A 53,781-nucleotide genomic window follows, 5' to 3' on the forward strand; every position below is an offset into this window, starting at 1 on the left:
GAAATTTGATTTCCTTTGAGGAAAATAACCTTTCCTCTGGGGAAAATTGTATAAAAAGGGGCATTACTTTTTTAACAGTGGTGCTAGAGCCAAAACATTTTAGGACATATATCAGGGAAGCAATACCAACCAAGTTATCAACTTCATTTTGACCTACCTCAAAAAATTAAGGTGACAACTTTTGCACTAAGCGGAATTGCAAACTTGTCCCGGAGACTGTTCTGTACATTTAATTTGTCTTAACTATGCAGAATGAATAAACATCACTTTCTATAAATATGTGACCTACTTTATTCAAGCATAGCAAAATCTGCAAAATGTTCATTCAGATGATACTCTACAAACGGTGCACTGGACAATCACGGTAAAATGCGACAAGCAAGTTACACAATATTATTCAACTTCCCGCAGCGCAGTGTTTTTTTTAAATATTAATGTTGGGTGTCCATCTGTCTGTCTGCAAGGCCGTAACTACCATTGAGGCAAGTGAGGCAATTGCCTCACTAAAATTTCGACACTGAAATTTTTCTTGTGTATTTGTTTGTGGTAATTTTAAAAATATGAAATATAGTCATTTGCTTTTTCTGTCTGGGTATTCATTTCCCTGTTTTCCCAAACTTTATTCGTTCTCTTTACAGATACACAAAATATAAATAATATGAAACTTGCATGGATTAGTTTTTATCCATGTTTCTTTTACCTTAAAATTTAGAAGAACATCCCGTAATCCAATTTTGACATTATTGAGGGACGGTAGGACCTTTAAAACGGGATTTCGTGTTTTCTAATTTGGGACTAAGGGATTGCATGTCTTTTAAATCGGGTTTTCGGGATCGAGCCCCCTCCTTCCCCCTCATTATTCGATGGTCGATCTAAAATATCTTACCACAGACTATTTTCAGAAATTATCTGAAATCACGGGCCTACATGTAAATGGCGAAAACTCCAGTCCAATTTCCCTGTAACCATAAAAAAAACCCTAAAAATCAATATTCCTAGAATAACATAAAACGATATAGTTATATCCAATTCCCTGTATCCATAACAGTAATAGGTAGCATGTGGCAAAAAGAAAAACTAAAAATAACATTCCTAAAATAACTTAAAATGACATAGCGGGTACCCCCATATCCAAGTGAATTCAGATGACAAAGATATGATTATCCGATATTATAAGACGTGTTCTACTGCTTTCATTAACTCTCCCAGTGATTAGTGTTTGTTGAGAACGTTCTTTTTCTGTTCTGAGACTACTGAAAACTCGTTAAAGAGAATGCACGAGTGCATGGTGAGAGACTGTGCGGTCTTGCCATGCTATATATTCATCGCGATAAGGATGTCAGCAGACCAAATATTCTGAAACGATTTGACAAAACCGGCCATTGAAAAATTGTCGATGTTTGTTCGGTGTTCTAGCGGCAGACTCAAATTGATATTTGGATGTTTATCTGACATTTAAATTTAGATAATTAAAAGTTGTTAAAAGTTTGGTGTTAGTAAATGTCTTAAAATATGAAAAATATATAAAAATTGTCCAAACTAAAAACTTCAGACAGCTTGTCTGAACGATACCAAGCTCTCTGGAAATGCCAAGAATGCAGGATTTTACACCATTTATCTCAGACCCCCTGCCGAAATATTTTGTCTCGCTACGCTCGGCTCTATTTTTTTCGACTCGCTCCGCTCGCCGATCAATTCTGCCTCACTAAAAAAATATGCCTAGTTACGGCCTTGGTCTGTGCGTGAATCCGAAATCGAATCAAGCAACATCCTTGTTTTATGGATGTAGTCATGTCAGGTTTAGGAATGTTTGTCAGATGTCCGGACTCCTTGGTTTTTTTTTCCTACGATACAGGGTAAAATATTTGCCAAACAATACCCATTTTTTTCACAGAAGACTTCAATAGCTCAAAAAAATCATTACCAAAATTTAAGCAGATTCTAGATTTCTTTTCTTACGATTTGATACCAAAATAATGCTAATGCTAAATATAAGGTAAAAGTCCGAGTCAAGTCTTTTCTCGCCATTTATTTTAAATCAAATATCTGGAAAAATAGTCCCATAACCTATTCAAATTTTTAGCTTATTTTGTTCCTTAAATAATGCTCTTCTGATTTATAGTATCAAGTTTAAATTCCAGATTTTTTTTTAATTTCACCTGACTTCATCCTTAATAATTGTTATAATGTCTTTTCATGTTTGATATTTTTGTAGTGACCGGGTATTTGACAACTCTGAAACGTAAAAGGAAAATTGTACCGATCTCGGATCAGGAGTCACTGATCATGCTTCGAGCAGACCAGACTCAACCATGTTCATGGGTGAGAATTATCGACACCGTGAAAGAAAACGTCTCACATGATTCCAAAGATCTCTACCTCTAAACTTGCACAGAAAAACAACTTAGAATACTGTTGTCAGTCAAGTTGGGAAAACTATTGGCCCTTTTGATTTAATTGTGATAAATACAGTAACGAATCCCAAAGAATGGACAATTGTCATCTTTCGACCAATCTACACAGTCCGACAACGATGTAACAGCGCCAAAAAAGTTGTTGTTTGATAATATTTACGGTCAGTGTTCTTCGACAAAAAGGATTTTGGTTGGGTTTTTTCCTGCCTTCAAAATGAGATATAGTAGCTAATAAATCCTAGAAGAACTATAAGGGGACGACCATTTGATATTCTGGGAGGGGAAGGGGGGCAGGAGGATTTGTTTTGGATTGGCTATTTATTTTTGTGGACAAAAAGGACAGATTATTTATTTTCTGCACTGTTGAGCATGATTTTTTTCATTTTCATTAAAACGAGGGACTGATTATCTATTTTCATAATTATATTTCTTATATTTGAAAACATACAATTTTTAAATTCTTAAATAAATAACATAGTCGATCAGAATTAATCATCATCCTCTGGAAGTTAATCTTCTGAACTGCAAACTGCATATATTGCATACGTACAAGATATTAAAGCTGGGCTGTAACTAGCCTATTTTAAAAGTTGTCAAACCAAAAAATCAGCAGAGAGTCTGGGGTTCGCTGAAGGCCCCAAGAACAAATAGAAAAAAATGGCGCAAAATCATGCATTATGCGCGTTTCCCAGACCCTTTCTTAATCTGAAACGCAAGTTTTGTTTTAATTTTTGACAATATTCTGGTCTCAAAGCAAAATATATAGATTCAGTGTAAGACTTTTAGTTTTTAGGGACAACATCAAAAGACCAATGTGTAGGACAAAGCAAAACATGTTTCAGTTTGCAGAAAAAACTTTTATACCTGTCAATTATGTTTTTTTTTTTCAAATTAAGTTAAGAGGGGGCTGATTATCATTGATATAACTATGTCAAGTCAGTTTTTATAACACATTTCAATTACAACTTGATGTAGTTCCTAACTGGGATACAATTTAAAGTAGTTTGTAATAGACAAAAGGTCCTAAATATAATAAAACTCAAGTTAAAAATATAATACTAAATTACAAATAGAATGCAACACTAAGAGAATAGTCATAAAGAATTGCAATTAATGAACAAAAGACAAATCCGGGAACAGATAAGACACAAAACGACAAACATAATAGACAATCAACACTAAAAAATAAAAATAACATGGATCTCAAAAAACAGGGGCTACGTCAGAGTGTGAACAGAACTTGCTTCTAGCAAGACACTTGCCGTGAAAACAATTTGATATGAAGACAAGCTTTTGTTTTGAAATTTCCAACATGAGGCATTTGCCTCAATGTAGTTACGACCCTGTAATAAAAGTGAGGTAAATGTTCACGAGACAGTATACCTCAAGTGAAATGAAACCCATATTCAAACATTTCAAATGCATTAATATTTATATTATTAAAAGATTTGGGAAGTTTTTCCCGAAAAAAATAAGAAAAAAACGAATTTTGGAAGAATCTGGTGCCATCTCATACTTCAGAATAGCATTTATAAAATGGCTTAAAAGACCTGCCAAGTTATTTTCAATTCATTGTAAGTCATGTTATTTATTTTCAAACTACCACAGAACAAACCATTCATTTTGTTATTATCAAGGCTGAGTTATTTATTTTAAAAATCCTCCTCCCTCCCCCCTTTCAGAATATCAAATGGTCGTCCCCTAAAGTCATAATGTAGATATATTTGTAATTGGGTTAGACCAGGGGACCGATCAGTTTAAAGTTATGTCGGATATAGCTTCAACCTCTTTCAATATTCAATATTGGTATCAACGGTGGACTCGATTGCTATTTTTATTTATTCAATTTTAGATAGACTACATAGTAAAATGCTTACGTTCATAACTTTTGTAAAGGTATGATAGTATTTTCGAATACAATTTTCTGGGAGAACCTTCATCGTAAAGGTAAACTCGAAATAACTTATCCAGGCAGATTATTTAACGATCATTTGTGTCCCATTTGTTTTTTTTTTAATTGTAGATGTAACCCATGAGGACACATTAAAAAGGTGTTCCAGAATAAAGCAGTGAAATTTGTTTTTGTAATTGTCTTCATTTGGTTTAAAATAATATGCCTGCATGTAAACTATTCTCAAGATCTGAACCACGAGTGTAAGTGTTTATCAGACTACTAAATATACTATATAATAGACATTAAATTTTCCCATATGTCTATATGCCTGTACTCTTTGTAAAACTGGGATGATGCGAAGATATACATTGTAAATGTAACTGCGAGTACTCTCAGATCTGTACTTTGTGTCATTTGTTATTTTGGTTAGTTGTTTTTGTGCTTTGTATCGCTCTGATGAGTAAAATTTCAATTTTCAACTGATTTTTATAGTTTGTGCTGTTACGCCAATGTCCCAGGTTAGAGGGCGGGTTAGGCGCCCGCAAACATAATACGTTTAACCCTGCCACATTCTTTATGTGTTTGTCCCATACATGTCAGGAGTCTGTAAGTAGTTGTCGCTTGTTGCTGTTTATAATATTTATTTTTCGTTTATCGTTCTGTTCTGTTTGTTCTTAGTGTTCTTTAGTTGGACCACTGTCCCGGGTTTAGTGAGGGTAAGGGCCCGTTTACATGTTAGCCCCGCCACATTCTGTATGTGCAGATCCCAGTCTGGAGCCTGTTTTCCAGAGGTTGACGTTTGTTGTATACTAGTATCATATTTGTTTTTCATTTATTACTTTGTACACAAATCAGGCGTTACTATTCTCATTTCAGAGCCTTTTAAAACTTGCTGTGCGGTATGGGATTTGCTCATAGTTTAAGGCCGTACTGTGACATACAGTTGCTTACTTTTACGTAGATTTGGTCTCTTGTGGAGAGATGTCTCATTGGCAATCATACCACATCTTTTTATTTTTATTATGAGTTTTTGGTGTCACTTTGGTATCTTCCGCATCTTTTTTTAGTCAAAGTTATTAAATGGTTGTTTGCAATATTGACATGTATTCAATACTTTCGTACCTCATATTGCCGGATATTTTACTTGCAGTACATATCGGAAAGTACATCAGCTACAGATATCACTTTTCGATACTGATTGATGTCTGCCGGTTTACTCTTACCTTGTGCGTCTTTGGATAGACTTATAATGACTTTCATCTATCATGCATTCTAAGAGTACGTATTATTCAAGTATTTATATATGCTTAACTTCACGTTATTCGCCTTATTTCTGTGCAGCTACACCCGTTGAAAATTGTAAGAGGACGAATAACAGTCCTGAATCGTTTCATTCGCATAAATTGACTTCTATTGCTTGAAATCCTTATTTCACCTACCCTTGGTGAGCAAGGGACAACAGCTATATACATGTTATAATTGTCAACAGAAGAGATTTATAATAAGAAATAAGAATTAACATTCACCTGTAATCTACCTGTACACAATCGGCGCAAATGAAAGAAAAAATCGGCGCAAATGAAATGCAAATCGGCGAAAATGCAAAACGCCGTTTGAATTAGATTTGCCACTTTTATGTTACGATATTAATGCAGGTTTGAGCGAAATCCATTGCAGTCGCAGTCATAATAATTTTTTATTAGCCTCCACGGTTGTCACAATTTTTGTTTCTCTTAGGTTCAGTGTTTTGCAATAAGTATTCGTCATCTACAATCTTTCGTTTTATTCAATATTGATAGAACTTTAGTAGGGTTTCTATATGAATTGGATTTTGAATAAAACAGCATATTCACCTCAGAAAAAGTATATTCACCGCGATAAATTTCGCGTGCTTTTACGTGTATAATTATAGTACTAAAATAGTTTGATTTTTGTACAATTGGTTTTTGGTAAATAATTGTCATTCAGTACATTTTGTCTCTCGAAGTATGGAATAAAACAATTACTGTCTTTTGTTTCGGTAAATATGTTGTTTAATTGTCTTTTGAATAATTGATATTTACTTCGGCAGTTGAATTTTAACAATTCACGAGTTGAAAAAAATTATTGTTTGATGTATATTTGTTTTATTTTGTCTAATTTTGTCTTCAATTGTTATTTTGTTTTATCCTGATGTTATCATGTATCATTTGTTACTATTCAATTGAGTTGAAATATATAGCAAATTTCCGGACAAACATATTGTTTGTGTTTATATCAATAAAAGATAAATAAACCTATATCAATTCAGCTTCTATTAGTACCAAGTTGATTATAAGCTAGCCAGAATTGGCCTCACAAATATTTTTTAGGAAAATACGTAGTTGTATAGGAAATATATGGCTAAAAATTGTAAGTGACGAATATTTATTACATAACATTAAACGTTATCGGAACATGATTTTTCTTTGATTTTTGTGTGCCAGTTTGTCTGAAAGTATGTTTTTTTTTTGTAAAGTTGATGACAATTTTCATATAAATGCATATGCAAATACCAAGAGAAGAAAGATTATGCAAAAAACAGCCAAAATATTGAAGATGAAATGCATCTAATTTATATTGCGGTATTAACAGTAATATAAGAAAAGTTTTTTTTTTTTTTATAAATGAGAACACACAATTTATAGATTTAAATGATATAGATAAAATTACATATATCCTCAAACCAAGATCACACATTCAGGTTATATTCTTAGATTCTTTTTAAAACGGTATATAGAACTGAGGACAGGGGACTCTTACAATAATTACTTTCATAATGTATATAAATGATCTTGTTGATATTGTTTGTTTTCATTTGTTATGCTGTGTCACATGCTCTTAAATGTAGTGAAATGGCAATAAGGATTTGAAATGAAATAATTTCAAGTTAGGTCCTTGAACACACATTTTCATAAGTTGATAGAAGAGAGGCGAAAGATACCAAAGGGACATTCAAACACATAAGTCGAAAATAAACTGACAACGCCATGGCTAAAAAAGAAAAAAAATACCATATGACAAACAACTGTACACAAAACACAACATAGAAAACTAAAGACTGAGCAACACCAACCCCACAAAAAACCGGAGGTGATCTCAGTTGCTCCGGAAGGATAAGAACATCCTGCTCCACATGTGGATAGGTGTCTTCCCCATTGTCCCACTTTTTTTAAATTTACAGGAAAAAAAGGACTGAAATTAAGTGGGACAATCGGGAAGATGTTTGTGCCACAAGTTTCTGGGAAATTTAAATGTTGGACAATCGGGAATTGATTTGATAGTAATTCATTTGTGTATCAGATAATTACAGGTTATTAATTAAATTCAATGTAAATTAGAAAGTAAACATGCAGAAAAGTTGATATGTAAATTATTTATAGTGTCTTGGGATTTTCGTTAAGCTATTTTTCAAATTAAGAACAATATAATCGAATTTTATAGATATCTGGTCTGACTTTAACATTATAAAAAACATGTATCGCCAGGTCGAGTAAAACCAGACTTGAAAATTGGAATGTGCTGCTTCCCCACTAAGAACGCAGCATTTAGGTATGGAGCAAGTACTGGTAGGCCCAGAGTCAGAATAATTTGTCCGTTTAAGGCCTGTCATTTTGTGAACTAGCACGTTAAAAATGTAGCTCAACCTGAATGCTCGCAAATACGCATGTATTTAAAAAAAAATGCATGCATGTGTTTAAAATTTGAATAAAAACTTTAAAATAGTGGTTGTCTCTTCTCGTCTTGATATTTCTTTTATACATAAACCTTACATTATAGATATCTTTTATAACTTATATTATTTAATTATAAGTGCATTTTAACTGATGATTTATTCAACAATTTATATTCATATTTATAAAAATGATATCAACTTCAAATATTCTCATGCAATAATTAATTTTAGTTTGATATTGCAAAACAAACAACGATTGCATTGTTATAAAAGAACATTTAACATTATAAAATAATGTGGGGATAATCGGGAATTAACCAGTTGATACGGGTAATTTTAAAGTTACTTATATTTTTTTTAAATATACACATGTAAATTTTTAAAAACCATACCTCAACAAAACAACATGTCGATCATTTTTGTTTAATTATCTGAACATAAAGAATTTTGTATATGCATGTACCAATCAGGTGATCCCGCTTGCCATAAGTGAACGTTGAAAAACTGAGAAATTCTTTTTAACGTACAGGGCTACAGAGAAAGAAAGCCTTCCTTTTCCCTTAGAATAACTTTTGAAATACAGATAAAGTCGAGTTTTTTTTTATGATGAACGTTGTACTGTTACACCACCCTCAAAGGTTAGGGGAGGTTTGAGCGCTCACAAACATGTTTAACCCCGCCATATTCTTTATGTGCCTGTCCCAAGTCAGGAGCCTGTAGTTCAGTGGTTGTCGTTGGTTCATGTCTGTCATATTTGTTTTTCGTAAATTGTTTTGTTATAAATTAGGCCGTTAGTTTTCTGAATTGACTTGTTTCATATTTTTCATGTCGGAGCCTTTTATATCCGACCATACGGTAAGGGTTTTTCTCATTGTTGAAGTCCGTATGGTGCCTATAATTGCTTAATTGGTGGATATTTGTCTCATTGGCAATCTTATCACATCTCCTTATTTTTATATCAGTAATATTAGAAAAAAATACAGCTTTTTTTCGGAAACCAACATGTTTGTTTGTACGTAACTATGGAAATACAAGAGAACAGTAAATAAAAATAAACTGTTGGCGACGAGTCTCTATCTGCAATTCATATTGGTTGATATTAAATTGTGGTTCTCCTTCATCTTCTGGTGACAAATCCCGAAACCATTGAATTGGAGTTGAATTTAAGCCGGTCGTTTCCAATCACGCAAACTGGCATTATGACGTTGTGTTCATTATTACGTAACGTCAAAATTCCGTTTGCCTTTGGGCATCACCCGTGGAACTCGAAGATAGTGTTTACGAAAAGGCCGGATAGGCCGTATGGTAGAGGAAATGTTTATAGTAAGTACAAATTCGGGGAAATCACAATCGAGGAAAAGAGGACGGTTTTGTGGCTACAACCTGTGGTTTTGCCATCTTCCGTAAAGCCGATATTCCATAACGATCAACTATATCATGATGGCTTCCGTAAAACACGTCTCCTTCGAGTCGGAATACCGTGTCCAGATATGCTGTAATGACTTCCTGTTGACTATAATCTTGTTTACTAGTATGGTATTAAAATCAGGGTCCATTTTCATATTGCATTTTATGTATGACATGTAATATATACAATCATATATTCATGGATAAGAATGAACGGTACGTAACTATGGAAATACAGGGTATCGGATAAAGCGTAGAATTTTACCTTGCAGTATGTAACTTAAAGGACGTGAAGAGTTTTTGAAAGAGCTCTTTTACGTCAAAAAATCGCCGTCCCCAACATCGGATTGTATGTCCCAATTCCTATCGATCGTGACTGTATCCTTACATCCCGAAAAGAGAAATGTGCACAGGTCTATCGGCCGGGTGATGTTTCGGTGACGCCCCAGACAACCTGATTTTTTTAATGCCTAAATTTGGAACAGGTCTTTCTCTGTGCTTATTTTCTGAACGGACAACACTTTTTATTTGCATTAATGTGTTGACTCAACACATTCAGTAGAAGTAGAAGAAGAAAGCGAGTACACCGAAGAGTTAAAATGTTTTAACACAGAATAGTATCGCCAATTTCTTTTACAAGTCGCGTATATATAGTGATTTTTTTATTTTTTCATTTACAATCTGACTTACTTTTTTTTTTACATGATTTCGTAAATATAAAATCTATACAAACATTTCATCAAACGAAAGATTTTTCGTCGATAGTATTAATTGAAATGTGTAATAAACTGTGGCTCATATTTTAACGCTAATCAATGTATTGCAATGCTCTATACCTTTCAGTATATTGAAACTTTCTACTTTCCATTAGTTAAAAGTCACAAATATTGATCTTTTTCTAATTATCTTTCTTGTTGTAAGGCTTTCGCGATTTCTATTTGTAACAGAAAAACATCGCTGTTTTAAAAAGACAAAATATTTTCCGAATGATGATATGATTTTAAATGCCATCATGGCAGATCGGACTAAAAGTACGAAACAAATGCATATCAACACACACACATAATGCACAAACAAAGCAAGTTCTATAACAAACGGTTGGAGATCCTAAATTAAGTCAAAAGTTTCAGTTAACAGAAACCCAAAATACTGTAAAAAGACTACTTATACGTGTATCTTTTATATATGCATTACTAGATGTTCATTTTTGGTTATTTTTTAGTCGTTCGGATGCTTTCTTATTGAAATATATCCGAAGTTTTAATTGTATTCACACATAAACATGCAGCGGAGATGAACAGGACTCAGGCTTCCCTAGAACACTTGAAATCCACTTTAAGCAGAAGAACCAAAGAAAACCTTTTATAGAGCTTCTTATTTTCCAAAGTGGGGCCCACAACAGATCCTTTCCTGGCTACGAGTATGTGTTGCACCTCTATTACTTGATACTATTTAATGTTTCTTTAATACATTTTTTTCAATACACACCCTTCAATACTATTAATAGGAAAAGTTAATTTTTTCACATTGCACTATAGAACAAAGGTCGAATTAAGGGTATAGATAAATTTGGTCTGGATATTCCCCGTTCGGCAATAGGATTCATGATGAGGGAGACGTGTGTCCATTTGGATGAAATGGGAATGGAAACGGAGAATGTGTCAAAGAGACCACAACCCGACCAATGAGCAGAAAACAGCCAAAGGTCATCAATGGGTCTTCAACACACCGAGAAAATCCCGCACACGGAGGTGGACTTCAGCTGGCCCGTAAACAATAATGTATACTAGGTCAGCCAAATGGACGCCACACTTAAAACTCCGAAACATATACACGAACCAAAGTTTGAAAAAAACAACGGGGCTAACAAAGGCCAGACGTTCCTGACTTTTGACAGGCGCAAAAATGCATCATACGCAGTTACGACCCATTAAGAATCCTTGCAATAATTATTTTAGCCTTTAGGGATATGTATGCGACATATTACAAAGATAACATTTCCGCAGGTAAAAACCCAACAAGTGATCAATCCATATCATATTTTATCCTTGTCGGTCTCCTAATAGATAAGTAGTTATTTTGTTCTCGTCCTGAATATGCATGAACTATTTGCAACTGTACTGTTAAGCTATCAATTAGCTATCAATGCCTGTTTAAATATTTCACAAAGAAAACGCCATTATTTTCCATATATTTTATAACCAGTCATCAAATTTAAACGAATTTTTTTGGATCACTCAAAATATTATACCTTGTATAGTTTGTGTCTTGCTTTTTAAGATTTTATTTCAAGAAAATCGCTCGCTGGCAACTTTTAACTTGTACTCTCTTGTTAAAATTGAAAGAACTAAATACAAAATGTGTGCAGCCATTATTATAGCATTAAAGGGAATTTTAAAATATGATTATTACATATACCATGAAATTTTAAGAGGTAACTTGACGGTCAATATTCAATAGATTATGGTAATTACACAAATAAATGTTATTTTTGCAGATTTTTGGTGAATGAAGTTTTCACATCTTAACAAAAGGATACAATAATTCAATATTTGCCTTACTACAATTATTAAATTCCTTATCATGTATTGTTTACATAAGATCTTTTTCTTTCTTTCAGGTGTATATCGTTCAACAGAACAAGTTAATTTCATATCATTTAAACTTGCAATCTTTTTTTAGTCACAATTCATGACTCCCAATAGCATTCAGTGACAGGTGAATTTATGGAAAATCAATACACATTTCAAATGTAATACTTTAACATTGTAAATATTTTGCCTGTTACTAGAGATGTGTATTGAATGGGGATGTCACGCCATGAGAAAAGGGGAAATAACTCTAGCCATACCGGATAATTTTTTTTAGCGTTGTCTGATTAGTGGGATTATCGGAATTTAACTACATTTTGTTCAGGTAATTAGCTTATTTAATTCAATTTTAATCCTTTTTCAAAATAAAGCGTCAAGATAATATATAATGTTATTCCGTGACATGATTTTATACTATGTAATTTAAAATATTACCTTTAAGCATAAACGGGGCTCTAACAAGTACATGCCTATTCTATCTTAAAGTAAATAAAATATCAATTTTCTCGTTTGATTAATATGCAGTATGCATTTAACTCTCAACAAGTAATTCAATCTTTCACTTGAAAGAGAAACAAATTTTAAATAATTGCTATGTGTTTAACAATACAAATGATCTGGATCTCGAGGGAAATCTAACTAGTTCTTTTTCGATGCATATGAATTGTATATTTATTAGGTCACAAGCTAGCTGTTTATAACAAACTTTAGAAAAAATGTATAATGATGGAATTTGAATAAAATTAGTATGAAGGATAACAAAAAGTTTACCCGAATTCCATTCTATACTAATTTAAATCATATAAAAACAATCAATACATGTACATAAAATAATGACATCATCAGTCAGTTTGAGAAGGCATTAAATGCCTCCTTTATTAAAAGGTTTACAGTCAATAACGTTTAATTTAGAAATGATGAAAGACAACCTTTGAATTAAAATAAATGGTTATACGTATTTAACAAGGCGCTTCTTTCGCGGTGAACTGATATCCTACGTTTTATTCTCCCTCTGTATTATATTTTCTTCTAGGTACAATTGTACTATACATGTATTTCGGTCGGTTAATCAAGGCTATCGAAAAAAAAAAGGAAAATCAGAAATATTAAAATTGCTTCGTCATGCATTATACTAAAACTATTGGGGATTAATTACACTTTTACGATCAGAATTGTTAGAATTGCTTTTTTATGTTTTATACCTGTGACATAATAAATATAACGTTAGTATAATAGTCCAAGATTATACTTGAACTCTTTGGAATGTGTTACACTTGTACGACCTCTTTTATACAAACGCATCGGGACCAAACTTTCAGTAAATTCCCCCTAACTTTTGCAACTTTTTGTAATACAATTAGTAGTATTCTTTGCTTACAGATCAAGTTACATAAATGCCATATCATTATCTAAAACTGTATATGTATTAATAAATCATAATTCAATAGATCTGTCAAACATATTTATTTATTCAACGTCACGGTTTCTCCCGTTACCGCATTGTCTTCGTAAAAAAATGTAGGAAAGACAAGTCCCTGTACTGAAGTTCTAATCTTATTTCACGGTCTTAATAATGCTCGACTGAAATAGTTGCGTTTAAGTAATCGTTAGTTTAAGGGTTAGTCGGAACGAAACAACAAGGGCACACTATATTCGAGTACACCGTAAATTGACACATTTTAGACTATTTGAATTAAGGCTCTTTACTGTATCCGACTTTTAATTGCTTCACTATTCTTTTTATGACGCTCTGTTGTAGGAACCACATGCGCTTGGGGAATGGACCCCACTTTTTTTCAATTTTTTTTTATTTGTGTGTTTTAATTTTTTTTAGTTAATGTTCTCTAACATTTTAACCTGATTTCACTTATGTGATGTGTTCTTGCCTTTATCCATTCTATATTACAATACCAGCAGCTTATATGTATATAAGTTACAGTTAATGTGTATAGTTAGGGATTATGTAGAATCCTTGAAATTTTCAGGGATTATGTATAATCACTGGTAATTTTAGTGATTATATATAATTACTAAAACTTTCAGGAATTATGCATAATCACTAGAAAAAATGTCAGGGTTATACATAATGACTTGAATTAAGAGACAATGAATAAAAGTTAAATAATTTATTCCATAAAATCATATCTAAACATCGTTAGAAACATATTGTTAAATTTGTAATAACAATATTCTTATAAAAATCAATCATTTTTACAAACTACAATTTAAATGATATCTACTGTGAGGGTCTGGATAGGGTGTCCTTCATTTTTTTATTTTTTAAGTTTTATATCCCTTTTCTCTATTCTTTATTTATTTTGCCTATTATTCTTTTTTCTGCATGTTTTAACAACCCATTATTCTCTATTCTTTATCTTTTTTGTCTATTTTTGTCTTTTTCTTTATTTTTCAAGACCTTTATTGTGCACTTTTTGCCCATTATTCTCTATTGGTAAACCCCACCCAGACCTCTACTATTGGACATTTGCTCGGCTGTTTGTGGTTGGTTTTTTTAAGCAGCAAGACAATAACAAAAACAAAAACTTAGCCTTCACATACTAGTATTAAATACAATTTTACTGCACGTTGAAGAGAATTAAAGTGTTCATCAGAAACATCCAAAGGTGCTAAAAAGGTCAATCAGACGCCTCAAACTGATTCCTTGTGTAATATCTGACAAGAATTTCATGGTTCGTAGCCAGGCATTATCATTTTCAGTTCTTTTATGAACAATGGCCATTATAGATTTGGGGTCTCCTTTTCCACGATCAGCATACGGAATCGGTATCATAATGTTGGCTACATCCAAAATTGTGTTCATTCCGTCAAGCATATGTTCTGTTTGTGTTTCTGTACCTTTAGTTGCATTTCTTTGCTTAGTTTGAGTTCCTTGTTCTTTGGGATAAAGAAAACATAAAATAGACGTTCAATAGCTTTCATCCCCTTCGTTTTACAGCAAATTACATGATCTCTGTATTTATGTTGGTATTATTAATTTCAATTTTTAAATACTTTTTTTTTAGTCGAGTTTCTGTTTTGCTATTGTGTTTGTGTTTTTTTTTTTCATCCTTTAATAGTTCTCTTTGTTTATTTGTCATGTTACAATGGTTCATTCTTCTTATGCTAAAATGTTGAAATTTAGGAATTAAGTTGTATGAAAAATGTTGGCATAGCCGCATAGGTTGAAAAGAATATAACAGCGGACTGTATTTTACTGGATTTTATCCGCAAATATTTGTTAATTGTCATAACAACACCTATTGTATTTTGTTTCTTGGCACAGGTTGAATATATTTTTCAAACGTTGGCATCGATTGAAGACATCTTTACCTTTTCTTTTGTTTTGTAATGCTAAATTAATAGACAAATTTTCAAAACGAAGAGGATGGTGACTGGTTGGTTTTTATGTCCAGTGGAAAATATTACATGCGTATCGGAAAAAAAATATGCTAAAGTGATATAAATATGAACCCTGTTGTGTACTAGACCGACACACGAGTCAGATTTTTTCAACATGCTAGTTCACAAAGAAGACATGCCGTCCTACCCGGACACATTATTCTGACCTAGAGCCGACCATTCTTCGTCTTTCTCCTAAATACTGCTGAGCGGAGAAATAGCAACAACAAATGTTCAAGTCTTTGTTTAGGCCGGGTCGGACAACAAAACCACGACCTCCGACGCTCGAGGCTAGCACGCTAAACGGCTATTTCAGAGCTACGAAAAGCAGCTAAAAGTAGGTTTATAATATATTCATGTATTGATCTTTGAATTTCAAAGATAATTTTAAACTAGGTGTAGTGAAGCTTATAATGTTCTAATTCGCGCATACTTATAAATAGAACACGCATTATATAATATAGATCATCAAATTTCCATTTAAAAAGAAAGTTTTGTCCTTGTAAAAACAATAGTCATTGAAATTAAATTACGGTCTAGTAACTAATTTTAAAAAAATGAATACTTACGGAACGACCATGTAACTTTGAGGTGGAAGTTACCAGTTTTTTTTTTACAATCATTTTTTTTTTTCGCAAAAGCTAGCATCAAATTATTTTTTCACGAAGAAGCTTACATTTAATTTATGGCAAAAGCAGTCTGAATTTTTTTTTCATCCTCTCTGATCAAATAAGTGTTTGGAATAAGATTTTTTTTAAACAACCATATCGAAATATGATGATTTTGTGTACTTCTAGTAATTGTAATATCGGTCTGGGTATGAATTCAAGAAGATGTTGTTTATAAGCCAAAAAGACACCAACTGAAGAAAATATATTAATGGAATAAAATATATACATGATTTATTCTATATGATAGATGGGGTTCGTTTTGCTCAGTGTCTTAATATTCTATGTAGCGTTTTGTAGACCTTTTATGTCCTTTCGTCAATTTTTAGTTTTTATCATGGTCGGCCTCTCTTCAACTTTATGTCTGTAACCTGTGGTAATACTCTTTTGTCTTCTTTTCAACAGTAGTTCTATACCAAGTTTCGATAGTGTCCTATTGCTTTATAGTTTCCCTAACTGCGAGAGGTCTCTGGTTAAATCTTCTCACGTGAGACTTTTTCTCATCGTTTTAATTTTAAACCTCACCACTGTGAAGTTGAGCTAATTTACAGCATCCTTTATTCTTAGTTCATAGTGATAGATGAAATCAACATCGTCAGCTAAAATTTATTTTTTTTAATCTACAAGAATGATTTGTGTAAGATTAGTCGTTTTTTTTTATATATAAACATGATAAATGAAACAAAGCTGAAATAAAACATATTGTTATGTGTAAAAACTTGTTAGTCTTACAAGGAAGTGGTCGATGTTATTAAGGATTAATCTGTCGTAAAGTAACCAATTTGTTACGTACTTTTTGACAGCATTTAATCTGTTATCTCAGAAAGTAATAAAAATCCATAAATTCAATATTTACTTATACTGGAGAGAAAAAAAGTATATTTGTGTTTACATTTCAATTGTATTTTTTAATTACTATTATTTATATTATTCATTTTTTCCTTTGATTTTTGATTTTTGCTTTTTTCAGAATAAAACACTTTAGTAAAGTATATTTCTGCAAATGATTTATCACGACAAAGTGTTACAATAACGACTTGGGTAATTTCTATAAACATTATTGTTTCGTCATTTTATTTTGGGCTATGTTTAAGAAAACATTAACTTAAAAATCGCAACCAATTGCTAAATGGCGCTAATATACCACAGCGATCATCCTTGATGACACTCAAATTATAGGTTGCGGATTTTTTTTTTTTTCGACTTAAGGTTTACCGAACATTATGGTTGTGACTGATTCTTTTCTATCAATAAAAAAAGGTATATGTGCTCTGAATTCCAACTAGCGAAACTATCCTCCAGAAACCAAAGAACGAAAATGTAAACAACAAATTACTATAGGGCACTGTACGGCCTTTGTCCATGCATGATCAAAACTGAGTTTTCTTGGTCTCCAAACGAACAGTATAAATTGTAAACATGCACCAATTATTTGTGAAATTTACAAGATGCAGCCATGTTGGACGATGTCAATACAGTTTACTGAGTGATGGGTCGCTGAACTTTTTCAAGTGATCCAGACAGATAGAGAACATTAATAGAGAATATCATATGGCTTTTTCAATATCACATCTGTATCAACCCGAGACACCAATATAAACCCAAGAGCTCTACTCGAGGGATTATATTGGTTGAGGGTTGATACGGTGTGTGATATTGAAAAAGCCGTATGATATACACTTTATTATATACATTTGAACCTCAAGTAGATATTTTTCACGTGACATGACGTAATAAAAATTAGGTGTTTGATAAAGCCTTTGCAACCGTGACTGATATCGATATCATCACGGATGGCTGATACAGCACGGTTGTTATTGATCGTATTATACATGCATTTTTTTTTCTGTATTTGCTACAAAGTATATAATAAATTGGATTTTTACATTAATGCATCTTAGCTTTCTTAATTCTTGGTCTTAGATCGAACCGTTTATGATGTTGGTCGATTAAAATCATGCTTCGAATGCAGTAAATTTTACAGTTCACATTTGTGCTTGGTTTCACTTACTGCACCAGATGCAGACCCAAAAGGGGCAAAAAAGTAACGTTAGGAGTGGGACTTGTAAATATTCTATTCATTAACCATATAAAGATCTCGATAAGGTGGCTCGGGCCCCTTGTCTCCTTTTATCCACCTCTGTACACTGAAAGCATATAGATGTACAATGAAAGAACGGTCTAGTAGTTTAATTCATTGTTCATTTTAAACCACGACTAATCTGGCTTTCATCGATATTAGCTAAAGTTCAGATTTAATGAACCATTTATGTTTTGTTTTTCTTACTTAGCAATCCAATATGGCGAACATTTCTGGTTTTAAAATCAGCATTTCATAATTAAATTCCAGACGGACTATCAAATCAATTTATTTATTCTATTTCATTTTTGGGGAATATATTAACACGTGTCACCATGGCAAACACTGCGAAGGAGGTAATTAATTTATTATAAATTTAATGGAATTGTATTTAATAATTAAATGGATAATGGAAGATCCGTTTCACAAAATACTAATCAATTTGTATATGATTTTTACATAAACATACGAGAATGTATGTCAATAATTCATTCATTTGTAAACAAAAATGTTATTTAATTTGTAAAGAATGTAAATAAAGGAAGTCGAAATAGAACTAGATATTTTATTTCAAATTATTGAATTCAATTCTAAATGTTTGGCGGATGACAAAGATGTAGTTGATCCATGTCCAGTGGGAAACTTTTCAATAAGTAACCCATGTTTGAAGTATGTCAATTGCTTGGATCTGGAACGGGATTAGAAATAGGAAAAGGAGAGGATTGAGCGCTCACAAACATGTTTATCCCCGCCACATTCTTGATGTGCCTGTCCCAAGTCAGGAGCATTGATTGTCGTTTGTTCATGTCTGTCATATTTGTTTTTTTTATATAAAATTCGTAAGTCTCACCCAACGGTTGACGTGAAACCAGTTAACATTTTATTATGTTTTAATAACTAGTCTGTGGTGGTTAAACCAAACAAAAAGGGGGTGGGTGCGGGTCCTTGAACTTGGTAAGGATATGGCATTCACGCGACACTTAGAATATATATACCGTTCGTAAGAAGAACTAACAATTGAACTGAATTCATAAACATATGTGTGTGTATATTTTTTAATATTCTGTAAAATATTTACAAAATAAACTCTCAAATGAGGGCAAGGTTCACGGAAAAAAGTTTAACATAATTTTTCTGATTGAGGGTTGAAGCTATTGAATCAAGGATGCTAAGTGGTGAAGTTGAAATCATCCCTTCGAAAACTTTATGGACGCCATCACGAGTTGGGTGACCTTTATTGAACATCTATGTCACAGATGATCAAGGATGTTCTAATTGTCGTACCCACAATTCTGTACTGTTTTGATCGGTTGTGACATCACCAACAGGAACATTGCTAAATTTGTTTAACCATTAAGAACATAACGGGTGCCACATGTGGAGCTCCTGTAATCACTCCCGTGTTTGGTGGGGTTCTTGTAGTTTTGTAATTTGAGTCTTTAGTTTTGTGTCTTTAGTTTTTTCTATGTAGTGTTTTGGACTTGTTTATCTTTTCGTCGTGTTTCGTATTTTGCCATGACGTTGTCTGTTTCTTTTCAATTAATGAGCCTTAAATGTCCCATTTTTACCTTCAGCTTTTTTTTTATAAACCACGGATAAAAATATAAGATAAAACAGCTGGGTGGTGTACGTCTTTCATTATCGTTATAAGTGTTTTTTTAATATCATGGCTAGACTGTATGTTTGTGAATACAAAAAAAATGTGGATCAGGCAGTAACACAACGGCAAAAATAACAAACAGATATTTAGAAGGCAAAATGCTATCTTCAACTGTAGACAGGAGTCTACCCAATACATATGTGTCCCTCTTTAATAATCCAGAGTATATGAGTGATTGGTAGATCGATTATTAGTGTTAAACGCCACTTTCAGCACTACTGGCTATATCGTGGCGGTCAGTTTCTTTCATGGGGTAAACCGAGGTGTCCGGAGAGAACCAAGGACCTTCGACAGGAAAACTGACAATTCTAGTCAATTAAGATTGGAGTTGCACGTTTGTACCTGCCACGTGCAGGATTCGAACTCGTAACCTCATTGTTGACTGGCTAGTGATACAGTAGTCCAAATAATTATGACGTCTTGAAAGGATTTTTTTTTTTCTGTAGCCTTTCAAGACGTCATAAGTATTTGGACTAGTGTGATATAGTGTGAACTACTTAAACTACTAGGCCACAGAGACCCTTCACGAGTCTATGGAAGAAATTAATTGATTGAGCAGAAAAAATCAAAGATCTGACATTAAAATTTTAATATAAATGATAACATTTTTTAAAATATTTTAATAAAGTCTATTCATTTACAAGTATGTCAATAAAAATGGTTTATTGCACAATGAAGTTGTCGCCGGATTTTCCAATTTTATTCTAAATGGGTGAATACATGTAATTCCATCGGCATTATCAAGTCAAAAACCAATAACAAGTTATCACGTTGTACGTAAGGTAGATTTCTAATTTCAATAGAGAATTAAATACACTTCAAATAAACGTTTGATATATTCAATAAAAATCGATTAGTATTGGTTATTTATAAAGTGAGGTACACATATTCAACTGCTTTCGAATTATGAAATTCAAATAAAGATTTAAACTTACAATAGCAAATACATGAATATTTCAGTTGAACCGTGAATTGCTCTCATACTTCTCAAATAGAAATTTAAATCCCCATATTCAATTTACTAAACAATAAATTACTTTTCAATGGATAGTAAAACTACAATACACTTTACGTTTTGAATAGACACATATAGTGTGCGTGTATTTATAAATGGAGAGATCCTTTTTCCTATTGAAGAAGACTATTATGTTCAAACGTAGAAATGGGTTGATATAATATTTTGATAATTGACGTTTTCTTGTAATAATTATGCTAGAATCAAATTGTTCTGTTACTTTGTATTTTCATTAAATTGGCCGATATATTTTACCTTAGTTTGCAAGATTTTGAACTCTGTTTTCATTTTGTGTCTAAAATAATTCAATGAACTAACGATTTTTTTTCTTGAACACTCTTCAGAACCGAAAGTATAAGAAACCAAAAGATTCATAATGTCTCAGGCGACGAAAGATAACATACAAACATTAACTAAATGTATGTTGTCTGTTTGATTAGGTTAGGTGTATAAACTGATACCTTTATAGACATATGTAAATTCATAGTTTTTTTGTTTTTGTTTTTTTGTTTTTTTTTTTTGTTTTTTTTTTGTTTTGTTTTTTTTTGGGGGGGGGGGGGGGGGGGTATTTGGAAAATTTGGAACTGATTGCATATCTTTCATAATTGATATGCATAGTATCTGATGAATCTATTCACACCAGTTGGTTGTATTCTAAGGGGTAAGCTGGAACCCCGCCCCAGGGTGCGGGATTTTCTCCCTGCGTTGAAGACCCATTGTTGGCCTTGTGCTGTTGACACATTCCCCGTTTCCATTCTCCATTCTAAAGGTGATTTTGAGATTGACATATTTTAAAGACACTAGCTGTCTATTTGGTGGCCCCTAAATGTCTTTAGATTGTTCTGAGTGTTGGGTTAATGTCTCATTGGCGTTTGCTTCCTTTTCCCTGTTTTCGTGTTTACTATATGATGTTTAAAGCAGAATCAAGAAACAATGCTGGTAAATTTTAGCCAATGAAAAAAAAAATTACATAACAATTGCATTAGAACTTAAATTAGTTGAGTTCTTTCACATTCCCCGAGTGTTGATTTTCGGCCGTCCTCTTAAAAACTAGAGAACATATCGTTCAAGTCGACGCCTTCCATAAAGTCGACGCCTTCCATATATTTATTAGCTCACCGGGGCCCGAAGGGCCCCATGTGAGCTTATGCCATCACTTGGCGTTCGTCGTCGTCCGTCGTCTGTCGTCGTCGTCTGTTGTCGTCTGTCGTCGTAAACTATTTCAAAAATCTTCTCCTCTGAAACTACTGGGCCAAATACCTTCAGACTTTGACTAAATGTTCCTTAGGGTATCTAGTTTATAAATTGTATCCGAAGTTTTGGTCCATCGACAAACATGGCCACCATGGCTACAAATAGAACATAGGGGTCAAATGCAGTTTTTGGCTTATATCTCAAAAACTAAAGCTTTTACAGCAAATCTGACATGGGGTAAATATTGTTCAATTGGTCAACATTTATCAGCTCTGAAATTTTCAGACGAATCGAACAACCCATTGTTGGGTTGCTGCCACCGAATTGGTAGTTTTAACAAAATTTTGCAGTTTTTTGTTATTATTTTGATTATTGTTATAGATATATACAAACTGTAAGCAGCAATAATGTTCAGCAAATAACTACAAAAAAGGTAATATGACCATAATTGTCAATTGACCACTTAAGGAGTTATTGCCCTTTAAAGACAACTTTACACAATTTGTTCATCAAGTTTGCTAACATTTAAAAATCTTCTCCTCTGAAACTACTGGGTCAATTACCTTCAAACTTTAACTAAATGTTCCTTAGGGTATCTTGTTTATAAATCATATCAGAAGTTTGTATCCATTGACAAACATGGCCGCCATGGCTAAAAATAGAACATAAGGGTAAAATGCAGTTTTTGGCTTATATCTCAAAAACTAAATCTTTTAGAGCAAATGTGACATGTGGAAAAAATGTTTAATTGGTCAAGATCTATCGGCCCTGAAATTATCAGACGAATCGAACAACCCATTGTTGGGTTGCTGGCACCGAATTGGTAGTTTTAACAAAATTTTGCAGTTTTTTGTTATTATTTTGAATATTATTATAGATATATATAAACTGTAAGCAGCAATAATGTTCAGCAAAGTAAGATCTACAAAAAAGTTTATAGGACCAAAATTGTCAATTGACCCCTTAAGGAGTTATTGCCCTTTAAAGACAATTTTACACAATTTGTTCATCAAGTTTGCTAACATTTAAAAATCTTCTCCTCTGAAATACAGGTGAGCGATTCAGGCTCTTGAGAGCCTCTTGTTATACTCTGTTATCATTTTAGATTTTCGGTTTGCAACTAATTCTGCATTGTACCGACTAGACAACAATTTGACATTTTTGCGCTTTTCTTTTTCCTTAAACGCACATACCAAAATTTCCTGCTGACGCATAAACCTACTTTGGCAAAGCCTTAAATTTGCCGATTTGATAAGGTTTGGTAACGGGCGATTACTACGCACAGTTCCAGTTGCATATGTATGTAAGTTTAACAACCGTTTCTCTAAAGCGAAAGAGGTGAAAAACGAGTCGCAAAACACATGGTGCGGTTTATGCAGTAAACCAGCAGCGCGAAGTAATGATGTAACAAAATATAAATCTTGGGTCTCTCCTGCGGGAGTGGGATCATATCTGTTTTTCTTTGTATACATTGAAGTGAAAGCAATACCTTGTAATGGCTTCTGTCAACACACAAAATGTAGCGTGCTTTGTTGGAATGTACTGTCGCAAATCTGTACGGAATTTGGTCCCGATTAAAGATTCATCAATAGATAGGTTTTGAGACGGAGAATAACGCGTTTTCGCTTTTAGGTTGAAATATTCATTGGTCGGTTAAAATTTTGCAATAGGATCATAACTTGCTGAATTTATCGGCGCTATCTTTCTACTGTCAACAAGATGGAGGAATTTCAACACCAATTGGAAGCGATTCCTAGTGAAAACTTTCCGGAAACAAGGAGTTGATTGACTAAAATGTTTTCCGTTCCAGTATTCAGATATCGTCGCCTTTCTGCTTAAGCCAACATTCAAAATTACAGCAACGAAGACTTCTTACTTTCCAAATTCTGCCCACATTAAAAATTATGAATATTCTGGCAAGTTGCACATGATTAAAAACAGGTTAAAACAGGATAAAAACAAATTGTTCGTTGATTTAGTTTGTGGTTTTGGTCACTTGATACTTGAATATCTTAAAAGACTTTGCTGTGGCGATATCTGGTGGCAGTTTGTTCCAATCCTTGACGGTGTTTATGAAGAAGTACAATTTCCTACAGTCTTTGGTGGCTGGCTGTAATAGGGAAGTATATTGTCCTGTCCGGTTTGAGCTTCTTGTTGGTTTTTGTAGATATTTATTCTTGTCTGTGGCTACAAGGTCGTTTGTTTTTTGTAACACATGATGAGTCGAGCTTCTTTTCGTCTTGTTTGTAAGCTTTTCCATCCTAATTCAGTTATCATGTTGCTGACACTTGATCTATTTCTATGTCTGCTGGTTACATATCGTGCAGATCGTTTTTGTACCTTTTCAATTTTATCTATTTGGTTTTGCTGGTACGGGTCCCATACTGTTGCGCGTATTCCATTTCCGGTCTTACTAATATTTTATAGGCATGCTCTTTGATGGATTTTGAGGTAATGTGGAGGTTTCGATGTAGGAAACCAAGGCTTCGGCTGACTTTTCCTGTTATGTTGTTAATATGTTCTCCCCAATCTAGATCATTTGCAATGGTGGTTGTATTTAGTTGATGTTTCATGCACCAGAGTATGTCCGTGGATTTCATAGTCCCACTTGATTGGCTTTTTCTTTTTGTGACTGTGAGGACACTGCATTTTTCAGGATTGAACTCCATTTTCCAGAGTTCTTCCCATTTTGCTAGTTTGCCCAGGTCTTCTTAGAGTGTATGGCAGTCGCTGTCTGATGAAATGGTCAAATAGACCACAGTATCGTCTGCAAACAGTCTCACTGTGGAGTGTAGGCTTTGGTAGGTCGTTGATGTAAAACAGAAAAAGACTGGGTCCTAATACTGATCCTTGCGGTACTCCGGATTCTACTTTTACTTTGTCAGATATTTCGCCTTCAACAACTACTACTTGGGTTCTGTTGGTGAGAAATTCCCTTATCGATTTGTTTGTTTTCCTTCGGATGTCATAATGGTGTAATTTATGAAGGTGTAAGCTGTGGGACACCTTATCAAAAGCTTTTGAAAAGTCAAGTATTAGCAGATCTGATTGTTTTCCGTTTTCCAGGTTTTTTGTGATGTCATCGATACATTAACAATATATTAATGTTAATTTGCCTTTCTTACGCCAATCATTAACCTTGGATTTATTGCTGATATTATGCTGATTTCTTCGTATAAAATTTCTAGCGTATCTAAATATGAAAAAATATGTGTTCTTAATTCTTGACAATCGCACAATAATTATTCACTGTAATTGTAATTTATAATTTTATTATTGTTCACAAAGGTCTGAGGGTTGAGTGCTTTTTTTTTCCTTTCTTTTCTTTTTTAAGAAAGACTGTGGAGCGATAATACGTTGGAAGAAGGGACAAAATAATAAATTAGTAAACACATGCACCGATCGAAGAGCATATATGTTACAAGGAAACCTGTAACATCTTTCCATTGAAGTATCATGTTGGCCTCGAATGTTAATTTGGCTGGTACGCTCAAGAATAATTTTTTACGATGCAATACTGGATATTAATTTTATGGTGAAATCGAGTGCATAGCACTGTTGTTAGCTCCGTCCCCCGCGTTTTGCTTTTGTTAGATATTTTTCTTTTTTGGTATCTCTTGTATTCAACCCATTGATTTATTATTTCTGTTTAACTGTTCGGCCTTTCCTAACGTATGCCGTATTGTTCTAAAATATTTGGACGCAATAAAGTTTTTTTCATTGAAATTTATTCCGTGCATTATAATTCAAAGGTGTCGTTTTAAAAAGAATATGGGGTTACGCATACCTGTTTGTTTCCAAGATAAACTTCTTCATCATTTCAATTGTGAACATCAACATGAAATAGGCAATAGGTCTGGAATTCTCGGCGGCATTCTTTTATGTCCCAAATTCTGGTTAAATTCTACGTGATCCCTAAGTTCAGGAGGATAAATTCGAAACCAAGGATTAGAATCAGCTATAATCCGATGGATGACAGCAATTACGTCATTAATGAATATTGCACTTTTTTGCGTAATTTTCATCTTTTTTTCACGTGATTGCGGTTTTTTTTTTTTTTATTTATTCATTTGCATTTTATTCTTAACCTTTTTTTGTTAAGGTATTTTGTTCTTATTTGATTAATTTCTATCTTCTATATTACGTAGTTCATCACATCATTTGAATTGGCCGATGTATCGGCCCTGTGGCACAGAACTCGTTAACGTTATAGTATAATACTATATTTTATAATTTTCTAATTCATTTTAACAGGTTGTCCGTTCCATAATGTCAGACAAGTTCAAGAACCAGAAATTTGGATCCATTAGAAGCGCGTGCTTGAAGAAAGGAGAATTATGGGAAGATCCAGAATTTCCCGCCAATAATAAATCATTATTTTACAGTAAAGTTGACAATGCCATTGAATGGAAAAGACCGAGTGAATTGTGTAAAGTTCCGAAACTTGTGATAGAAGGAGTTAGTTGTGACGATTTAGTTCAAGGTGAATTGGGAAACACGTGGTTTGTCACAGCATGTGCAAGTTTAGTATTACAGAAGAAAATGTTTGAAAAGGTGTGTAACATCAGCTTGAGTTTGGAAATAAATAATTGTGTCTATATTTTGTTAAATTAGAATAACCAAATGTTTATGGATATCCTGAAGCTTCCTTTTACACAATTTCGATTGAAATAACAAAATTTTAATTTTTGGTAAAAGAAGTATATTCTTTAAAAGCAAAGTGATTACTCGTAGTATTTGATGTCCTGCACAGAGTGCCCCCTAGAGTTATCTGAAGCAGGATTTGCTTCTCCGCTTTTTTCTTCCTGCTTCTGAAACTCATAATTTTACATGCGTAAATCCCTTCTACATTCTTTTTTTATTTTCATACAATTTTAATACACCTTATTGCTATTTGTCCGCCATTACTGGACATCATAAGATTCCCGTAAAATTTTGACGTCACAATAGAAAATGTCTGACGCTACAAACGAACACAACGTGATTTTTTGAATGACGTCATTAGTTCAAGTGTCGCAGATCCCAAATAGCGATAAATTCTTATCTAAAAGTTGTATATGCATACATGGACTATTGGTTCGCCAGAGTAATCAAATTGCCAGTTAAAAATGCAAACGATCTATACATTGATAATACTAAGGTAACCCGAATAATGCAGGCCCTCCACGTGCTCAACTCGGCCGTGTTAATGTAGCCAATGTAGCCATTAAATTGAAAACAATGGAATATAACGACAGAACTATTCGGTTAATTATAAGCCAGGCTGTCATTTAATGAGGGGAGAAAAACACAATTGTGCATCAAGAAAAGTATATAATTTAACAAGAAAATAGATATGGTATAGGCATATTTTAATTGAAAGAGCAAAAATAATGTCATACAATTGTGAAACTTGCAAGTCAAATAGACAAAAAGATTTTTCTGCTTCAAAATGAATTACTAATTTTTTTTAAATCTCAGAATATGATAAAGATTCTTTGATAGAAAGTCATAGAATTTTCATCTCAATTTAGTGAAGTAACTTTTAAGATGCTTGGGTAGAAATTTAAATGGAGAGAACATAATTTTAATAATAAAATATCTTCATTTTATTGCAAAAAGGTAGCTTGTTCGGATCTAACCAACCTTACACAATCCTCAAACGAGAGCTTACTTTGGAAGTATATTTATATTTGGCTATAGCTGTATTAGCAGAGTTGATTTTTTATATTCTTCGATATAACTTCAATTTACTCAATTTTCTTTGTAAAATTTATATACATGTATTATGATGTATATAATTTTTGGGACCCTTTATAGCTTGTTGTTGGATATGGGCCAAGGTTCCGTGATGAAGACTGTACTTTGACCTATAATGGTTTACTTTTAGAAATAGTGACTTGGATGCAGGGACAGTTGTCTCATTGACATTCATACCACATCTTCTTATATCTATTATCCTACTCATTATTAGTCAATGATATGTTCTAAATATTCAACCATTTTACTTTGCAAACATTGGAAGAAATAAAAAATAAAGTTGTGTGGCGCTAATACGTTTCCTACTGTATTATTACAATCACTATTATCAATATTAAAATTAATAACGCCTGGGCAAAAGCGGAAATTTTACACACAAGGATATTGAATTATCAATCGAAACAAAGAAAGCAATTACTGTTACCTGTATCATGTTAAAGTACATTTTACATGTAATTGCGACAGCACAAAGTAAACAATTATCGGTTAGAATACTTTATTGTTAAATATGTACTTTTAAATCAATAAGCAAGCATTTGTTTTAACTTTAGAAACTGAAATATTGATTGTCAATTATTCACCTACCTTCAAAACACAGAGTTGGTAGAATTTACAAATACTGAAAAGAAAGGAGATTGGAATTTAGTTCGTGATAAATGTAAAGGATAACAGGGATTACAAAAAAAAAAAAAAAAAAAAAAAAAAAAAACGGACACCTATATATGTCCATACGACTCCTCCGAGAAAAACGATACAAAAAAAAGCCGAAAACAATAAACAGCCTATATAGCTTGACTTTGTATAGGCACAACATGGGGTGTGTTAAAACCAGTTCTACGTGACCTTTATCTATTTAGACCATATTTCGTAAATGTATAATATGTATAATACACAATAAAAAAATGCTGTCCAGCTACATGTACCATGCATTTAAATACAATGTACCCAAAACACCTGATGCTATTATTAGTTTATCGCATTAACTGCAAGCAATAAGAGACCTTCAAGTATTACACATTTCCTCAAAGATACCAGGCTTCTAAGAATCGCGTTTCGTCTTCATAAGACTCACCAAAGGCGCTCGAATAAAAACAATTAAAAGGCCAAATCAATACGAATTTAAAGAATATTGAAAACCAATAGTTCTCAAAAATTGTATCAAAACGACTGAGGCTTTCTTTACCTGGGATTAAACATCTCAGTGTTTTGAATAACTTTAACATTCTAAAAACGGCAAAATTATAGAAAATGAACACAGCAATGATGTTTCATGTCAACACAAAAGTGATGACAGTAGACACTTATATATATGTTTCATTGAACTTCTCAAAGCTTCAAGTGCATGAGTGGGAACCAACCACCTTTAATTTGGAGGATGTTGTCTTCTCCGTTCTGTAGAGGTGATTTGTGGTTAAACATAGCAGGAAAAGAATATCATAAATTGGGTAAATGTGTATACAAGTAAAACCGATTTTGGTACTGATAAATGTGTTGATTTAGAACGTAATTAATGCGACTCAAACTTCATTTCTAGGTTGTACCAAATCTCAAAGAACAGGAATGGGACGAGTACTCAGAGAAACCTAAATATGCCGGTGTGTTCCATTTTTCGTTTTGGAGATTCGGACAGTGGATTGATATAGTGGTAGATGACAGATTACCAACAAAGAATGGCAAATTGGTTTTCTGTCACTCAAAGTCTCGAAATGAATTCTGGAGTGCTTTATTAGAAAAGGCTTATGCAAAGTATGTTGTATATACACATGTATATATCTTTTTGTTATAAATTGTTTACTCATTTTTGTTTTCATATGCAATACTATTGTTTGATTACTGGGCATTTTTTCATATATGCGCAGTGCTAGTGTTTTGTGCAGTATGAATGCAAGAATAATGTCTGAATGACAGAAAGGTAGGCGTAAAAACTACTGAATAGGGAACAAAGAAGACTTTTTTGATATTTTATATCATAAAAAAAGGGATTGGGTATAATTACCATTGAGACAACTCTCCACCAAACAACAAATGGCCTAGAGGTGAGCAACCATCGGTCACTTCATGGACAATTACCAAACCCATACCGCACAGCAAGCTATAAAAGGTTCATAAATGCATACCTATTCAAAAATTCGTCGTACTTTCTACGGGATCGAGAGAAAAATATTCGTAAAATACGTCGCACAGTTTTAGCGCTCAAAAATGTCTAACGAGAAAGCACATTCCAGTTTGAATTACGATTTATTTAAATCGTTAGATTGTTTGTGAAAAGAGTGGCCAATCGTTTCAGACTTCATTTACAATGACGATGAAACTGCACAACATCTGTTACGAAAACTGTAGTTGAATTTGTGTTAAAACTTTGTGTTTGTGTCCATTAGTTGAGTATAGTTCTCTGGTGATAATTACAATAGAAACACTTGTTAAGCTAACTTAATTAAATAAATGTATTTTCATCTATTTATAGACTTTATGGAGATTATGAATCATTAATAGAAGGTGACACAGCTGATGCTCTTGTAGATTTCACGGGAGGCGTAGCCGAGAAATTAGTATTAATGAATATAAATCTACAGGATGATCAGATGAAAATGGCATTGTTTAGAAAATTACGAGACGCTAGTGAAAACCAGGCACTTATAAACTGTAATATTCAGGTATAGTTATATTCAAAATACCAGAAACTAATTATTATTCGTGGAATTTGAATTTTCGTCAATTTTATTGGTAGAGGTAAACGTTGGATTTATATGTTCAACGAAATATACATTTTCTATAGACTTGCATGGAGACTTTGGCATATCCACGAAGTCAAATATTCACAGAAATACATTTTGCATCAGGATATAAAAATTGGTACAATGACAATACATGTAAATGGATCTACAGTATTTTTTTCAAATTCTTAATGGAATTTTAGAATATGCGAAAGTGAAATTACTGGTTGTTTGAAATGAAAGCTGCATTGAGTTTTGTGTTAGTCTGTAATGCTATTCCCATTATTGAGTTAATTGATATCTAGTTGAAAGAAACATTTCCCAAGTTACCAATATTGTACAGTGTTGTATGGAGAACTTCTATATACTACTTTCAATAATGTATTGAAACGTTTGCACAACCTAAACTGCATAATGCTATTTTAGACATTTTATTTTCATCCGAATAATTTTTTAGCTTTCCCTTAACAAATCACGAACTTTGCAAGGGACGAGGGTATTATTTTGTGTTCTTTACTCTAAGTAGTTCTAGGGTTTTGTACTCGTGTAAACATTGCCAAGACAAACCAATTTTAAATGCTACAATTATCGCTTAAATAAGTCAACAAATTTGAATACAAATTAATTGATATGTTTTCTGTTTTGACCAGCTTTTTGTTTTACTATTTTAGTGTAAACCTGAAGAGACCGGCAAGGAACTACCCCAAGGTTTAATATTAGGTCACGGCTACAATATTACCAAAGTAGCAGAGATAAATGTAGACAAGAAGTACCAGGGCGCTATAGGCGCATCTAAACTTCACATGGTCAGAATGGCTAATCCATGGGGTGTTAAAGAGTGGAATGGACCATGGGCAGACGGGTAAGTTCATAATATTAGTATGCATTTTGTTAAAATTTTAAAAAATCAAACAAATACAGTATTGAATTTTAATATTTCAGTTATCACTAATAAAATTTCAACTTGAATTATTTTTAGATCTGCCGAATGGAACAAAATCGGGCAAACAGAATGGACAAAACTTGGACTTAAATTTCAACAGGAAGGCGAATTTTGGTAAGAAAGTAGTTCTGAAAAAAATAGAAAACATATTCTATTCTCTAATCTCAACGCAATTGTATGGTTTACAGAATATAACACCTACAATAATTTAAAAGTAATGATTGAACAAGATAATTTATCATAAAATTGAGAATTGAAATGGGGAATGTGTCAAAGAGACAACAACCCGACCAAAGAGCAGAAAAAATAACATTTTTATTATTGAACTAGATCTCAATGTGCCAACTTCGAAGCTCGTAAACTCAGCAATCAATACACAGAACATCGGGCATGGTCGGATATCCGACGATTTTGCTTCGGAAGTTGGTGGTTTACGTAAGCCATTCATTCTAAATGTACGACTGACCTAAATATTTTTGTTATACATGTATGTTTTGTCGGGAGGCGGGAAACACATATTTATATATTTTTGACCTTTTTTGAAATTAAAAATGAAAACTACCGTTCTCTTATTCAATTACAATGTCGCATACATTAAAACTTCCAAATCATCCATGAAAAGTCATGTGAGACGGTTGTGGTCTTTTAATTTAGGCCTCTGTTTCGTAATATAGCTTCCAATGCTTTTATTCATCCTTTGCTCTCGAAAGTAATTTCTTTGGAAGTTTCATATGAATTTATCTAGAAAAATATCAACAAATGTTATATTTGACTACGATTTAGCCATTTATTTGAATACTTTCCTTTTTACAGGATGGCTTTTGACGATTTTGTGAGTTATTTAACGAACGTTGATGTATGTCATTTTGTGAACACGGCAATTATAAGTCTAAAGAAATCATGGAATGAGAGTATTATGCATTCCGAATGGTCGGTGCAAGGACGCAATGGCGGATGTGTTTACGATTCGCCAACATTCCTTAGCAATCCACAGGTAGGTCATTTATGTATGTATGTGAAACAAACAAAAATCATATAAATCGCGATTTCGGAGCATTTGTTGTTTCGTTTTGTTTGTCAGTTATTCTAATGTATTCGAAGCGAACCGTAAGTTTTACCATCGTAAAGTACACTGATAAAGGAGAAAAATCAACGTCATATATATATATATATATATATATATATATATATATATATATATATATATATATGAAAAAAGTTATCTGATTTCATCTACCTATGCTAATCATGCTATTGGGTCCCAGTGGGAAGTTTTACTAAGCCATATAGGCATTTCTAAGTCATTCTAGAATTTTATATATGAGTTTGTAAAAAAAAAAATAGGAACTTTCCAAATATAATAAATGTCAACACTTCAAAGTGTCACAAGAAACAAGTCATCGCCCGAGCAGATGAAATACTGTAAAGCGAAACTCCCTTAAATATAATGCAAACTGTTAAATGATGAGGATGCACAGTTCCATTCTTTTAAAGTATTATTAATGGACAAGCATACAATTTAGTAACTTGCTAAAAATACTACTGTTACTATTCTGATATTAAATTGTTGAATATCAGTTTAGCAAAAAATGAGAAACTGAAAACCTTATGCTCTAAATTTTAATCAGATTGTTGATTTTCAATTGATCTATTGTTTGTCCCCTGCCGTAACCCATTGAACAGAGAAATACCGGACGTCCGTTGTTCGTCCGTTAGTCCGACCGGGCTTTTAAGTACTCTCACGTGTACATTTTTTTTTGCCAGATGTTTATCAAATCAATATCAAAGGTTTATACCAGCAAAATCTCAGGCGAATTTTAAAATATAAGTGCCGATTAACTATCAGGAGTTATGCGCTTAGGAAAATGTCCTTGTAAGCGCTTACAAGACTACATGTTTTGTGAAATTTATATCAAGGAAGAACCTGTTGACAGTAAAATTGATTAACTTGAAGCGTGCTTTAAGGATGTAGTTTGGTGAAATTTAAAAAATCTAGAATTTAGAATTGATACAATTAGTCAGAAGAGCATTAGTAAAGGAACAAATAAGCTAAAAATATTGATAGGTTATGGAACTCCTTTTTGCGATATTAAGCATTGACATTATTTGGGTCTCAAATCGTAAGAAAAAAAAATCTAGAATCTGCTTAAATTTTGGTAATGCCCTTTTTATGAGCTATTGAAGTCTTCTATGAAAAAAAAGTGGGTGATGTGGGGCAAAATATTTTACCCTGTATCGTAGAAAAAAGGCCAAGGAGTCTGAACATCTGACAAAAATTCATAAACCTGACCTGAGTACATCCTTAAAAAACAAATCTACATGTATGACCTTTAACGATTTATGTGTGCCAGTGTAAAATACATATAAATTGAGTAAAAGTGCAGAAGGTATGAAACTCCCCATTAGAGTCCGACAGACATTTTCAATTTTACCTTGAGTAATGGGATGGAACAAGATACTACGCGTAAAAAAGTCGAAATAGAGCAGGTGGCATTGTGCATGAAACTTTAAAGTTGGTGCAAAAGGTTGCACGAAGAAAGAGTCTGTTGAAACATGAAAACGCACGTGCAGTTCGATATCTGTTAGTTTCATTGTTAATTTGTTTGTGTCCTGAAACCGAGATGAAATATGATCCGCTTGCATTCAATCAATTAATAAATCAATCAAACAGATTTTCATTCAGAAAAAAAACTACCTACAATGTATCTTTGTATTTATCTATTTATCTACGTGCTTTTGTGTACTCAATTAGGGTACATTTTGTGAACAAATGGAACACACCATTATCTAAATGTGTTTTTCGTATTACAGTACGTATTTGACATAATACAAGAAGAAGACACAATACTTGTTTCCCTGGAACAGCATGATATTCAACCTGGAAGACAACATTTTGGACGAACTCTAAACACAATAGGATATAGAATAATGAAGGTAGGTTGTCCCTGTAAATCAACTTACAATTATATAAGAAATGAATGCTTCTTTTTTTAATTTTATTGGGGTATAAAAGTGTTGACCGAAGCACATTTTCTATAAATTTTTGTGCACGATCAACACTTTTACAACCCTATCAAATTACTAAAAGAAACATTCATTTCTTATAATTACATTTTTATGCTAAGACCATGAACAAATTTTGTTATCAAGTTTTTCATTTATTAAACTGTGCATTTTTTTGTGGAGGCACGTGTCATCACGAATGTAATATTTCATTTTGATATGAATGTTAATTTTTGAATGACGCGCGATTGTTGTTAGCCAACCAAACTAACGAATTCTCGTGAAACATACATGTAATGTAATTATTGGACTATTAAACTGTTTGTTTTATTTATTTTTTGATTGTTTATTGTTTGCAACTATTCTTTGTCATTTCGTTGTTAGTGTCAATGGTTTAATGGTTTAACTGTCTAATTGACGAACTTTCAACATAAAATGTATAACAAAGTAAAACAAACATACCAAAATCCAAGGTAAATTCATAAAGGCGAAGTCCATAAAAACCGACAAAATCAAACTTTATTAACCACTGAACGAGTGAAAAACAACTGTCATATTTATGACTTGGAACAGGCATTTTCCGAAGAATATTGTGGGTTTAACTTGGTTTTATGGCTGGATAAACCTCATAAATACTGTTATTAACTATAGATATATATACTTGTATATAACATCGTGAGTTTTTTGTATGTTTTTATTTATGGTTTTAAACTTTTTGTTTTTACCTGCTTCTCAACAATGTATTAAAATTGAGAATGGAAATGGGGAATGTGTCAAAGAGACTACAACCCGACCATAGAGCAGACAACAGCCGAAGGCCACCGATGGGTCTTCAATGCAGCGAGAAACTCCCGCACCCGGAGGCGTCCTTCAGCTGGCCCCTAAACAAATATGTATACTAGTTCAGTGATAATGGACGTCAAACTAAACTCCAAATTATACACAAGAAACTAAAATTAAAAATGATACAAGACTAACAAAGGCCAGAGGCTCCTGACTTGGGACAGGCGCAAAAATGCGGCGGGGTTAAACATGTGTTTTGAGAACTCAACCCTCCCCCTATACCTCTAGCCAATGTAGAAAAAACAAACGTACAACAGTACGCACAGTAAAACTCATTTTAAGAGAAGTCCGAGTCCGATGTCAGAATAGGAAACAAAAGAAAATAAACAAAATGACAATAATACATAAATAACAACAGACTACTAGCAGTTACTGACATGCCAGCTCCAGACATCAATTAAACTGATTGAAAGATTATGTCTTCATCATATGAATATCAGGCACAATCCCTCCTGTTAGGGGTTTAGTATAATACCGTCATAATATATATGAGAGAACATAACCCGTGTCATGCCAACAACTGGTTTTAGAATAAATATGTTTAATTCCGATGCAAAGACCCTATAAGTGAATCAATATTAAAGCCAAAATATGCAATCTTTAATGACCTGACAACAGTATCGTAACTATATCCCTTCTTAATAAGTCTGTTAAAAGGTTTTGTTAGCTTTTGAGGTGAAAACTGACATTTTTGTGCTTTTTAAGAACATTACCATAAAAGATTGGATGTGAAATACCCGAACGTATAAGATGTCTGCATGTTGAGTTATATTTACGAATGATGTCCTTATACCGATGATAAAATTTAGTAAATGTTTTGACTAGTTTATGATATCGAAAACCCTGGTGTAATAAATTTTCAGTAATATATAAATTTCTCTCGCTAAAATCTAATACGTTGTTACGTACACGAGCGAATCGTACAAGTTGAGATATATAAACACCATAAGATGGTGACAAAGGAACGTCACCATCTAAAAATGAATAATTAACGATAGGAAATGAAAAATCATCTCTTTTATCATAAATTTTTGTATTAAGCTTCCCGTTAATGATATAGATATCAAGATCGAGGAAAGGACAGTGGTCATTGTTAGTGTTAGCTTTATTTAAAGTAATTTCAACAGGATAAATTTCTTTAGTATACATACTGAAGTTGTCATTATTGAGAGCCAATATATCATCCAAATATCTAAAAGTATTGTTAAATTTTTGTATCAGATGTTGTTTCGATGGGTCTTTGCTGATTTTAGTCATAAATTGTAACTCATAACAATACAAAAACAGGTCCGCAATAAGTGGTGCACAGTTAGTCCCCATTGGAATTCCGATAACTTGACGATTTACGGAATCTCCAAAGCGAACAAAAATGTTATCAAGTAAAAATTCAAGGGCAGATATAGTATCAAAGCATGTCCAATTGACATAGGTCTTTTGTTTGTTGCTACTAAAAAATGACCTAAAAGAGTTTGAACATAAAAATTATGTATTCGCATTCCGACTTTTTAAATGCCCATTTAATTAGGTGTGTGAATTTTTTCTTAATAAGAATATGAGGCAAAGTGGAATATAGGGTAGAAAAATCAAAACTTTGAACAGATTCAAAATCACCAATATATGCATGCAATTTATCAAGTACTTCCAACGAGTTTTTGACACTACAAAAGTAGTTAATTCCACTACTGTGGATTCATTTATTTTCGTGGGTACCAATTTTCGTGGATTAAGGAAAACTTACATGTTCGTGGATATTTAATTTCGTGGTTTTTGACAATGTCTGCATACAAGCCTATAGTAAATTTGCCATTCGTTGAACATTTAATTTTGTGGTTAACCTATAACCACGAAATCCACGAAAATTGGTACCCAACGAATACTAATGAATCCACAGTATTTTCAAAGGCCTTATTTGATCAATTTATTATCAGGTTTTTGATTGTACCAAGTGTACTAGTAAGTAGAATAGACAATTTAGTAGTGGAACAATGACTTGAAGACGAAATAAATCTATATTTGTAAGGTGATTTGTGTAGCTTCGGAAGCCAGTACATAGTTGGGACTTTCATTGTATTTTGTTCTGCTTGTAAAGAAGTAGCTAATAGTTTATGTTTGTTACAGATATCGTTTTCTGAAAATGAAGTCAGTTGGAATGTTGGTGAATTCGTGATTTCCTTTTGCAGAAACTCAATGTAAAATTTACGTCAAACTATTATGATATTATTAGCAGCTTTATCAGCCGGGACAAAAACAAATTCCTTGGCTAGTTCTTTTAGTTTATGTTTGATACGATAGATAGGATATTCCATTTTTTGGATTTTCACAGATATTTTTGCCTCTGGCATCACTAAAGAGACATAATGATTAACTGGCGGATTGCTTATCTGATGCAGTAACCTTGGTACTGTTTATGTTATTTTAAAACTAACAGCTCCTTTCTTTCGTAATAAACTTCACGATGCCCTATAACTATTTTCATCCTTTTCCTTTGGTCTCTGATAAATATTTGTCTAATAGGCAACAATACAATATCTCCTTATTTTTAATTTCAGGTTGAGGAGAACAGAATATACAGAATGCACATTCCAGGTGAACACATTTTATCATCTGATATGGTGAAAGGAAGGAGTATATTTGGTACAAGCAAACTATTTAAAGGCAGATATGTCATCGTTCCATGTACGGAAAAGACAGGAGAACATGGACCATTCATGTTGAGATTATACACAAGTAGTAAAGCCAGTGGAAGGTACTTATCATCATATTGTTATACCGAGCACATATATTTGGAGTAATATTATTATTTTTTTGTAATCGAGCACTAATTATGTAGATTGTTATAAGCAGGTTTCGTTTACGAGCACTCCTGGCGAACGATTTTCTGACAAGCGATATTGAATTTTTCCTAAATTCATATAAATGGTCATCTATTTATTTTAGTAATTTACTTCAAATATGTATCACTTTCAAATCGTATTGGGATTTTCAAACAGCGTTTCAATTGATTGAAAATGCATTGTTTTCTAATGTATATAGCATACTGTTAAATGTACACTATTCAATTGCCTACATGGACCTGCCCCTGAAAAGTAATTATGTAACCGATAGCATAGTTAACTGGATATAAATTAATACAACGTTAGCATTAGATAAGAAAGCTGGTTTTCATATTGTTTTAGTTTATAGTATAGAGCCACAGTCTTTCATATAAAGCAACTTTTGCAATTAAAACTATTTGGTGATTCCCTTGGTGACATATTGCCTTGCAAAAATTCTGCACTTACCATACATGTGACCAATCTACACAATTGGTTTATTGTTTAATGCTCTCGTCCTGAATTTGTCTGAAACATTTTCCACTTGACTTTAAACAAACAACAACCAATCAATCAATTTTCCTGTTTATCTGCTTTTTCAGGAGGCGTTCTTATCCTTATAATTGTATCTAAATTGTGTAATAAAATGTAATTTGTTTTTTTTAATATATAATTTGATTATAATTAATGCTCCTAGTGGATGGTAAGTATAACATTTCATTGTCGTCGTCTTTCATTCTTCTCTTACTCTCATTACGAAATTAGAAAGAAGTTCTCTTAGATATGGGATAATGTTTCACTAAATTTTCCGTCAAATCTCTATCGGGGCTTCAAAAGCATGGTTTGTCCCAAAGTTTATTGATAATGTGAGCTGCGTCGGAAAGAAATCGACCTTATGCAAATGAATTCGTATACATCTGTAAACCTATTTCGGGTTGAAAAAAAATCTCCACGGAAAGCCTGTAACTGTTTGGAAATTGAACCCTACAAAGCAGTTCAAAATTAATCTTTTATTTCGTATTTGAATGTTATATAATCAATCATAGTCTTACACATGTACATGTCAACGTGCACTTGCATAAGGTCGATTTCTATCCGACGCAGCTCATGTTATGTTCTGAAACATGTGTAATGTAGAATAGTCTTAAATCATATTAATTTGAAACGACACCTTTACAAAACTGTTGTTTCTGCTCGAGATGTTTTTTTACAGCAACGTTGCCTAAGACGATTCAATTTGGTATGCGCATGTGTAATAAGATGTGTCTTCTTTCTTCAACTTTTCTCATTAAATTCTACTGCACAGATGCAAGGGGGACTTTGGACAAACTTTATAAGGTTAAAATGTAACTTGTTTTGAGGTCTTTCATGGTTATCAAGACACATTGTCTTCTCTTTTGGTGTTTTCCTCTCTCTTGGTGTTGAAAAATACTGCGTAAAGTTAATTCATAAAGTCCATTTTATTTAAACTAATCTAACATAAAATATAAATTATAATTTTAAGTTGAGTTCATGTTTTATTACCACTTATGTAGGGAATTGACAAAAGAAGGACCAACGAAGACATGTCCTTGCTCAAAACTCCCATTGATAGTAACAACATTGACGGTCATGAAATTGGAAGGAGTCACAAAACCTGCAGGATCAAAGGTTAAAAGTACGTGTAATTTAAATTTTATTTGTTTCTTACTTTTATAGGTCTCAAAATATATACATTTTTGTCAATAAAACACAAAGGAATGGTGATAAAATTAAACAAAGTGCATTTCACCATCTAACCACAATTCAAGACTACCAATATCTGTATATGCTATTAGATTACGTTATTAAGGAGTAAAAGAGAGCGTAAAATACCAAAGATATATTCAAACTCATCAATCGAAAACAAAATGGCAGTACTGTGTCAAAACACGACAAAACAACGAAAAAAAAAACACAACAAAACTCTGAGCAACACGATCCCATCAATTAAAACATAAAATGTAGTGTGTTTACATACAAATGTAAAAACCTTAATTTTATTAAAATTTATTTATAATTTATAAATAGCCAATTACTGCTGACGACGTGGCGTTAATCATAATAGAAAAAACGGTCTAGATTGGGTTTACAGAATAGAAAATAGTGGTCAAATAATATAATGAATAGAGACAAAGGAACAAAAGAATTAAAGAATAGAGAATAATGGGGTGCAAAAGTATAAAGAATAATTGTGGACAATAAAGGAATTAGAGAATATTATACTGACTATGAATGTTCTAAAGAATAAATAAATCATAGAATTACAGATAAAATATATAACCATAACATCTTCTGGATAAGAAGTTAACAGAATGAGTGATGAAGATAAAAATAAATTCCCTAAAGATTTTAAGAATACAGAAATTAAGGACCACCAATCCAGACCCTCATAACTCAATATTTATTGATTTGTTTACTCCTTTTTAGCCTTTGATCCCAAAGTAGTTGTACGCTGTGAAGGAGAGAAGGTGGTATCTAGAGTGATAAAGGAAGATCAAGGCGGTAAACAACGTGTTAACACAGCAGACGCAGAGTTCGACTTTAAAGTTACATTTTACCGTAAAAAGCCGGATGAGCCGATCACTATAGAGGTAGGTAGTATCGCAACGAAATAGGGGGAAAGAGAAAAAAACCTACTTATTTTCGCGGATACCTTGTTTTGGCGTTTAGCCCTTTTAAGTCAATTTAGCAGCGATTTATTTTCACGATTTTCTGAGTTTATTGGTGATTTTTTCATATAGGAAGATTCACTTTTGAAATATTCTCAACGATTTATATTCGTGTTTAAATAATGAAACTAATGAACAGTAAGTGAACGTGATGAAAGTGGAATTGATTATAACTTCAATCTGGTAAAGCCATGTCATCCGTCTTTTACAAAATATTTGGTGACATATGACCTAAAGTAAACACGAAGTAGCATTTTTTTCAAACTGGAAGTAGCAAATTACCTCTCTTATTTCAGGCAAAAGTCTATTGAAATCATATTTGTTTGAAAGCAGTGTGAATGAAACTATTATATGATAATGGAAGTGAATTTTATTTATCGGAAGTAGCAAATTATCTCCCTTATTTCCGCAAAAGTATAAATAAACCACAAAGTTTTGGATCATTGTGAATAAAGTTTTCATGCGAGACCGAGAGAGACATGTGCTTAACCAGAAGTAGCCAAGTTTCTCCCTTATATCAGAAAATAGAAACCATATATTTTTGGAATTGGTATTTCGAAACCTATTATTTGACAACAGTAGTAACTTTGAGTAAACTGGAAATGGCTTCTCAATAATGTTTCAGAAAGTTAACAATGAAGACCTTTTAATTTAATTTTCATAATATTCGTTTAGGTTAAATAAGGTTTATTTACAGATGTTTTATCAACAGATTCATAATGTGTTGTTGATTTACACAATCATCATCATCGTCGTCATCATCATCATCATCATCGTCGTCATTGTCGTCGTCGTCATCATCATCGTCGTCATTGTCGTCATTGTCATCGTAATCATCGTCATTATTATCGTCACCATCATGATCATCGTCATCATCATCATCATCGTCGTCGTTATCATCATCATCATCATCATCATCATCATCGTCATCGTCATCGTCATCGTCATTATCATCATCATCATCATCATCATCGTCATCGTCATCATCATCATCATCTATGTCGTCCCCCACTTCTTTATCGTCCTCATTATCATCATCATTTATAATACACAAAAACAGAAGTCATAGATCTCTCAGGTAATGTCTTATTTCTCATCAAAGCAAACTTTTAATCAGTTAGTCTTCTCTTTTTAGGTAATTAATAGTAACAGCTTTGTAGATGATTTTTGTTGTGAAGCCCGAGTTGACGAACATGGCGGAGAAGACGGGAAAGACGTAAAATGTACAGTTTATGGAAAAGGGAAAGAAAAAGATATGGAAAGACCAGGAAATGTGCACGTCTTTGTAAGATCAAGTCATGATCTCCAATTTCTGTGAACATTATCTTACTTTTTCATTTCAAGTATTATCAAAATGTACTTACCTCGAAGGCATTTTCATTCTACCAATTTACATTGCGTTTAAAAATATCATTGAACGTGCATTGTTTGTTTAAAGAACCATGCATGTAGTTGTGGTTTTTCTTGTTTGCTACCAATATCCATTTTAACTAGAAAGAGATTGAATAATAAATATTCCATGTGGCTCGCTTAAGTAGGATATATCGGTTATTTGCAGATTAGGCCGTACATTTTGTAGAAGGAATTGGTCATTGTTCATGTTTAAACACTACACGCACTGCCTTATTTTATGAACTATACATGTTTGTGCAAGCTGTATCATTTTTGCCGTAAAAGGCCAACAACCGAACATATTCAACATGATCAACACTCTAATAACTAATGATAAATTAAACAATCTTATGGTGATTTTAAATCAGATAATAACAGTTCAATGATATATTAAAATGCAGTGTAAATAACAACTACATTCACAAACATTATATATTAGTACTATTTGCATGAAAGGTTTTTAAAGATTTTATTTCTTTCAATCATTTCAACGTAAATGTCGCTCGAAAAATAAGTTTTGAATCTTTTATATTTTAATTTATAAGAATAATTTGTCATGATATGCATATTTTTTTGCTTATTTGATCAAAGGGGTATTCTAAATGTCGCATATCAATACTATATGGTTCTTCAAATTTAGCACTTTGTCACATTCTATTTTCGAAGTTTTTCGAATAGCCTAAGCTAACAGAAAACGTGACAATGCTTTGTATATGAACCATTGTGTTATTACTAATCTCATAAAATGTCATTGGACTCAGTGGACTAAATGAGTGACTATTATGTCTATTGCATGTATGTCCCGCATTCATCGTTCATCTTATACATCAAACTATGTAGCTGTGATAAAAAAAAACTGTTCGTTTATTTTTTTGCCGATATGCTTTCTTTTTTTTAAATGGTAATTTCTTTTAAAGACTTCGTTATGGAAATGTGTTAAATGTATATACAATGATGCATTTTGTATATACAGAAATAGGATAGGGCTTTCAATGCCAAATATACAAATCATTTTTATAAAATCAAGAAATAAAGTGTCATGCCGTAGGTTAAGAATCGTTCTTATAATAGTATACGTCGTTGTTTCTATGTTAGCATATTTTATAATCTGTAGAATACACCTTTCGGTTTAATTCGTATTGTAATACGGAAAACAAACGTATTGACAAGTGTTTGGCAATCCCAAAATTAAGTAATAATATCACATACACAATTGACACTTGTCAACTATTTAAAAGACATCCTTGTAGCATTTTCCGATGTGCTTTTTTTACTCTACATTGTGTTTCACAAAGCAGAACTGTGATATTTATTATGTCTCATCTTTAAGTTCTAATCAGTGATAATTGTATATAAAGTGTATGTTGTTTTGCGTCTGATTTTTTTTATCAATCATAATTAACAAGCATTTGATATTTGATGCTTTAAAGTCGGTCATTTATTTATATCATTTTTGAATCGAGAAAAGGAGTCAAGTTTATTATTATTGGGAGGAAAAGTTAAAACCATATACTCAATTGACACAAGTCAGCCTATTTGAATATATTGTTGCAGGATTTTCATATTTGCTTCTTTACACTAAAATATATTGAACAAAGCAGATCTGTGATAATTATTCTGTCTCGTCTTAATGTTTCAATCACATATATAAAGTGTATGTTATTTTGCTTTTGATTGTTTTGTTAAGTTATTAATAATATACGATGCTTTACAGTGAGTTGAATTATTATTTTCTTTTTAACAAACAATCAAAACAAAAGGAATCTATCATTAAAACTAAATTATTATCTGACAATATGTTGAAAGTTAGCCGAAATCATTGTTAACAGAAATAAATTAAAGAATAATCGATTTGAATATTGAAATGAAGTGTACATTCAATGATTTATTTGCTGATGGCGAAACTTGTCGAGATTAACCGAAATTTGCCGAAGTTTACCAAAGCTGTGTCATAAGGTCATCTTTGGGATTTACTGCTCACGTTGTTGGTGTATCTGATGGAAACCTTAATAAGGTGATATTGTTAATCAGTCGTTTTGATAAACGTTCATGATGAGTTGTTCATCGAAAACATACAGGGCAAAGATGATTTATTAATAATTGGAGTTACCTCCCTTTTAATAGATCTTGTTATGACAAAAATGTACCGATGTAAAAAGTTGTGATACATTATTGGATACCATAAGAGTTTGTTTATAGTGATTATCAAGTGATTATCAAGAGATTTTGAGTTATACTTAATATATACAATGTAACTGAGAGAACAAAGTTTCGTCTCTTGCTGAAATCCTTTGAGGAGATTTGTTTTCGACTTCAGCAATTTAGCTGGCTAAAACCTACCAAATGTTTATGTTGTAGTAAAGTTATCTTCCATCTAACAATGACACTTAAAATTTTAGATAAGGCAAAGGATTTCATTTGGTTTCGTTATATTACTTGTTGCTATGTATTAACTCTTATGTAAATAGAAAAAGTAAGATGGATTTCTTTAGTGACTGAATATTTGTATATTGAATGTCTTTGCCTTTTTCGAGTGGCATTAGCGAGGTAACCGCTATGAATGCTTTAAATTTCTCGGTAAACCAAATCCGTCCATTTAAATTTTACTAATTTAAAAGTGTTATTATATGTGAAGTGTTATAATATATGAACTTCTTTGTTGAAATAGATATAGTTTATTTATTTTGTTTTAATTCTTTAAAAAAGAATTGTTATTTGTACATATTTAATTAAATAGTAGTAAATCTCTTCGTGATGAGTAATTTTTGTCTTAAACATTTACAACACTTGGCGTCCTGGAACCTTGATCAAAAAGGTTTTAATTTTTTTAACTGACATGATCAATAGTGGGACCTTTGAAAATACTACCTTGTATGATAATGTTACAGAAACAAAAAGCATTCAGTAAACTTTTTTTGCTGTTGGCAAAATTTGCAATTGCTCTTCGACAATAATTGCATTGTTTCAGAATCTAATACATTTTGTGTTATATTTTCAATGGCGTAAACCAAAACAACGTCAACATCAACTTATAGTTGACCAATAGCAAAGTGTTATTTCATTTTGATATGCAAACAACAAAATTATTTAAAATCTATTGGACTTGTACACTTATTTAACTATTAAAGATTTTCCGTATTGCAGTCACTATATATTAAAACAAATGTTTGAGGCAAATCGTCAATGATAATTATGTTTTGTTATGTGTTTTATACTAAATACTTTATACTGTGTCTATGAAAATTTCTATTTTGTTTTCTGAATAAAACATTCTAACATAATGCTGATTTTTCACAATGTTTGAAAGAGGGTGGAATTGAATATCCCTGCAGATAAAAAAGGACAATTTCAGTGTTGATTGTTTGAGTTTTAAAATGACATGTATGTATCAATAGTAAAGAACATACTTTTCCCTTATCCTGGGAATATTTGAATGTGGCAGGGTTCTATTATGTAGCTCTATATAAAAATAAGGAAACGTGGTATGACTGCAAATGAAACAACTATCCACCAAATTACAACTAAAGTTGATGCAAGCAAATATTGGCAACCGTAAGACCTTCAACAATGGGAAAAACTCATATACTCAGCTATATAAGGCCCCGACATAAAAAATGTAAAAAAAAATCATTTGAGAAAATTAATAGACTAATTTATAACAAAACAATTTACGAAAAACAAATATGGCAGACATGAACCAATAACAACCATTGAACTACAGGCTCCTGACTTGGGACAGACACACAAAAAGGTGGCCTGGTTAATACGTTTAACACAGATGTTATCTGAAATATTGAATTAGAGATTACATATATGAAACCTATAAGTTTAGATTGCTCGTTGAAACGTCTATTTCTGTTTGTGAAGACTTTGCAAGTATAATAATTTTAATTGATTGATTAATTGGTTGAGTGCTGCTGGCTTAACATCCAGTTCCAACTTCTTCCTTGAGGAGGATGAAATCTTACAAAAACTTATTTTACCTAGACATGTACATGTTCTAAGTCAGGAAACCCGCAAATGGTTGTCTTATGTATCACCTAATTGTTTGGTGTTGTGCAAAATTTTCTTTTGAAGAGAAGGTTCTGATTTTAATGAACACACTGTTTATTAAATGTTGTAACATGAGTAGAAATGTATGATGGAATATAAAGATAAGATGTGAAATGAAGTGTGATTCCACTGCAGGAAAGATTAAAAGTGATAATCTGGATCCAGCTCTGTACAGTAACATTATTCATAAGGCTAATAATTTTTAAAGTTGTACTCTTTGACTCTATAGACTTATTGATGAAAGTTATGGTTATACTGTTAATATACATACAGTAATTGCGTCTCTGGTATTTTTGGGGCATAAACATAAATATCGCTAAATCACAGTTTGGAGCAATACTAAATTGTTTCTTTTGTTTTTAAGCATTGAAAGTATTTATTATATAATAACAATGTGCTCAAGGGAAGTATGTCGACAACGTACAAAAATGCACCATGAGGATTGATTTAGTCGTCATTGTTATAAGTACGAAACGCTGCATATGGCGTAATTTTCCTACCCTGGGAGTTTAAACCTTTAAATCCACATTTGAATTTGAATGCAGGTTTGAAAATAAAATCATAGACACCAGGAATAAAATTGTGTACGTCAGACGCGCGTTTCGTCTTCAAAAGACTCATCAGTCACCCTCGAATCGAAAATATTAAAAAGGTCAAATAAAGTACGAAGTTGAAGAGCATTGAACAGTGATGAAAACCAAAAAAATTAAGAAAGGTATTGCCAAATACAGCTGAGGTAATCTATTCTTGAGTTGGAAAATCCTTTGTATTTCGAAAAATTCAAAGATTTGTAAACAATTAATTTATAATATTGATTAATTAAAATTGAAAAAATAGTTATATCATTCAAGCATTTCAAAACTAGGTATATTCTATTGATAAATTAATAGATAAAATATAAATAGACAATTTAGTTAGACTTCTGATGTCACTTTAAAGTCATAAACACTTCGAAATTTGCGTACTTTATTTTTGGGCCTGCTCTTTTATGAACAGAGGCAATCAATGTTACACTGTTATAAGAGTTTTGAATTTTGTCACTAACGGGTCGTACAATGATAATTTTTTAATAAATTAAAAGATAACTAAATGTGTGTTGCTATACAGTAATGAACTCTTAGACTGTTCATGATGCATTTTTACTAAATCCGTTGGATGTTTCCTGATCGATATTTTAGTCTGGGGAAATATTCTTCATTAATAAGTTGAAACTGGCTTTATCACTCGACTGAGTGTGCATTCATAACAGGAAACGCTAACCCTGTTCTTCTTCATGCCTATGTGATGTGTCAATCCCTTTCCGACTTGTTTTAAATTGTTTTATGTTGTGCTGTTACACCACTGTTCTAGGTTGTGGAGGATTAAGCACATACAATCGTATTTAACCCCATCAAAACTTTATGAGTCTTATAAGTCAGGAGCTTGTTATCTTTTGGTTTTTTTTTCGGTTGAGGTCTGTCTTATTTGTTTTTTCGTTTATTGTTTATAAGCATACATTATGCTGTAGATTTTTTATTTTTGTTTATTTTACGGTATGGTTTTACTGTATGGATTTTGTTAACCGGACGGTGACTTAATTGTTTACATCCTAATCATTGGGTACTAGTATTGAGTATTTAGTTATCGCCTTTGTCATCATATCGCATATATTTTGTTTATAACTACGAACTTTGACATTTAAAATATGCAACCGTATCATGTCTGAGTGATCTGGGCAATATAATCGCCATTGACATAATTTGTGCCAATGCTTATAACATAAACGGTACCATTATTCATGCACCAGATGCGCATTTCAAAATTTTAATGTCTCTTTAGTGATGCTCGAGGCCAATATATACGAATATCCAATTCTTATACAAATGATGAATAGAGGATCAAACCGAAAGCGACCTAAAGAGTAGCCAAATCCGGACAAGGAATCAGATCTTTGCATAAGCAATGATAAGGCAGATATATTCGTTACTTTTTAATTGATTTCCAAAATTTTACAACAGCAAATATAAATCCAAAAAAAGATCTGTATTTGCATGCCAGTACCGAAGTACTGGCTACAGGGTTTGTGATTCCCTCGTAGACTTACAGTCCTCCAGCAGAGGTATCGACCCGGTGGTAGTAGTTACATTAACGTTTCCAATTTTTTTATACACCAGATACGCATTTCGACAATTAATTTCCATTGTGAACTTTCCATGTATATGTAGCAACATTCCAGCAGCGCCTGCATACGGAGTATATATATCCCAATTGATACGATATTCCCGGGCTTGTATTTCCTATCATGAGTTCCTTGATAGAGGGTTGCTGCTCACAAAGAAGCTATTAAACCAAGAGTTCCGAATGGTGAAGTTGAAATCATGCCTTCGTAAATTTTACGGACGCCATCACGAGTTGGTTGACCGTTATGGAATAACCGTTTCACATATGATATCGGATATGTTCCTTATGTCGTAATTACAGTTCACTTCCCTCTTCACCACGAATGTGACCTACCGAATTAGACTATTTACCGGATTTGTAATAACATGAGCATCACGACGGATGCCACATGTGGAGCAGGATCTGCTTTCCCTTCCGGAGCACCTGAGATCACCCCCAGTTTTTGGTGGGGTTCGTGTTGCTTATTGTTTCGTTTCCTATGTTGTGTCTGTGTACTATTATTTGTCTGTTTGTCTTTTTATTTTTTAGCCATGGCGTTCTCAATTTGTTTTCGATCTGTAAGTTTGACTGTCCCTCTGGTTTTTTCGCCCCTCTTTTCTTCCAGAATTAAGCTCGAGGCCAAATATTTGAATATCAATTTTTTATACAAATGTTAAAGAGTAGAACAGGCCAAAAACAACATAAACAAAAGCAAAATCCGGACAAGGAATCAGCTTTGCAGGAGGGATATATATTCGTTAAATAAACATAATGTCCAAAACTTCACAACAGCAAATTTTAATCAAACAATATCCATATTTCATTGGAAGTACCGAAGTACTGGCTCCTGTGATAGTTATACCCTCGGGGACTTACAATCCACTAGCAGACAGAGATATCCACCCAGTGGTAGTAATTACATAAACGGTACAAATTTGTATGCACCAGATGCACATTTCGACAATTAATGTCTCTTCAGTGAAGTCCCTGGCCGACATATTTGAATATCCAATTGTTAAAGAAATTTTGAAGAGCGGATCAAACCAAAAATGACATAAAGTACAGTCAAATCAGGACAAGGAATGCGAGATTTGCATGAGGGAGATATATTCTTTAATCTTAACAACTGCTTACCAACAATCATTGACTTACAAAAAGTGTTTCTCATACCACTGAACTTAATCCTTTTCTTAACACAATATTTACGCCGTCAAGAACGGGCACAGTACGCATAAGTCTCGCTATCGCGACTTTGTCGCAAGCGAGACAACAATTACCACAGTAAATGGTTTCGATGTTATAAAAATCTAATTAAAACAATGTTGATTTTCAAATTAAAGATATAAAAGGCTACACATCAGGCGTTAATTGGTAAATAACTTTAATGTCAGACATGGTCAGAGCTGATCAAAAAGCCAGAAAAGGTACTCCATGTAGCATGTATGTAGAAAGGACTTTTACCAAAATGCTTCTACTTTTTCATTCTTACTTGATCTTCTTTATTCAGCCGTAAAACAACAGCGTTCATACCGTTGTTAAATTGGAGTGCTCTTCGTGCATCGGCATATATCATCAATTTGAAGTTGTTATTCACATACAGGGCAACTTCCACTCCTGATTTGAGTTTGGTCAGTATCGATGATTAAAACATGTACGTACCCGGTAACGGCACTGTGAAAATTCCATTTGATGGATTATATGCATTCCCTCGGTTTAATATTACTTTTGCGAATTTAATTGTCTCGTTAGGCTGTATGTTTGGAATGGATGGTGATACTTCTGCAATTTGTTATCGAGGACAGTCAGTTTTTCGGTCAAATGATCCACTTTAGTCTCAAGATCGCTGATTTTCGAATTAAACCGTTCCTTTTTGGATTTGGTTTCAATTTCCAGGGCTTTACAGCAACTATCTTCACTCCTTTTATGTCTGAATTCATTGTAATGGTCGCGTAATAATGTCTTCTTATTGGTAAAATCTGCATTCACGAATATTAGGTTATTTGAATTTGTATATTCAAATATCACTAGTATAACGTACAACATGTACAATAACATCATCCTTTTACAACCAGTTCTACCGGTTTGTAGGACACAGTATAACAAAATGACATAAAGTAATTGCAGTAGTAAAATTCAATATTTTTTTACATAAATCAATGCACATGTTACAGTCATTTTACTGCTTTCTCAAAATAAGTTAACACAAGACAATGTGTTTTTCCATTATTTGAAAGTCAAGTATTTTAAAAATGTTCTTGAAAGAATATGGAAATTTATTCTGGTAAGCCGATATATATATAATTTTTCATGCATTGAGCCTATTAATTACGCCCATTAAATCATACTCAAGAATAGAATTTAAAACGTGTTGCTCTCCGACAATCAATTCACTATTTCAGTATCTAATAACTTCTGTGTTATATAATCAAAACCGTACAAGAATACGACGTCAATAACAATTGTTATTTAACCAATTTGCTTCATTTGGTTTACAAAATAAAAACACCAATAACGCAGTAAATTTGAAGTTTGTGTTTATCCTTCAGACTGAATCGTAATATAATAAAACATTTTTTTGTTGCTAATTATGAATGGTGATATGTTTTGTTATGTGTTTTATACTATAAACTTTATACTTAGTTTTCGAAAAACAAATTTTTACTATTTGCTGAGAGAAACTTTCTAACATTATGTTGATTTTTTACAATCTTTTAGTGAGATTCAAAATTAGATATCCATGTAGATAAAAAGGGACAATTAAGTGCCGTATGTTGGATTGTTTTTGCTAGATATTTTATTACAAAGTTTTTGATTTGAGCGTCAATGATGAGTCTTTTGTAGACGAAACGCGCGTCTGGCGTACAAACTGTAATCCTAGTATATTATCTATAATGAATTTATGTGTACCAAGATAACAGAAATGAATGTGAATCCGGGAAATATTCAAAACTAGTAACGTTTTATAATTTATCTCTATAGCCATTTAATTTAGTGGTTTTATTGCCTGTGATGGTTCGGATTTCAATGAAAATATTATTTTCCAAATTTCATCACAAATACACAGATTGATTATGGAAATTTGATAAAAAAAATCATTTTTCTGTTAAGTTTATACACAAGTTCTATATACTCAACATGATTTAGAGCTTGCCATATTTTACAGATAAATAGATGCTTTTCAATAATGTATGATTAAAATGATCTGGAAAATGGCCATTGTTATATTATAGTTCGTTTCTGTGTGTGTTACATTTTAATGTTGTGTTTCTGTTGTGTCGTAGTTCTCTTCATATATTTAATGTGTTTCCCTCAGTTTTAGTTTGTAACCCGGATTTGTTTTTTCTCAATCGATTTATGAATTTCGAACAGCGGTATACTACTGTTGCCTTTATTCATGATGCCCTCATATATAACCTCCAGTACATACAGTTGTTAACTTGATTAGGATAAGGTAAATTACTGATAATGCTTACAATTGAATTTTACTCCATAATTTTACAATTTATAAAATAAATATTGCGTCTACGGTGAAGATTACCTTTCACCGTGAATTGGTATTACGGAATTCATTTAGTGTTTGGTACTTAGCTAGCTGACTAGATTTCCAGATTCCTGTTACTTTTAAACTACATGTATATAATGATTTAAATAAATAAATGACTCATTTATATAAAAAATTGGAGCACCTGAGATCACCCCCGGTTCTTGTTAGGGTTTGCGTTGCTCAGTCTTTACTTTTCTATTTTGTGTTTTGTGAACAGTTGTGTTGTATGTTCGTCCCTTTTCGTTTTTTGCGATGGCATTATCAGTTGGTTTTCGACTTATGAGTTTGAATATTCCTTTGGTATCTTTCGCCTCTCTTTTATATTCATGATTAACTAACATTTGCATGTTGTTATTCTTCTGTCTCCTGTTTTCAAATGTCAAATATATAAATCCCTATCATGCAAGTGATAAAAGGTTACAGACAACAGAAATAAAAGTCACTCCACCCCCACAGATTATTCTGACTCTCAGTTGCCCAATCTGCTGTAACTTAAGCTTAGCACAGACAAGCAAATATCAAGTTTCAAGTCTTTTGTTGGATCTGCTGGAAACTAAACTCATGATCTCATGCATTTGAGCCAAGCACAGTGTTCTCCCAATGGCCTTTTGGCATCTTGGTAATTTGAAGCTATATTGCTAGGATGTGATGCTATCTAAAAGAATTTTCTGGTAAATTGTGATATGGATGTAATAAATTCTAGAAAGACGATGGTATTTAATAATTCCCTTTTAACCAGAATGATATGTAAAAGTCGTGGGGAGAACGCTGATTATCATACAAGACCCCCGATATGATGCATGTAGGTTTCTTTTTGTATACTACTTTCTTGAAATTTCTAAAGCTTGTGATAAGTGATATAAAATATAAGATTGCAATGTAACAATTGAAAGTCTTTACCAATGTATGTCATAAAAAAAAGTAGCTGTAGGTATTATGACTTACTGTCTATGTTACATGTAGGTGTCAGGGAATGGGACAAGCTTTGGATGAAAAGCTTTTTCTTGTGATGTTACTTTGAAAACACTTTAAATATATGTTTTGGAATACTTGATATTACTTAAAAATACTAATAATGATTACTTTGAATTACTGGCAAATACTTTGATATTTGTTATGATAAAATATCTAAAACCTACAATTTGTCATTTTAATATATTGTTTATAGTATAATTACTAGAATTGATAATTATTGACCATCTAATGTACCAAATTATATAATAAATTCCAGTTTCAAATAGGTAGTATTTGATTGGAGATTGGCTGGGGAGGTAGCCCATATTAACATAAGAGCAAAAGAGAATATAAATGGATTAAAATAAAGGATATAGTATATGATCCTTCTTTTAAAAGTTGGTTTATCTTTTTAATTATATACATTTATAATAAAACAGTGTAGCCTTTTCATATTGATCAATAAATATATAGATATATATATGCATATCTTTATAAACCAAAGAAATTATATTACCTTCGTACAGCATCCTCATTTGAAATACTATTTTTGGTAGATAAAACTAGGTATTGACCAATATGAAAAGGCAATTATTAAAATTGAGAATGAAAATGGGGAATATGTCAAAGAGACAACAACCCGACCAAAGAGCAGAAAACAGCTGAAGGCCACCAATGGGTCTTCAACACAGCGAGAAAATCCCGCACCCGGAGGCTGGATTCAGCTGGCCCCTAAATAAAAATGTGTACTAATTCAGTGAAAATGGACGTCATACTAAACTCCAAAACATATAAATGAACTAAAATTAAAAAAAAAAACATATAAGACTAACAAAGGCCAGAGGCTCCTGACTTGGGACAGGCTCTAAAATGCGGCGGGGTTAAACATGTTTTGTGAGATCTCAACCCTCCCCCTATACCTCTAGCCAATGTAGAAT

The 53,781-nt window shown here is 32.6% G+C and overlaps 1 protein-coding gene across 2 annotated transcripts; it reads left to right on the forward strand.

Annotated features, from left to right (window-relative positions):
• Positions 1 to 12,180: 12,180 nt before the first annotated feature.
• LOC127721723 (calpain-5-like) lies at positions 12,181 to 45,434 on the forward strand. Of its 2 annotated transcripts, none has more exons than XM_052228520.1 (12): positions 12,181 to 12,325; positions 26,271 to 26,570; positions 29,290 to 29,501; positions 30,220 to 30,409; positions 31,141 to 31,331; positions 31,449 to 31,526; positions 32,226 to 32,406; positions 34,224 to 34,346; positions 37,808 to 38,004; positions 39,607 to 39,728; positions 40,520 to 40,683; positions 41,897 to 45,434. In XM_052228520.1, exons 2-12 carry the CDS (start codon positions 26,286 to 26,288, stop codon positions 42,077 to 42,079), a joined length of 1,926 nt encoding a protein of 641 aa, XP_052084480.1. In that variant the 5' UTR covers positions 12,181 to 12,325; positions 26,271 to 26,285; the 3' UTR covers positions 42,080 to 45,434. The 2 variants fall into 2 exon arrangements, with proteins under 2 accessions (XP_052084480.1, XP_052084479.1); XM_052228519.1 differs by lacking the exon at positions 12,181 to 12,325 and adding an exon at positions 18,349 to 18,503.
• Positions 45,435 to 53,781: the final 8,347 nt, after the last annotated feature.

This window comes from Mytilus californianus, unplaced genomic scaffold (genome assembly GCF_021869535.1).
Source record: "Mytilus californianus isolate M0D057914Y unplaced genomic scaffold, xbMytCali1.0.p SCAF_12, whole genome shotgun sequence".
Classification (NCBI taxonomy): Eukaryota; Metazoa; Mollusca; class Bivalvia; order Mytilida; family Mytilidae; genus Mytilus; species Mytilus californianus.

Excerpts from the sequence above, each read along its gene's own strand:
- LOC127721723 (XM_052228519.1), top strand. The coding sequence starts at position 18,483 with ATGGCAAACACTGCGAAGGAG. Across the intron at positions 18,504-26,270 it reads TGGCAAACACTGCGAAGGAG|GTTGTCCGTTCCATAATGTC; the intron begins GTAATTAATTTA and ends TCATTTTAACAG. Across the intron at positions 31,332-31,448 it reads AATGGACCATGGGCAGACGG|ATCTGCCGAATGGAACAAAA; the intron begins GTAAGTTCATAA and ends AATTATTTTTAG.